The sequence below is a fragment of the Oryx dammah genome, unplaced genomic scaffold, assembly GCF_014754425.2.
Source record: "Oryx dammah isolate SB20612 unplaced genomic scaffold, SCBI_Odam_1.1 HiC_scaffold_7, whole genome shotgun sequence".
Lineage (NCBI taxonomy): Eukaryota > Metazoa > Chordata > Mammalia > Artiodactyla > Bovidae > Oryx > Oryx dammah.
Genome location: NW_024070191.1, coordinates 27605238 through 27677326, shown reverse-complemented (window position 1 = coordinate 27677326; position 72089 = coordinate 27605238).

Sequence of the window (72089 nt, the reverse complement as noted above, 5' to 3'; positions counted from 1 at the left end):
GGCTCCTGAAGGTATGTCCGCGGACAGGATCGGCCCTGCGTGAAACCGGGGGAGTCCAGGGTAACTCCCATGGGAAGGCGATGAGAGGGCAGGTCCCGGGCTCCCGTTCAGGAATCCACGGACAGCGGCAGCACCCCCTGCATGTCCACCTGGATCTGGCCAGTGCCACCTCTGTCAAGAGTTCCGAAGGCTCGGAAAACTGACCAGCTGGGCCACAGAGCTGATGAAGCTGTCAACACCCACGTTTCCGTCCTCATCTGAGTGGCTTCGGACAATACTGTCGTGGAGAGCCTGATTCAAGTAGAGTTCTGATGTCTCAAAGGTCTCTGGGGAGTTCCCCGTTGCCCATGGTCCCTAAACCAGCAACGGTCAAACTGTCTGTATATTTCCTGCCACCTCTGAATGTCGTTCCATGAGCACTAGAATTCCTCAAAAGTCCAGCTTGCTGGTCGTGACACCATCAATCACGGCCACCAGGCTGCGACAGGTGTCAATGCCCAAATGATCAGCCTTCAGATCAGGATGTTCGGTTATGACTTGGTTGAGAGGATCTGAGAGTTCTGTGGCAGTGAATGTCCTGTGTCTACTGTCAGCTAGGCAAAGAGCCTTGGGACCTGCCGGACTTCCTCACCATCTGGCTTAGAGGATGGAGTGAGGCGTGCAAGGGGCGGGGTCTGGGCAGTGCTGCGCAGGCGCCTCCTGGTCCCTGGCCAAAGACCCCGCCCAGGATGCACGTGGCGGTCCCGCCAGCACCGCAGCCACCGAGGCTGGCGCCCCTGCAGCGTTCCCTCGACCCACGTCTCCTCCCAGTTCCACCCAGGTTCCACCTTCTCTTCCCTTGCCTCTGCCTCCCCGCCTCCCCGCCCACCTCCGACCCGCTTCTCACCAGCACCGTGGCTGTGAGTCAAGATTCCCCCACGCTCACCGTCCGCTGCTCCAATCACCTCTGCGTCAGCCCCAGGTGTTGGACTTTGGAGGAAGGCTGCTTGAGAAACTCTAAAGGAAATTAAGGAACAAACTCCAGTTATCTCCAACGAAAAGAAGAAAGAATTGAAAGGTAAAAAATATTTGCCGCCTCAAGTTTTTTTTTTTTTTTTAATGAGGCATGTGGGTTTTCATCTTTCTGTTTCCCAGTAACTTAGACATAGTAAGTGTTTAATTTGCTGCTTTAGGGTGGAAATTTCCTAGATTCAACAGTGATTTGTTCAGCAATAACTTCAGCAACTTTGTGGTGAATGCTAGACATGGATATAGGGGACAGACTAGAACTATAAACAGGGATAATAGAAGCTGTCACTGCATAAAAGAACGAGGTACCAAAATTAAAAAAAAAAAGATGGGAATAAATTCTAAGGGATTTATTCTTTAGTGTGACATGAATGTCAGGCCATCCTTATACTATCCCACCCATGTATTATATAACTGAACAGAGAGGCCCAAGGTCCTTGAAAATTCTCCATTTTTTGCACATTTAACAATGTGCAAAGAACCTGTGAGAAACATGTTTTTGAATAGAGTTAATAATAACAGAATATTACAAAGTGTGATGTTGGTCCTTTAAAATGGTTTGAGTCAAAGATCATCTGCTAGCAAAGATGGATTTCAGTTTTGCTACCCTAAAGAGAAGGCTTCAGATTACAGTATTTAAAAATTTTACTCTCTGAACTCTAATTTAACATTAACTTTCACTTAGAGAAATGTCTTTTGAAATCTAACCTGAGCCAAAGGAGAACTTCCGCTGACAATACCTTTCGCCTGGGAGCGATTCTTTGCCATTCCCAGTGGTCCTGTCTTGATCCTTCTGATGTCTATTACTATTTTGTTTTTGAGCTCGGTGGGAGGGGGATGTCTCCACGTGTGATCCATTCTTCCTAGAAAACCTCAGCATCACCTTGAATTGCAGACAAGGCAGGCGTACAGCAGACTTGCCTCAGTGTCAGTCTAACTCAGACCAGAGAGGTCCTTCTGTGATTGGGGACAGAGATCATTAAAAGTGTGTAAAAGCTAGGCTTGCACCCTGATTCGTGAAGGAATCACCTTTGCTTACACACCTAAAAAGAAGAGAGTCCCTGATGGCTTATGAAACCAGGAAGAAACCTGACCTTGAAAATGCTAAACATATGGATTACAACTGAACATGATATTGTCCCAATATTCAGGAAACTGATGAAAGATTTTCAGTTTTAATGCTAGTGTCCGTCTCCTGAAGACACATAGAGTCTCAAATAGTACAGGCCACATCCCTGATTTTAAAATGAAGTTTTAGCCAAACAGCTGGTAAACAGGTTTCCTTGAATGCATTCAATATCTTACTGTCTTTTCAAAGATTCCCTTTGATCATTCATTTCTCTGCTAGTCTAACTTCTTATCACTGATTTCTTCTACGGGTGTAAGGCTCATACTCCTTGTTCCCACAATATTATGCAAATCTGTAATACTCCTAAAATGAAAACCATAGTACTCCACATGCTATTACAATAAAGACTTTTGAATTATAGTCATAAAAAGACTAATTTGGTCCCTCTCTAATTTAAAACAAGACCCTAATACGTTTAAGGATTTGAGAAAAGAGGCATTGCTGTTTTATTAGTCTTGAGTCTGTTTTCTCTATGTTTTCTTAACCAAAGTATATCCTACTAAATCTGAGAAGCAACCATCCTAGGTTAAGATTTTGATTCATGTTTCTCTCTTTTCCTTTCCAGTGTTTCTCTCTGATCGTCCTGATTTCCCGTAGCATTTAGTACTCATATAATGCAAAGAGCTAACCGTGTTCCCTAATGGATTTGTACGTGTACATATGGTCCATATCTTGAAAACAGTTTTTAATTTCATATAGCTGTGCACTCAGCTGCTGGTTTCTACTGCTTCCAGAAACCTTGCCAGACCATCTGCAGACCTCTAATTATACTTCTGACCAGAGGGCAACTGGCAGGAATTAAGTGTTATCATCATATTCAACAAAGTTTCATGATTCCAAAGCCCTCACTCAGAAGCAGTACCAACTGGCCTTCAGAAAGAGACAGAGGTTAGCAAGGCCCCTATTTCAGCTGCTGTCTGAGTCAGCAAGTATTGTTGATGCTTAAGAGGAGCCAAACTCATTTGAAGAGCGATTTCAGCAGCTAGGGAGACAGCTTCAAGTTCAAGTCCCGATGAGCATGGCAACCATTTCCAGCTTTTTTTTTACTGGGTTTCCAAAGGACCATGCAGTAGAAATAAGGACAAAATTAGAATACATTTTAGCTATTGTAAATTCTCTATAGCAAGATGTGCAAACTATGCCTATTCTTGTAAATAAAGTTTTATTGGACCACAGCCAAAAAAAAAAAAAAGAGTAGCAGAACTCAGACCCTGCACAAATATCAATCATCAGATGGTCAGATGAACAATAACAAAGATTTTTGAGATGCTGGCGTACCTTCTTGGAATCAGGAGGAATAATTGTGACTGTCTTTGAGATCACAGCAAATCATAGGATGAGACTAACTAAATGCAGCTTTAAGGAATCCCCACCAGAAGAAAAGACCTGCTAGACTGAAGGAAGCAAACTAGTTCAGCAGACCTGCTGTGTAGGAGGTGACCTGAAGTGAGGGAGTGCAGGATCCCTGTGAAAGCCTTGCAGACCAGGGTTGATTCCGCTGATCTGAAAATGGTTGTCTCCTTTCTCAGTAAATCACCCCAAAGTGGCATGATTTATGTATAATCAATTAACTCCTACAGTTTTTTTTTTTTTTGGTTGCATGGTATGTGGGATCTTAGATCTCCAACCAGGAATTGAACTCATGCCCCTTGTATTGGAAGCAGGAAAATTTAACCACTGGACCGCCAGAGAAGTCCCAACTCCTACAGTTCTTTATTCGTGCCCTTCTAGCCATGTAGTTATCACATCCAGTTCCATCTCTTGCTTCCTTGTCTAACTCCCTGCATAAAGGGATGCTTTTGGGGAAAGGACACACACACACACATGCTGTTGCGTTTGTTGTTTCAGGGGAGCCTAAAGCTGTTGTGTTAGTCAGAAGGGAACTTCCTGCTTTTATTTTGTGAGTGGTCTGGTAGATAAGAGTGAGATATAGGGTATGCATGACAGGAAGAAAAGGAAAATTGACAACCAATGGATCCCTCATTATATTACGCTGGTAAGTGATCTGATGCTATTTGGCAAGTTCAAGTTCAAATTCCAGAGACAGGTGGTTTTTTGGTAGAGATATAGGTGTATGAGCCCCATCACTTTATCTCTGTACTATTTCTTAGCTTGAATAGTTTCCTAACTTGTCTTCATACCTCCTGCTGCTGCTACTGCTGCTAAGTCGCTTCAGTCGTGTCCGACTCTGTGCGACCCCATAGACGGCAGCCCACCAGGCTCCCCCATCCCTGGGATTCTCCAGGCAAGAATACTGGAACGGGTTGCCATTTCCTTCTCCATTGCATGAAAGTGAAAAGTGAAAGGGAAGTCGCTCAGTCATATCCGACTCTCAGCGACCCCATGGACTGCAGCCTTCCAGGCTCCACCATCCATGGGATTTTCCAAGCAAGAGTACTGGAGTGGGGTGCCATCGCCTTCTCCGCTTCATACCTCCAGTTGCTTCCAAATGCAGTCCATCTGGGACCCCATGGCCAGAGTGACTTTCTGTAAACACTGCTTTCATCAGCTCTCCCAGCTCAGACATGTTCAGTGTACTCTTTTCTGGACCAATGATTCATGCAGCATCTCCCCAGCACGTCTTTGGCATTTCCACCTAGGGAAGCTTTGCTGGGATGAGACTTCCTCCTAACATCTTCCTTTATCTCCCTAAACGGTCTTCATCCTGTTGGGCTCAGCTCTGCTCCCAGCCTCTATGAGTCTTCCGGGACCACCTGCAGCCATCTCTCTGAGCTCTGAAAGCCTCTGGCACGTCATACCAGCTTTGTTCACTTTCTTGTGTTCTTCTCCGTGTGAATCTTATCTGCCTATCTGAGTAGTCAGCTTCCTGATGCTGAGTCAGTGGGCCTCTTCTCCAGCTGGTGATACACAGGCAGTGGACAGAGAATCAGGTTCTGATCAGCTCACTATCACAGTTACTATTATTTTTTAATGTTTATTTATTTATTTGACTCTGCCAGGTTGCAGTTATGGCATGTGGAATCTAGCTCCCTGACCAGGGATCGAACCTAGGCGCCTTGCAGTGGGAGAGTGGAGTCTTAGGCACTGGGCCACCAGGAAAGTACCTGCTTTTATTTCTTGCTGCCCCTTGAGTTTGTGGTTGAAGATGGATTATGCCAGTTTGGTGAAGATTTGTCTGCGGTTGCTGGTAATATCTGTGCTGTGGTAGGTCCCAGTAGTGACTTGTGTTGGGTGCAGAGATCACACTCTTTCTGATTCATGTTCCCACACCCAGACATTTTTCCTCAAGCGCGTTACTGGCTCAGAGTGACAGGATCTGGAATATCCTTGACATTAGCCGTGGATGGTGCAGAAATCAGCTCTCCTATCAGAACCTCCAAGAAGCCCTTGTTTTTAGTCTTTGTCACCAGCCCAGGTACCTCCTATGCTCTTGGTTAGCCCAGCTTTGGGAGGCTTTCAGTGCTTTTTAGAATTAGTATGTTTCCTCTCTGGAAACTACATTTCTGGGACTTCCCTGGTGGTCCAGTGCTTAAGACTCCATGCTCCCATTGCAGAAGGCATGGGTTTGATATCTGGTTGGGCAATTAAGATCCCTCATGCCACATGGTGAAGCCTCAAGAAACCACATTTCCATACCCTGAATCAGCTCCTATAGATAACTGCAATAGGGAGCTTCCATATTGTCCTCCCCTCTTCCCAGCAGGGAACACCCATTCACCCTGCATTTACGTTACTTAAATGCATTACAGCTCATAGAGTAAGCATGTGTGGGGGGACAATGAACCCCACAAGTGACCTTATGCAGAGCGAAAGTGCTTCAGTCCAAGATGACCTGTGGTCGCAGCCTTATACAAAGGAGAGGCCTGTTCCATTTTTTGGTGCCTGTGCCAAAAATTACTTCTGTTTGCCTCTCCTTCATCCACCAATTCATTCTCCAGTCTTCTTTCCTGCTCCGAGGCTAAGGAGGGCTGCCTGGAGTTTGGACTAAAGGAAAGTACCTCCAGAGACTGCAGCTGGGAAGAGAAAGGAGCCACCTGTTCATTTCCTGGTTCCTTCCTGCTTCATCGCAATTGTAGCAGCGGCTCCGTCATTTACGGCAAAAGGATTCGCGAAGCCTTCCACGGCTCTAATGCTCTGGGCTTCGAGATTGCCACCCGCTCTGTGTGTCCTTTCAGACTCCAGGTGGTGACAGATTTCTGGTGTGGCTCCTCCTGGCGTGTCAACAAGCCTTGATGGCTCCCTTCACCCCGTTTCTTCACTCAACTTCCTTAAACTCTTAATGCACCATCTGTCTGCCTCATGGCCCTTAATTGATACAATGCCCTCTCCAAGAGCACCAAGGTTCATCTTTCTTTGCCTTTATCCAGATGCCTCTGGGTATACTGATCTCTCCTAGGGTGCTAACCATGGTGACTGACCCTAGAAAAATCACTTGTTATCTCAGACGAAGAAAGATTATTCATAAGCCAGACCTTAGTTCTTGATGTGAATCCAGGGTTCCTGTTGACAAACCGAGCTGCTGGATGTTACCCCTGTTAGCACTGGCCCTGTGAGCTTGACCCTACACCCTATGGGGTTCCCAACTAATAATAAACGATCAGGACCACATAATCTTATTTATTGACAGGGGTACCCATTGAATAGACTCAACAGCCTGGCAAAAGCTCAGTGGAATATGTCTGCCATCTTCCAGCTCTGAGTTTCAGGACGTTGTGACGATACCATTCTTATGATGCTAGCTAGCTTGCCACAGTCCTAGAGGGTGGCTCTGGCTGGAGTTATTCCAAGGAGGCTGATGCTTTTACACCACCACCTTCAGTGTCTTTCGGATATGATTTGTTCGCAGTCCTCTTTCTGCTCAACCAGGGTGACATTCATGCTCGGATGTGTAAGAGCCACTAATGGCCTGTTTCATCAAAGAGAAGCCCTCACCCGCAAACCCTTAGCGGAGTTTGCTTGCTTTGACGCTTCCTAGCGGCCTCAGCGATTCTTGTTTTGATTTTCCTTTCTGCACACATCATGCTTTTGAAATTCCCAACATATTTCCAAGTTATTTTAGCTGGGTATTTTCCTGCCAATCTTAAAATCGGCATTCCTACTCTTGGCTTCTTAATGACGCTTGCTGATGGGAGAAAAAAGAAAAAAAGGAGAGAAAGGATCTATCTCAAGATCTTTTCCCTCAGGAGGTAGTATAACCATCTCTTGCAGAGGGTTTTTCTTTCATTCAAGTGCAGGATGCAGAAGGGCCAACACATGCAAATTTGAAACAACCGTTTCCAGAGCATCAGTCTTGTCACGCATGCGTAAAACAAATTATCCAATGGGAGCAGTGCGTAAATCACTCAACAGAGCTTGCCAAAAAATTCCATTGCACTCCTTCCAGGACCTAAAACCCAAACATGTTAGCGTTCCAAGCCCTTACCTAAAATATTCTGAAGGGAAAATGAACTGTGAATAACTGGAGAAAGGAGAAGCAATTCATCCACCTGATGTGACCACCTGCTAATCAACGTTCCCACAGTGTTTCGTATCCAGCTATGAATCAGAACTCTTGAGCTAAGTTTATGGCTTAAAAAGCCAAAGATTCCTGTCATCATCATCACTGTTCTTTACCAGTGACTGGAGCCAGAATCTGCGTGAGTCGTGATGCGTCTTAAAGGATATTTGTCTACGTAGGTTTTGTCTGATTGGGGGTGGAGTGTGGCTTGGTTCCAGAAGCTGGGGCTAATGGGAAGTACCGGAATTCACAGTTAAAGAAAGGAAAGGCCTTAGAGAGTATGGACGCGAGTTTTAGTGTCTTAACCCACTCCGCACCCATGGAAGAAAGAACTTGACATGTGTTAGGAATGTATAAGAAAAGGTACTTCCACACACTTTTTTAGTAAAGTGCTCTTGTACAAGACAGAGCACTTTGTGCAACACGGTTCAAAAAGCATTTATTGAGGTAGACAGGAAACAATTCTTCAGCAAAATGACTGCCTTCCACATGCAGAAAGTAAGTAAGGTCAAACAGGAGGAACCCCTAAAAACTGGAAAAAGAGAAATGGGTTCAGCTATAAAACCAATGCCCTGAAATAGACTAGGGGGCACACAGTCTGGCACTGAGCTGCAAGATTCAACATAGTTCTTTATCAGTTTGCTAAGGCTGCTGTAACAAAGCACCTGGACTGGGTGACTTAAAACAACAAACATGTATAGTCTCAGAGTATTGGAAGCCAGAAGTCTGAAATCAAGATGACAGTAGGGCCACGCTGCCTTTGAAATGTGTAGGGACATCCTTCCTTGACTCTTCCTAACTCCTGGTGATTGCCCACCGTCACTGGCATGCCCCAGTCTGCATCACCCCAATTCTTCCTCTGTGATTGGATGGTGTTCTCTGAGGGTCTTTCCTCTTACTAGGACACCAATCATATTGGGTGAGGGGGCCACCATACTTCAGTATGACTTGATCTTAAATCTGCAACAACACTGTTTGGAAGTGAGGTCATGTTCTGAGATACTGGCACTTAGGATGTCAACATCTTTTTGTGTGTGTGGCGGGGGGACGCAATTCAGCACACAACAATTTATATATGGAGATATGGCAGGAATAAAATTTCCAAATTAGGAATTTTCATCTTTGTTTCTTTTCTCCTTTTTTTCTTCCCTTCCTCCCTTTCATTGTCTTTTGTCTTCCTCCTGTTTGCTTTCTCCTTCCTTCCTTCCCTCCCTCTTTCCTTTCTCTCTCATCTTCTCCTCATTGCTCCCTTTTTTTCTTTTCTTGTTTCCTTAGCCATAGTATCTTGATGAGGAGGGACGAACAGAACTAGAAGACACTGAGTTGATGTATGTAAGAAAAGGCTTGTCCATAGCCAGAGAAATATGACTCACAATGAGAAGGACAGTCTGCCCGTGTTCTTAGGAAATCTCACACACAGCATAATGGAATTTTGAAGATGGAGAAAGAAGATTTAGAAGTGTAACGTGGGTGAGAGAGCTAAAGATGATTTTCAGAAATTGGCTGTGCTTCTAGGAACAGCCATCCTTTACCACCAGTGAGAGCATCCTGAGTGCATAGCTGTGTTACACTTCATGACTTGGGAGTCCCGTCTGTATTCCATCCAGATGTGTCAGTGATGAGGCAGGCTCTGTGCAGGGAGGAAGCAGGACTGATTTGGCTCACGCTACGTGAAGCCTGGGGATTAGCATGCTACATAAATCTGATGGGGGTTCTCCAGCAATGGAGGCATGATAACAAAAGTCAGGGAAAACTAAATAGTGGTCAGGTTTGTTCAGGCACAGCCCAGAGGACAGAGAAGCTTTTCTGGTGGATTTTAGTATCATGGCTCCCTGAGACTTCGCTGCTGGTCCAGTGATTGAGAGTTCGCCTTCTAATGCAGGGCCTACGGGTTTGATCTGTGGTCAGGGAGCTGAGACCTCTTGGCCAAAAAACCCAAAACTTAACACAGTAGCAGTATTATCAGTTCAGTTCAGTTGCTCAGTCGTGTCCGACTCTTTGCCACCCCATGGACCGCAGCACGCCAGGCCTCCCTGTCCATGACCAACTCCTGGAGTTTACTAACTCATGTCCATTGAGTCGGTGATGCCATCCAACCATCTCATCCTCTGTCATCCCCTCTCCTCCTGCCTTCAATCTTTCCCAGCATCAGGGTCTTTTCCAATGAGTCAGCTCTCATCAGGTGGCCAAAGTATTGAAGTTTCAGCTTCAACATCAGTCCTTCCAATGAACCTTATATTCCAATGAACATTATATTATAACAAATTCAATAAAGACTTTAAAAATGATTCACATAAAAACATCTGAAGGAAGCCATCCTAACATGGCTCCTCTGTAACAGACAACCACGTCTTATGCTTCCTCGGCTGAGAACGAGTCCTTCACATCACCCAAGCGAGCCCACCTTTTCTGCTCCTATGCTCATGAAGCAAACTTCTCACTTTTAATTTTCTCCTCCAAGCAGATAATCTATTGTTGCATTGACAAAAATATTCTCTTCCCTTCAGAGTTTAGCACACTTTAAGGGCAAGATTGCAGGTATTTTAGGCTTTGTAGGCCGTAGCAGCTCTGTGACTGCAATGCAGTTCTGCTGCTCTAAGGGGAAGGAAGCCCTGCTGCTGCTGCTGCTGCTGCTGCTGCTAAGTCACTTCAGTCGTGTCCGACTCCGTGCGACCTCAAAGACAGCAGCCCACCAGGCTCCTCTGTCCCTGGGATTCTCCAGGCAAGAACGCTGGAGTGGGTTGCCATTTCCTCCTCCAATGCATGAAAGTGAAAAGTGAAAGTGAAGTCGCTCAGTCGTGTCCGACTCTTTGCAACGCCATGAACTGCAGCCCACCAGGCTCCTCCGTCCATGGGATTTTCCAGGCAAGAGTACTGGAGTGGGGTGCCATTGCCTAGACACGTGTAACCCTTGGGCCTGGGCGAGCTCCAGTGTGACATGATTTACACAAACAGACGTCAGGCAGAACTAACAAGCCTTAGTTCACTGACTGTACTAGACCATAGGATGATAATTTTTTTTTAATTTTTAGTGAAAATTTGAATTTCTGTTTTATATGTAAATGTCACTTAGTTTGGTTAATGCACATTGCCTTTTTGTCCCCCCAGGAAATTCCAAGGGTTTAATTTTCTAATTTTGTTTTTTAAATTTGAAATCTTTTTTTTTTTTAACTTTTTTTTGTGTGTGTGTTAGATTATAGCGGATGAACAATGTTGTGACAGTTTCAGATGGACAGCAAAGGGACTCAGCCACACATATACATGTATCTATTTGAATCTCTGTTTTATATGTAAATCTCACCTAGTTTGGTTAATGCATACCACCTTTGAGTAACAGTTCTACCTTCAGTGGGCTTCCCTGGTTGTTTGTGGGGCCCTAAATGGGAAACCTTAAAAAAGATGGGCTAGCTTTTCGGTTTAGAGCTAAGATGGCGCCTGGCGGAAGAGATGAGGGTGCGGCCTAAGTTGTTTGTCAAAACTTTTGATTGGCTCTCTTGATTTCTGTGCATGTGGACAGTGCGTGATCACCATAGACTCCTGTTATAATGATGGCACATGACAATTTGACCTTTAATGTGATTGGTGCAACTATGGAAAGTCCCTTGCACCCCCCACCCCCCCCCACCCCCGACACTTGCCTTTATAAGTCGGGAACTTACGACAATAAAGCCAAACTGCTTAGACGGAACCCCTGATTGTCTCTCGCCCGCCGGGGGGCTGGGTTGGCGGACAGCAGGCTCACCTCTCCTCGGGACCCCTCGGCTTTGCTGAGGGAAGTTCCACTGCCTCTCTCTTTCTGCGGAGTGCCCCCCGCAGTTGTTCAGTCAGTAAAGAATTTGCCTGCAATGCAGGAGACTTAGGTTTGATCCTGGGTCAGAAAGATTCCCAGGAGGGGGAAATGGCACCCCACTCCAGTGTTCTTGCCTGGGAAATCCCATGGACAGAGGAGCCTGGTGGGCTACAGTCCGTGGGGTCAGAAGAGTTGGACACAACTTAGTGACTAAACCACCACCGCCATCCACCAGGATCAGATTATCAGGTGTGCTTAATTCACACACTCGTTAAGCTTGTAAAGCATCATGGCAACAGCGTGCTGGTTTCTCCCCAGCCTGAGCATACAATTTTATATCTGTGATTTTCTCTTTTTGTTTTTTTTTTTTTTACTCTGTGGGGCCTCACGAGATGAACTAGTTTTGTAAAGGACAGTGTGAGCCTTAGAAATATGAGCTGACAGAAATGAAAACTGGAAGCGAGAATGAGTATCCAGGATCCCCAGCCTTAGGTGTGGTTTCCCAGCCTTTGAACTTGGCTTCTACAACTGGAGAAAAGCTGGAGACCTGGGAGTTTAGTCAGTAGGCAGCAGTTATGTGGTATTGATGATGATGATGGTGAGTAAGCCAATGGCTTGGTGCAAAGGGCTGTCAGGACTCCCCATAGTTTGTATATTGTCCTTTAAAATTTTTAGGTACTTACCCGGTGGTTCAGTGGTTAACAATCCATTCTCTCAATGCAGGGGGTCTGGGTTTGATCCCTGGTCAAGGAACTGATCCCACATGCCACAACTAAAAAGTTCTGCATGTACAACTTAAGACCTGGCACAGCTATATAAATAAATAAAACAAAAATATTAAAAAAAATTTAAATGCTGTTAAACATTATTATCCAGGTATTTATCTAAGCCTGCTGCAAACCTATGTTTTGGCTTTACCACTAGTTCAGGTAACAAATTCCATGTATTTATCTCCTAGAATCAAGAGCATTCCAAGGGTGTCCTTTGCAAAAAGGTTATTTGGTTACTTCACATACCCCAACACTTCTAAGTAATACAGACATACAGTGGTTTTCCACCATTTTAGCCACCCAAACTTGCTAAAACATTGCATGGGATCTTAGATAAAATTGGTAACAAATGCCCTGGTCTACTTGTAGACCATTTAATTTTCCCCCATAGAATTCAACCTCATATCACACACAGTCATTTTTTTCTTTTAATTTGGCTTCCCGCCACTAGTATGTCAGCTCCACGAAGGCAAAGCCATTGTCTATTTATCGCTATAGTCAAATGCATAGAAGGCCTCCAATGAATATTGTTAAATAAATGAGGCAACATGTGAGGTGAGGTCCTGATGCTCACCTGAGTCTGAGGCTTCCTCTGTGATTCCGTTTCTCTCATCTGGCACCCAACTTGGGCATGCTCCGTAAAGCCCTTCCTGGGATGTAAGGTGGAGTTTGATTGGCATAAAGCCTTGAAGTAAAGCTCACATGCATTTTATCTTATTGGGGCCTCTTGACCACTCTAATATGGTACCTATTACTACCACTTTCAATTTGCAGATGAGAAAACAGACTTGGTCACAGTCACATTGAGGAGAAATGTTAAAAGCTGTAGCACCGAGACAGCTCCAAATATACTCCACCAGAATTGCAAGTGCCTTTGACTGCAACTTATGGGAAGGGATTTTAAATTATACCCCAGAAAATATACACTCACACGCTTATACAGTTAAAGCAAAATTTCTACAAAAGAATGCCCTTACTAATGCAATACACTCTGATATTTTTCTTCTGTTTAATTTCAAAAAAATTCTAATTGCAACCACAGACTGAAAAACAGCGTTGTCTGACATCCAGATTCTCTTGCATAATTTCCTCTCTCGTATCGTCTTTGCTCTTCGTTTTGAAAATGAAAGGGTAGTTGCTTTCTTCTCCTGCCAGTCTTCCCAGTCTCTCTGTGTGTCAAGTCAGCCAGTCCGGGGAGCAGGGCAGTTTCCTTGAGTCGAAGTCAGGGAGCACAGAATGGTCAGGACATTCATCATCTGAAAGGGAATGGACAGCTTTCACAGGGGCGAAAGCAATTCCGATCTGAAAGCCTGGACGTGTCGGGCAGGAAACAGTTAAGAGACCAGTCAATGCCTTGAGCTGCCAAGACCACCACACTGTTCCTCCAAAGATTAGACAGAGAACAGATGTGGGGTAACTCGAGTCCTTCAGAGGAAGATAGCAACGACGTAAATTAACCTTGTCTCGGGCCTGACAGAGGGACCTCGCGCTTTTTGAAGTCTTCAGAGTGAAGCTGTGTTTTATGGGCCCTTCAAGGTTGTATACCTTTATCCAACAGACCGAGCTTAATTAGAGCTGCTTGTTTACTGGTGGGAGGGAAGCGAGGCCAGAGGGGGCTATCAGGGTGAATGCTCGGAAAACAGTCGAAGGAGCCTGCAAGATGGCTGAGGATTCCTTGAGTTCTCTTCAGCTTGATAAGACTCTTTTCACCCCTGGAGATGACTTTGGTCTATTTTTTCCAAAACTGGAGAAGCAAAGAGGTGAAAACGTTCCATATGCCCGATCCTCTGGTTTGGAAGGATTGTGGTCACCGTCTCCCGCGAGGCTGGCTTTTCTGGCAGATGGAGAGGTGCACCCACATCCTGCTGCTGGAGGACGGACCTCCGGGACCCTCACCCCCCTATTGACACGAGCCACCACCTGGGATGCGGCCGAGTTTTATCAGCGGGTGTTTACCCGGAGGCTTTGAGGAGGGCCCGGCGCTTCAGCTCCCTGAAGATAAATCCAGCTGGGGTGGGATTTGAGCCAGGGATGGCTGTGCTAAGGGCTGGGTCCCAGAAGAAGATACGGGATTTGGCACGTCACTGATAAAGGCCTGGGGATTGGAGGCCTGCTAGGAAGTCCTGGTTGGATTCCTGGAAAAATCTGCGAAAGGGCAGGAGCTGGGCCTGGTGGGCGGCAGATGGGGGTGCTGGAGTCTGCACCAGGGTTCTCTGAACATCCACGGGAGTGCCTGGGCTCCTGGGCAAGGAACAAGAGGATTGAGCAAGCCTGGGGGTGGAGGGCAAAGTGGGCACAGGAAGCTGCTGTGTCTGAGGGTCCCCAGGCTTCTCTGAGTCCCTGGTTGATATGCTGGGTTCCATTGGTCAGGAACTGATCAGGGAGGACAGACCTGGGTCCCAGAGCCATGCTTACCTTTTCGTGGGCAGCTCTCTTCCACCATCACCTTCAAACCAGCTCTTTGGTCCTACGAGGAGGGGATACAGATTCACTCAGGCCAGCCAGGGCCCGCCATGAACTGGTGGATCCCAAACACAAAACAGCAGAGGCTGCCTCTTCTCTCTGGTGGGAGAGCTGTGTCTTCTTTTCATTCCCAGGGCCAAGTTTATTTGTGAGTAGGGAGCCTGTATTCTGGTTGTGGAATCTAAGGACTCCTGAAACAAGTCCCTGCCTTAAACATCCCTTCCAGACTACCTGAAATGACACCTACAGTTTGAAAATTAAAAAAATAATTGGTTCACAGGGAGATGGGAGAGCATTGTTATCTGTTCACATCCTACTACTCTCTTTGCTCATCTTCTTACCATCGAGCTGAGGTCTTCACAGTTGAAGGTTTGGAGGACTTTCCAGGGAAGGGAAGCAATTTGGAGTAAGAGGCATTGCTGGGAAAGGCAGTCCAGGGGGATGTCAGCTTGAGGTCTTTGGTGAATCTGGGTATTTGTGGCAGAGAGGGTGGTCAAGGAACAGATTTTAGAAGGGAAATTGTCTAGGAGAAGCCAGTGGAACAGATGAGGAAGGACCAACAGAACTGTATTGTGATGACTCGGAAACTGTCCCTAAGGTTTAGCTGGCCCTTCTGTTCCGCTAGCTCTTAAATCCTGGCAGGGCTCTAGTGTCCTGTGAGAGATACTCTTGCCCAGGGAAACCTTTCTGCTTCCTCACTTTCAACCTGGAGTCTAGGCGACACCCTTGGGAGCAGTTCTGAGCAGACTTTGCAGTGAGCTCTTCTGAGCAGGGACCACTCGTGATTCTTGTGTGCATCACCCCCACTCAGCTTAGGAAATGCAGAAGGTACATAATAACGTTTGTGCAACGGCTGATCCACCCAGAGGATGGGTTGTGCCGGGTGCACGTCTCACGCTGGTATGCAGCCCCAGACCTTGGTCCTTGCTCTTCCTCCTGCTTTGTACTTCTCAAACCATCAGATCAGTTCAGTTCAGTTGCTTAGTCATGCACGATTCTTTGTGACCCCATGAACCGCAGCACGCCAGGCCTCCCTGTCCAGAGCTTACGCAAACCCATGTCCATTTAGTCGGTGATGCCATCCAGCCATCTCATCCTCTGTTGTCTCCTTCTCCTCCTGCCCCCAATCCCTCCCAGCATCAGAGTCTTTTCCAATGAGTCAACTCTTCGCATGAGGTGGCCAAAGTATTGGAGTTTTAGCCTCAGCATCAGTCCTTCCAATGAACACCCAGGACTGATCTCCTTTAGGATGGACTGGTTGGATCTCCTTGCAGTCCAAGGGACTCTCAAGAGTCTTCTCCAAAACCACAGTTCAAAAGTGTCAATTCTTCGGCGCCCAGCTTTCTTTATAGTCCAACGCTCACAGCCATACATGACTCCTGGAAAAACCATAGCCTTGACTAGACAGACCTTTGTTGACAAAGTAATGTCTCTGCTTTTGAATATGTATCTAGGTTGGCCATAACTTTCCTTCCAAGGAGTAAGCGTCTTTTAATTTCATGGCTGCAATCACCATCTGCAGTGATTTTGGAGCCCAGAAAAATAAAGTCAGCCACTGTTTCCACTGTTCCCCGTCTATTTGCCGGGAAGTGATGGGACCGGATCAGTAGGTGCTACCTAGTCCTCCCTCCAGACTCAACTCAAATGCCATGTCCTCTCTGTAGCCTTTTCTTTCTGTCTTCATGTGAGTACGTTCATGTAAACACCTCGTCACAGTGGATTATCACTGCTGACTTCTTCTGTAATCTCACGCACTTGACTTTGACCTTCTTGGGGTCGTTTGTATCTTATTTCCAGCACATAGCACAGTACTTGGCACCTAGCAGACTGTAGTAACCTTTCAGTGAATTGATTAGACCTTATATAAAATTGGCTTCGCTAGTGGCTCAGACGGTAAAGAACCTGCCTGCAATGCAGGAGACCCCGGTTCAATCCCTGGGTTGGAAAGATCCCCTGGAGAAAGGAATGGCAGCCCACTCCAGTATTCTTGCCTGGAGGATCCCATGGACAGAGGAGGCTGGTGGGCAACAGTCCATTGATTTGCAAAGAGTTGGACATAACTGAGCGGCTAACACTACTGCTACTCCTATATAAAATTACTTTCAAGGGATCTCACCCACGTTCCCAGTGGGTTTTCAGCCATTGTAGGGCTCAGCAGCAGAGATAAAAACAACACCTGGGTTGGAATATGAGGAGGTCTGTCTGCTCGTTTCAGTTTGCCACAAAGAGCTAACTCCTTCCCCTCACCAAGTCAAGTTCCCTTGATTTTCCTTCTGAACACTTTCTGGACTTGGCATCTGAAATGGCAGGTGATTAATTTGGCTTCTGAAGAGCTGACATGCATTTCTAGGACTGCCGAGTAGTGAAGGATTTTCAAGAAATAAGAGAGTCTATACAAGGATTGCAACTCGAAGCCATAAACTAAGAGGCCGTCTGATTGTGATGAAGCCGTGCAGCTGGGAGGCAGATGTGCTGGGCTGGCCTCTCATGTGGCAAAGAGAAGCTGGACCAAGGACTGAACACACAGGGGGCATGTTGATTTCACGTTGGTTTCTGCCTCTGGACAGAGCCAGCCCCTCCCTTGTGGACCTTTCAAAAGGGATCCCTGCTTCCCAAGAGCTGAGGCAGTTGGTGGGACAGGTTTCTGCCAAAGTAAAAGACCCGTGTTAAAGGTAGGGTCAGAGTGTGGGTCCTGGGTTACACAGATATGCACAGAGTGTGGAGTGTGGAGTCTCCTGCTGTGGTCATGCTTCATCCTTGGTTCGCGGGGAAACTGCCAGTGTTTCCCTTCTACAAGACTTGAAGCTGGGCTTCCCTCCCTTCCTTCCTCTTCACTTTTTTCCTCTCTTTATTCTTTCATTTTCTCTTTTCTTTCTTTCTCGCTTCCTTCCCTACCTTGCTGCATTCTTCCCTCCCCCCTCCATTCCTTCCTTTCTTTCTTCTCTCCATCATCCTCCTTTCCTTCGTTCATTTTTATTACGACATATAAAAATATACACAGATTAGTCAACATACTGTAACAAACCCCCCATGTTCCTGTCACCCAGATTCAATAGCTGTCAGCATTTGGTTCACCCCCTCGTATGTCCTGCAGATCACAGACTGGATGATGTCTGAGATCCCTTCTGCTCTAAGAAGACAGGAATCTTTTTTCATCTCACTTGTGCCTGCACTATCTGTTGTTTCTCCACCATAAAGAGTATACAAGGGGGTACACGTGTATTCAAAACGCAATGGCAGGTCTAAAGGAAGAGTTGTCAGTATGTGAAGGGTGTTTTTTATCTCTCCCTACCCCCGTTTTTATCAGTGCCCTAAGGCCATCCACACATCCTGTAAAAGGATTGTGTTTTCTGTGCAAATGCAGCTTCCAGAGAAGCTCCTAGCTGCTGCTTCCAGCAGGATGGCTGCTCCTAAGTCACTTCTATATAGGAAGTCTGGTGTTGCCACCAGTAGTGGGTGATCTCAGTGTCCAGCTTCTAGAAGCCAGATATCATGGTCAGTTACTTTAGCTCCAAGAGCCCATCTCTTGGCTTCATTTTTCGTTCTCAGATGATGTCTCTTTAATTGCCTTGGTTTGTGAAGAGGGCTACTTAATTTTTTTTACTTTTTCCTTTCACTTTCTTTTCCTCCCTTTCCCCTCCTTCTCACTTCTTACGATCACAGCAGCTATTGTTGAGCATTTACAACTTTTAAAATTAGGCTGATTTCAAGTTCGCTAATGTCTTCATGGAATTAAAAAAAATGACTTTATATATGCGGCCTTTGATCTTTCCAGCCATATGTGCAGTTAAAATGCCTCTGCTTAAGCAACTTGACATTCTTTTATACCGTCTTGATCGTTCATACTTTTTGTAAATAATGTCAGTGTTTCTAAGAAAACTGAGCTACGAGAAAAGTGGGTGGGAGGTACATGCCACTTGGGCATTTTTCCATTTGTAGCTTTCCACTAGTCCTTTGAAGAGTTGTACATTAAGATAGCACTGTGTGTGATTCTTACTTCTGTTAGGAGCTTTACCACCACTCATTAATTCTCAGATTGAAAACCAAGTCACAGAAGAAAAAAATGACTTGGCTAGCATTGCAACTTAGTAACTATCAAGTTTCAAATCAAGGTCAGAATGTACTATGCATGTGATGTATGTATATATGAGTGTACATCCAAATTCTGTGTTCCAGAATAAGTTAATACATAAGGTAGAGGAAGTCCCTCCATTAATTGAATTGCATGTTTCTATTTCAGAATTACTGGCTTGAGTCTGGAGTTTCACTTTAAATATGCTAATGAGTAAATTAACATGCATTTGCTTTTCTATGGCATGTGTTCCACTTTGTCTCAGCTCTGGGCTTCTAGAACTTTGTGGGAGTCATGTGAGCTCTCAGGAATCTTGTTCTAATGTGTTAGAAAAAAACAAAGAGGACAAAAATATTTATACCATTTCTTTTGCCTGACATGATGTACTTTTTTTCTTCTGTTTTAAACTTTATTTTACGTTGCAGTATAGCCGATTAACAATGTTGTGATAGGTCCAGGTAGACAGCAAAGGGACTCAGCCATACATATACATGTATCCATTCTTCTTCAAACTCCCCTCCTATCCCGGCTGCCAGGTGATACTGAGCAGAGTTCCCTGCTATACAGTGGGATCTTGCTGGTTATCCACTTCAAATATGCCATGCTGCACTTTAAAATCAACACATGAGGCTGAGTCCATTTTACCAGGTGCTGATAACTCCTAACAAGGACATATGCATTAAAATAAAATAATTAAGTTGCCTGAAAGCTACAAGTGTAAATACAACTGTAAGTAAGAGATGTGCGTGTTTATCTTTTCTGCTGCGGCTGTTTAGCTTCCAGCTATGGTGCCTCACGCACATGCATTTTGAATGTGTACACAGAGTGAGAATTTGGCCCACTGTATGAAAATAAAGCAAAAGTATTTGGTATTCAGCTCTAAAAAATGTTGGAAGATTTTTTTTCTTTCTTCTCAAACGAGTGTTGCTTGGGGGAGATATATGACATGCCAATTAAAATGTAGGCTTTTTCAACAGTTTTGGCTTTTTTTCCCTTCAGAGCTTCGAGGCATCATGTCAGGTTCTCTGCTGCCAGTCACTTTCCATAATTTTGCTATTTATTTCCTTCGAGAGCTCTAACTGTGTTCTCATGCAGCTGCAGGTGGCAGCCTCCTGCTTCAGCCCTGTCCACAGGTGCTCCAGGAAACCACATTGTTCTCAGGATACAATCAGACCCACATTGACATAGAAACCTCTGCTCCTTTTCAAACTGCTCACTGCCAGACATCACAGAATTTCACCAAAAAATAGATAGTAGGGAGGATTGGGGGATATGACTGAGCCCCACATAAGAAGGCAGGTCATCATTCATTAATTTATTTCACGAATATTAACTGAGCCCTTTCTTTGTCCCAGGAACTGCTCTAAGGGAAGGGCAGATAAAAGTGAAAACAGATGCAAATTCTAAAAAAAGAAAATAAGCAAGTAAAGAAATGGAACTAGATGGAACTAGACAAAAAAAAAAAAAATTGAATTTAGGAGGTGTGGCAAGAGGCTGAATGGTCACTCTGGAGAGCAGGTTGGGAATGACCAGTCTGAGGAAGTTGTATGAAAGTTGAGAATTGAAGGTCAGGAAGGACGCAGATCAGGAAGGAGAGAATTCAAGTGCAGGGTACGGGGAGTGCAGAGGTGCTGAGAGAGAAAACGCCTGATATGTTTGAGGAACCGAGGGGAGGTGGCAAGTTAGGAAGGTGTGAGTGAGACGGAGTATGTACGTCAGAAGGCAGAGCCTGGAGGGCTTCCTAGAACCAGAGTGAGAAGTTTGGATTTTGTTCTCAGGATAATCAAAGTGATTGGAAGATGGGATTTGAATCATTGTGCTACCAAAAATATATACATACATACATGAACATGTAATACACATGTATAAACATACGTACATGCTAAGTCACTTCAGTCATGTCTGACTCTGTGTGGCCTTACGGACGGTAGCCCGCCAGCTGTCCGTGGGATTCTCCAGGCAAGAATACTGGAGTAGGTTGCCATTTCCTTCTCTAGGGGATCTTCCCAACTCAGGAATCGAACCTGTGTCGCTTATGTCTCCTGCGTTGGCAGGCAGATTCTTTACCACTAGTGCCACTTGGGATACATACAGACATAAATGGACTTGGAAGAACCAAGGTATCTAGAATGATGTATTAGGATTGAAAGTTCCAAGTTCATGTAGTTTTGGAGCAGATTATTAAGAATAATCTGGAGAGTGGCATGGCAGCCCACTCCAGGATTCTTGCCTGGACAATCCCATGGACAGAGAAGCCAGGCAGACTACAGTCCATAGGGTTGCAAAGAGTCTGACACGACTCGAGCAACTTAGCATGCATGCATTAAGAACAGGTGTTCACACTGAGGGAACTAGAACTGAGACACACGTACCCCAGTGTTCATTGCAGCACTGTTTACAATAGCTAGGACATGGAAGCAACCTAGATATCCAGAGGCAGATGAATGGATAAGGAAGTTGTGGTACATATATACAATGGAATATTACTCAGCTTATTAAAAAGAAAACATTTGAGTTACTTCTAATAAGGTGGATGAAACTGGAGCCTATTTTACAGAGTGAAGTAAGTCAGAAAGAAAAACATCAATACAGTATATTAACGCATATATATGGAGTGTAGAAGGACAGTAATGATGACCCTATATGCAAGAGAGCAAAACAGACACAGATGTAAAGAACAGACTTTTGGACTCTATGGGAGAAGACGAGGATGGGACGATATGAGAGATTACCAATGAAACATGTATATTACCATACCTCCTAAAATAGATGACTAGTGAAAGTTCAATGCATGAAGCAGAACACCCAAAGCTGGTGCTCTGGGACAACCCAGAGGGGTGGGGTGGGGAGGGAGCAGGGTGGGGCTTCAGGATGGGGGACACATGTGCAACCCTGGCTGATTCATGCTGATGTGTGGCAAAAGCCACCTCAATATTGTAAAATAGTTAGCCTCCAATTAAATTAATTTAAAAAAAGAACAAATATTCATAACAATGTCTGGAGGAAACTGAGACTTGGCAATGAGACTGGAAATGGCTAATTTTGCAGCAGGGACCTCACCCCCATCCTCCACTCTGGCAGCAGAAAGAGAAGCATATATGCGAAGGTCCATTAGATGAAGAAGGACACTGTGCGGTCCACTGGATGCCAGCCTGGAAGAAGGAGGTCTCTGCCCTGGAGAACTTGCAGCGTCAGGCAGCTTAGGGGAGGAGTGGACCCACACACCTAAAATATGGTCAGTAGTAATAAAAGTTGGCCATAAGAAGCGCCCAATCTACTCTGTAGCAAACACATGGTTCTCATCCTTCCCTTCCCTGCCTCTTTACGATTTAATACTTGGCAAGAGAAGGGTCACTTGGCAATATTTATTAGCTCATTAACTGTAAGGGTCTTTGCTTTCAGGGGAGATATTTTTTATAACAATTCTATTCTTTTCTACAGGTTTTGCTGCAGGTGTAAATGGAATAGTGAACACTAGCTCTCTCCTGGCACCCAAGAGCTATAACTAAATATTACTTTTTCTCCAGCTGGTAAAAAGGAACATGATCAGACCGAGTCTGGCTTGGCTGACTTATATGAGGCCAACTAAGCAAAAAATCACCATTCCCTGTGCATGGGCAGTGCTTGCAAGATGGTGAGCTCACCATCCCATTTCCACTGTTCAGACCCTTGCTCCCAAGAAAAGGGAATGGAACAGAATTAACACACACCAAGGGCTTCCCTGGTGACTTAGATGGTAAAGAACCCGTCTGCGATGTGAGAGACGTTCATTTGATCCCTGGGTTGCAAAGGTCTCCTGGAGGAGAGCATGGCAACTCACTCCAGTGTTCTTGGCTGGAGAATCCCCATGGACAGAGGAGCCTGGCGGGCTACAGTCCACAGGGTCGCAAGAGTCGAATACGGCTGAGCGACCAAGCACACACACAGGTGCCAGACACTAGGACCTTTATATACACTGAAAAGTCAAGTGAAAGTGTTAGTTGCTACATCATGTCCAACTCTTTGTGGACTGACCAAATGGTACCCACTGACCAAAAAACACCAAAAAAAAAAAAAAAAAAAACCCCATTCACCCATTCATTTCCAGTGTTTGCACAGATTTTTTTTGGCCCCGGCGGCCCACCCTTGACTTGACTAACTCCTAATTCTCCTCTTAAACTTATCTTGGGAGTTCCCTGGCTGCCTAGTGGTTAGGGTCCCGTGCTTTTACTGCCATGGCCCACGTATGATCCCTGGTCAGGGAACAGTGAGACCTTGCAAGCCACGGGCAAGGCAGAAAAAAGAAAAAGAAACAACTCAAGTACCAACTTTTCTGGGAAAGTTACCTTCCCTCTCATAGCACCAAGTACAACTGTCATTGTTGTATATGTTTCACCCTGAGTTTGTCCAACGGCTAGTGTATTTATTCCTTGAAAGCAGAGATTTCCTGTCGCTTATCTGTGTTTTCTGTGCCACTTTCACTTGACTTTTCAGTGTCTATAAAGGTCCTAGTATCTGGCACTTGTGTGCGTGCTTAGTTGCTCAGTCGTGTTCGACTCTTATGACCCTGTGGTCTACAGCCCGCCAAGCTCCCCTGTCCATGGGGACTCTCCAGCCAAGAATACTGGAGTGGGTTGCCACGCTCTCCTCCAGGAGATCTTCTCAACCCAGGGATTGAACCAACGCCTCCCGAATTGCAGGCTGCCATTTTACTGGGTTCCTGAGTTAGCTGTCGAATGAATGAGTGAATCATGAATTAATATGATGAGATTATTATTTGGTAGGTGCCTACAATGTGTAACAATATTTCATACCAGCTCTAAGGCTGGTTGCCACTGATTTGGTGATATTTGAATTCAAAACCCTTGGTACAATGACCACAGTAAAATCCTCAGGGAAGACCTCAAAAACCAAATCAATTTCTTTCTCCTTCTCTCCCATCCTCTTTCCCTCCTTCTCTACCCCCCTACCCTATCTCTCTCTCTCACACACACACCTTTTCTCAGATCAGGGGATCACGAAAAGCATCCCATTGTTTTGCTATGGGATGAACTTCTGAGGGTAATTGATGTAGGTCTCATTTGGAGTACACATTATCTCTCCATCCGTTCAGTTCAGTTCAGTTCAGTGGCCCAGTTGTGTCCGACTCTTTGTGACCCCATGAACGGCAGCATGCCAGGCCTCCCTGTCCATCACCAACTCCCAGAGTTGACCCAAACTCATGTCCATTGAGTCGGTGATGCCATCCAACCATCTCATCCTCTGTCGTCCCCTTCTCCTCCTACCCTCAATCTTTCCCAGCATCAGGGTCTTTTCAAATGAGTCAGCCCTTCACATCAGGTGGCCAGTTATTAGAGTTTCAGCTTCAACATCAGTCCTTCCAATGAACACTCAGGACAGATCTCGCTACCTCTCCATGACATCCATCTTTAACCAAGGCCCTGTGAACTTTTAAAGAAAATGCGAGCTTTTGGAGGAGAGGTTGGCCAGCCTTTGAGAACTGACCCATAGGACCTGGAACTGAGAGCTCATATTCCTGTGAGTCGAGCAGATGGGTAGCAGAGTATGATTAACCATGACAGGCCAACTGGTTAAACTTTTCATCATTTTTGAGCTTCAAAGTTAATGCTTATTGAAAATGAATCCAGCCATTCCAGAAGGTGAGAATACAATATATTTAAATAGAATCATCACAGAATGTCAAAGCAGGAAGTCTTTCCAGGGTTTTGAAATAACTTGATTTTCTATGATAATTAATTGAATTCTCCACTTACCCTATTCCCTTTGAGTGGAAGTCTGTGGATTCAAATTTTTTTAAAACAATGAAAGCATTAAGGATTATTTAACTTTTCTCTACTAAGGGGGGTGGGGCTCAGAAAAGGATGAGTCTGTTATGCTTTATCCTGTCTTTATGATCAAAGTGGCGCTTATGAGTCCAGCTGAACAGAAGAGAAAATGACTTGTAATTCAGAACCAGCCCTGCGATTGGTGGGGATGGTGTAAAGAAGAGAGTAAACGGGGTACTGATGATATTAGAGAGACTGGCTTTTCAGGGGAAAGCATTTGTTTTACAGGTTTTGGGAGAATTTACAAGATGGTTAATATTGGCAACCATAGCACGTTTTGTACAAGGAGGGCTTTGAACAGCAACTGACCAGATGCCAACAGACGTGAAAGGGGATAGTGCTTTGAATGTGAAGTGCTGTCCGTATTTGCACGGAGGCCAATCAGAAGAGTCCCTCTTGTTCAGTGGACGCTGAGGACCAGCGGCTACAATTTTACAAATTACCAGCCAGTAGTTTTTCCTTTGGAGCGTGCCTTAGATTACCTTTCAGGATTTTTTTCTTCCTTTCTGAAGCAACGTGCCCTGTAGCCAGAACAACCTTCTGTCCCAGAATTTTGAGAACCCTTCTGATTTAAAATAATCTATCCTGTCATGAGCCCCCCGCATGTTAGATTGTGTGACCAATTTGGGGTTCTGAAAGTGTGGTCACCATAGATTCAGCCATTCCAGCTGAACAATTGCATTCCATCAACTCCCAGACGATTCCATCATCCAGTGGTTGCCTTGGCACCCCCTCCGGCTTGGACCCCACTCGCTATTGTTCTTCAGCATCTGAAATGAGGAGAAAAAGAGGGCAATACTCTCTTACCATATTACAGGAATACTACTCCAATTTTTTAAGTGTGGACAAAGTATTTTTTTTTTTTTGTACACAGTGCAAATTGTAGAAAAGTTAAAGGAAAATACAACCAAGCAAACAAAAGGAAAACATCTCAAACCTACCAACCAGACATCATTCCCATTTTAATGTAGGTATATATAAACACATTTTAGATATCTTTTTTCTTAAGAAAACATGTGGTCCTAATGACCACGTGTAGGTTCTTCACCCTATTTCTCATTTAGCAACATCTTACAAACATCTTGGTATATCATGAAATGTATATTTATGTCATCCTTATAATCACTGCCTAGTCCTCTGCAGTAAAAATATGTAATAAATTACCTTAAGCCCCTTGGATGTTGGTATTTTGATGTTTTGTTGTTATGCACAGTGCTGAGAAAAGGCATGATTTTCTTCACGGAAAGTATTTGGGTCGTGATATGGGACTTGGTCCAGTGAGTCTGCAGATATCCCTGGAAGCTGCCAGGAATGATAGCTTTGCTGTAATGTCTGATAGTCTGGTCATTTTATGCCCAAACACATCAATGACACACTAACGAATTCCACTTTAATCTTTATTATCATTTACCATTGGCTTCCCGTGTGTTTCTCAAGGATTCTCTGGTGTCCAGACCAAGTTTGTTGATCATCCCGTTGCCATTATGCTTTTGGCTGATGGGGCAAGCGCTGCTCTGAGGTCAGCCTATGGTTGCGTCTGTCTGGATCACATTTTCGGGTGATGCATCATACACCGTGTCTGCTCCCTGGCTCCAACCAACAAGACTTTAAAGAGACTAAAAAAAGAAGGCTCAGAAAGTTTCTTGGATATCAAACAGCTCTTATAAAAATAACATTTTTATGACTTAAAATGTAAATGAATCAGAAACATATGGATTAAATTTCCTTTGAAATACCCAAGGGCTTAGACACTGAAGGGAAGAGCACTTGCAAAATGAGTTAAATCGAGTTGTGCCAAAAATAAAACACTTGAAAAATTGTTGGGGAGGTTTTGCTGACCCTTAAGGTGCTCAGCGGCCTTCCAGTCTTGGTTTGAAAAGTCCTTCAATTTAAACTTTTGGGTTACTCAAGAGAAAGCACTGAGGGCGAGTTCAATGGATATCTGGCTCTCGAGGTAAAGAGTTGATATTAGAAAGTCAGATTTGGATCAAATGTACCTGAAACACGCCTGCCTTCTTCAGTATCTCGCAGTGACCCCCTCCAGCTGTCATCCTGCCTGTCCAGTGTGAAGGATGTTCCAATGGGACTCAGAGTCTGTTGGGAAAAGATTGATAGGACCTCTCGATCAAGTCCAAATTCACACTCTGTTCTTCCCTTCCTTTCTCTGCTTGTCACTCCAGTCTTTCCTTCCTCCTGTCCCTGAGGTCAGGAAGCATAGATGCAGAGCCTAAGAAGGGGATTCTTGTGTAAGTGATTTACTGAGCAAATACTCCCTGGAGAAATCTGTAAGGAAGTGAGGGAAATGATAGGGTGGGGGCAGAAGGTAAGGTAAAGATGTGGGTACGGCTGGCACCTAGTCTCAGCCAGGTTCCTTAGGGAGCTCTGAAGCCTGAACGGCTCCTCTGAGTTGTCCAGAGTTTCCATATTTGGAACCTTGAGGTTCCAACCTCAAGTGGTCTTGAGGTGCCCTATCAGGCAGTCATTAGCATCAGCTGCCCCTGGAGTGAGGATGTGACATCTCTGGAGTTGAGAGTGGGGCAGCTCCCATGCCTCTGCTGTGGGCAGTCCGGGAAGGCATTTCTCCAGGCAAGAGTAAAACCGTAGGTCTTAGTGGGCCACACCCAATGCATCGATGTAGTTTCACATAAAAGGGATCTGGTGGGGATTAGTGGTGTCCACCATATCCCTCTTCTTAGAGCTTCAAAGACATCTTTAAATTTACTCTCTCCAGCTTCCCAAATATTCAGAGTCTTTCATTTTTTTATTTGCAGTTTTTTCTTGCCTTTATCTTCTTTACATATTTCCCACTGCAGTCATGCTCATCTAGACTTCATCATCCTCAAAGCTGGATTACCTTCCTCATTTCTCAGCTGAATCCCCAGCTTTAGAATATCCCCTAGTCCAGGTCTTCTCACAGATGGCTGGATTACTGTTATCCTCCAAAGACCCGTTTCAAATGTTGAAGGATCAATTGTGGTTCTTAAATATCTATGGAAACGTGTCTCGGTTGTTTTTTTTTTAAGATGAAGGATATGTTAAGATCATGGTGTACTCTTTGGAACCCCATTCAATGCTAATGCAGTAACTTTAATGAAAAATTGGCGATATCTTGTTTTATAATAAAGTAGGTTATATGGAAGAGTAAAGTTTAAGAAAAATTATTGGAAGATAGAATCTATCAATTAAGCTTTAATTTTACCTATGTGTATTAATATGTAAGACCCTTAGACCTGCTAAGTTACTTCAGTCATGTCTGACTCTTTGCGATCTTATGAACTGTAGCCCACCAGCCTCCTCTGTCCATGGGATTCTCCAGGCAAGAATATGGGAGTGAGTTACCATGCCCTCCTCCAGGGGTTCTTCTCGACCCAGGGATTAAAACCTCGTCCCCTGTGCCTTCTGCACTGGCAGGTGAATCCTTTACCACTAGTGTCCCCTGGGAAGCCTGTTTAAGATTGAATTTAAACCCAAATCAAGTTATTATATTAGTGTCTTGCATATATTTCTTCCCAGCATGTTGACAATAAAACCCAGTCTTTTTCAAATTCTTTTCCAAATTAGGTTGCAACATAACAATGAGCAGAGTTCCCGGTACTGTACAGTGGTCCTTGGTGGTTGTGCATTTTGAATATAGCAGTGTGTACATGAATAGATGCATATGTATCATTTCAGTTCAGTCACTCAGTTATGTCTGACTCTTTGTGACCCCATGGACTGCAGCATGCCAGGCTTCCCTGTCCATCATCAGCTCCTAGAGTTTACTCAAACTCATGTCCATTGAGTCGGTGATGCCGTCCAACCATCTCCTCCTCTGTCATCCCCTTCTCCTCCCGCCTCCAGTCTTTCCCAGCATCAGGGTCTTTTCAAATGAATCAGCTCTTCTCATCAGGTGGCCAAAGTATTGTGTTTCAGCTTCAGCATCGGTCCTTCCAATGAATGAATATTCAGGACTGACTTCCTTTAGGATGGACTGGTTTGATCTCCTTACAGTCCAAGGGACTCTCCAGAGTCTTCTCCACAACACAGTTCAAAAGCATCATTCTTCGGCGCTCACCTTTCTTAGTCCCAACTCTCACATCCATACATGACTACTGGAAAAACCATAGCTTTGACTAGATGGACCTTTGTTGGCAAAGTAATGTCTCTGCTTTTTAATATGCTGTCTAGATTGGTCATAGCTTTTCTTCCAAGGAGCAAGTGTCTTTTAATTTCATGGCTGCAGTCACCATCTGCAGTGATTTTGGAGCCCCCCAAAATAAAGTATCTCACTGTTTTCAGTGTTTCCCCATCTATTTGCCATGAAGTGATGGGACCAGATGCCATGATCTTAGTTTTCTGAACTTTTTCACTCTCCTCTTTTATCAAGAGGCTCTTTAGTTCTTCACTTTCTGCCATAAGGGTGGTGTCATCTGCATATCTGAGGTTATTGATATTTCTCCTGGCAATCTTGATTCCAGCTTGTGTTCATCCAGCCCAGCATTTCACATGATGTACTCTGCACATAAGTTAAATTAGCAGGGTGATAATATGCAGCCTTGATGTACTGCTTTCCTGATTTGGAAAAGTCTGTTTTTCCATGTCTGGTTCTAACTGTTGCTTTTTGACCTGTATGCAGATTTCTCAGGAGACAGGTAAGGTGGTCTGGTATTCCTATCTCTTGAAGAATTTCCCAGTTTGTTGTGATCCACACAGTCAAAAAGGCTTTGGCATAGTCAATAAAGCAGAAGCAGACATTTTTCTGGAACTCTCTTGCTTTTTCGATGATCCAGCAGATGTTGGCAATTTGATCTCTGGTTCTGCATATGTATAACTGAAACTAACACAATATTGTTAATCAACTATACTCCAATTTAAAATAAAAAGTTAAAAAAACAGTCTTTACATTGGTCTGGAAACACACCACAGACTTGCCATGCCAGTGTTTCCAAACTTGGCTCCATCTGCTGCCCAACACATGCTTCCAACACGTGGGCTTCCTTAATTCCCTTAGTCTAACCGCGTTCATGCCTCAGGGTCTTTGCATCTGCTGTTTCCTCTGTCTGCAAAGGTCTCCTCCTCCTGCTCCCCCTGCCCCACCACCCTGCATCACTAGGTCCATTTTTAGGCCTCAGTTTAAATGTTTCTTTCTCTGAAAGTCGCTTCCTCACTGCCTCATTCATTCATTCATTCATTCAACAAGCATTTATTGAACACCTACTCTTCTGGGACCTTCTAGTCGCAGAGGAAAAAAACAAAGACAGCCATCACTATAGAAAGGCAATAGTCCTTGACCTCATAGAACTTACATAAAGCAGAGAAAGAGAAACCAAAATAAGTAAGTGAATTATATGTGTGTATGTGTGAGAAAATGAAGATGAGAAGGAAATAAGTGCTGGAGAGGAATGATTGCTAGTTTTACTCAAGAGGTCAGAAACAGCCTCTTAAAAAGAGGATCTTTCTTGGAGCCAAGACCTGAAATAGCTCCAACAATCCCACTCTTTATTCTGCATTTCAGTCTTTTGTGTTATGTCCCTCCTCAGAGCTACTTATTAAAATAATTTCCCCCCTTTTTTCCTTGGTCTGTTTCCCCCACTAGGCTGTAAATTTAATTAGGACAGAAGCATTCTGTCTTGTTCACTGTTATATAGTCCCAGCCTGTAACACTGTACCTGGTACCTAAAAAGTATTCAGTATCTATTTATACAAGGCATATGTGAAGTTATTACTGAATCAAATATTAGAAATCGGTTACTTTTGAAAGCAACCTATCATATTGGAATGAAATGAATTGCTATGTGTGAAAGACTGCATAATGACAAGAGCTAAGAAAGGCAAAATGAAGTGTAATAAATTGAACCATAATGTGGTCTCATACTTTTAGAATAGAGATGGAGCATAAATAAAAGAGAAACACTTTCATTACCATCTCAGCAGTGTTGTGCATTCCATCATCTTGCGACAGAAGCCAAGAACAGAGTCATGTTCCACTTCTGAACCTCTGACCTCTTTTATCTCCCCACTATCCCACCCTTCCTCCAAACATAAAAGAAAGAAAAGGCGTCCGCACCAGATCTTCCAGGTCTATCTCACTTTCCCCAATGAATGCTGAAGATACTGAGAAGATAAAGACTGAATGTGTACAGTGATTCATTTAGACCATTTTGGGTATGGATGGGGATGAAACCAATCAGACTGCTTGTACATTGTTAAACAGTCAATAGTCTGAATTACAAAATCACCCATAGATCTGGCAAGAAGAGTCCTTGCAGTGGGCCCTGCACTTCAGAGAGCCTCACTCTGCTCTCTTAGTTGAACTCCTTCTGATGCGCAGGGTCTCCGGGCTAAGAAGACCTGTTCATACAGTGACCATCTTTGGCCACTAGGATCTCAGAATTTTTGCCCAAGCACTTCCTGGGCCCGTGCTCCCAAAGAGCAGGTGGCAAAGCTGACATGCCTATCCCTACACCCAAGGAACCATGACCAAAGATTGGATACTCGTGGGGAGAGTACAGAGCTGAGTGGCTTGAGTGTCCACATGGACACTCATAAGGTCCCTTGCAGCACAGAATGGAGCCAATGCGGGAAAAGGAAGAAGGGATGCAGGCTGCGGTCCAGGTCCTGGGCAGGAGGAGACTGGCTCTCTCATTGCGGCCACTGGCGGACTTAGAATTCTGAGGAATCTGGGAATTCTCTACATCTGAATCTGACCTTCTAATCTTGACAGTGTGACATCAGTAGAGGTGGAAGATCAGGGATTCCGTGTGGGTCAGGGTGGCTTGACTTGGATTGAGAGCCCTGAAGCTCATGGCAGGTAAGTGTCTCCATTTGTGCCAGCCTCAGGCAAAAATGCCTAATACCTTTAAAATTTTTTCTCCACACTTGTCACGGACTAAGAGGGAAAGTTCGTGCAGTCTGGTAGCAACTCAATGTAAGGGTGCGACAGACCGAATATTTGTTGAATTCTCATTTCCCAGTGGGATGGTATTTGGAGGTGGGATCTTTGGGAGGTAATTAGGTCATGAGGGTGGAGCCTCTTGAATGGGATTGCTGCCCTTATACGTGGTAATGTGAGGATAACAGCAAGAAGGTACAAACCAGGAAGTGGACCCTCACCAGACACCGAGTTGGCTTACACCTCCATCTTCTACTTCCTAACTTCCAGACCTGTGAGAAATAAACATTTGTTGTTTAAGTACCCACTTTACAGTGTTCCCGGGTGCTTTCCAGGTGGTGCTAGTGGTTAAGAACCCACCCACCAATGCAGGAGAGGTAAGAGATGCAAGTTTGATCCCTGGGTTGGGAAGATCACTTGGAGGAGGGCATGGCAACCATCATGGCAACCAGAGGAGCCTGGAGGGCTACAGTCCATGGGGTCACAAAGAGACACGACTGAAGTGACTTAGCACACACCATGATGTTCTGGTTGGGATCGAACCCAGGTCTTCCACATTGCAGGCAGATTCTTTACCAGCTAAGCCACCAGAGATGCCCAACAATACTGGAGTAGGTAGCCTGTCCCTTCTCCAGTGGATCTTCCCAACCAGGAATCAAACCAGGGTCTTCTGCATTGCAGGCAGATTCTTTACCAAGTGAGCTATCACGGAAGCCCCACAATGTTCTGTTTTAGCAGCCTAAACTGACCAAGACAAGTGGAGATACACCTTAGGAACAAAAATAGAACCACAGAGAACATTCAAAATTTGGAGACGTGGGACTTCCCTGGTGGTCCAGTGGCTAAGACTCTATGCAACCAATGCAGTGGGCCCAGGTTCAATCCCTGGTTAGGGAACTGTATCCCACGTGTCACAATGAAGACCCAGGTGCAGCCAAATAAATACATAAATATTTTAAAGAAACCCACAAAATTTGGGGATCTGAGAGGGACCCTGTCTTTGTAGAAACAGGCCTACAGCTGGTGAGTACCAGCCATAAGCTCCTGAGTGTCACACCCAGTGCTGGGAGAGCTATGGAATGTGCCCATGGAGGTATCATTTCTTACAAACACCTGCAACCTTGCTGAGGTTTGGGTTTCAACTCTTTTCCTAGACTCCATTCATTGTTCACTCCAGGTGGAGAATCTTGAGAATTAGAAACTATCCAACTAATATCCTACTGTTATTCTAAGGAAGACCAAGAAGACAAATTAGGAAGTTCTAAGCCAAGAAGTCAAGGGAAGTACAGTGCCTTGTAAATTATTCTAATGGATGTATTCAGAAAGAGTAGTTATGAATTCATTTAGATTACTGAGGAAAAATGATCTAGCAAATTGGATTCCAGGTGGAGCAGGAAGGTTCACAGTTTGGTCAGGGCTTTGCAAGACACTTAAGATATGTGAAATATTGTCTTATTTCGTGTTTCTTTGATAACTAGGGATATTTCATATCTCATAATGCTTATTTATAGACCAGGTGCATTTCTCTGTTATACACTGTCCATATTTTTACCTGTTGACATACTGGGGCATTTAGAGTGTTTCTTATTTGTTTGAATGTTTTAAATATTTTGTTTCTCTCTTAATGTTACGCATTTTTAATAGAGAGAGGTTTTATATTTTATCAGTTTATAATGTAAATTTTAAGGGATTGTGACTTATCTTGTACAAAGTCTGCACATCAATTTGGACAAAAATATTCCTTAGGCAAAATTTGGTGGTTTGTCTAGGCGTGTGCCATGTAGTTACATATCTTTCTTTTTTTATTAAATAAACTTTTTAATTTAAAGATAATTATAGATGAACATTCAGTTGTAAAAAATAATACAGAAAGAACCTGTGTACCAATTTTTGCTTAGGTATCTCTAGTAAAACTGTAGTCAATATCACAGACAGGATATCAACATTGATACAGGCAGGATGCAGACCATTAGCATCAGCACAGCGCTCCCTCAGGTTGCTGTTTTGTACCCAAACCCCACTCTCCCAGTCTTCCCCCTCCCTCATCCGCAACATCCATGAAACTGTAGTTCATTTCTACCATGTTTTTCATTTCAAGAATGTTGTTGTTCATTTGCCGAGTTGTGTCCGACTCTTTGGGGCCCCATGGGCTGCATGGGCTTCCCGGTCTTTCACTGTCTCCTGGAGTTTGCTCAGACTCATGTCCATTGAGTCGGTGATGCCATCCAACCATTTCATGCCCTGTGTCCCCCTTCTCCTCCTACCCTCAGTCTTTCCCAGCATCAGGGTCTTTTCCCATGAGTAGGTTCTTCGCATCAGGTGGCCACAGTATTGGCAGCTTCCGCATCAGTCCTTCCAATGAAAGTTATACCAATGGGATTGCATAGTATGGAATGTAAGACTGGCTTTCTTTCATGTGGCATAACTTTCTAAAGATTTATTCAGATTATTCTGTATATTAATAGCTTTTTCTTATTCAGTTTTGGGGTAGACAGTCACACAGTTTCCTTTCTTACTTGTCTATCAGTATTCCCCTTTCTTGCTTTACTACACTGGGTAGAACTTCCAGCACTATGCTGAATAAGAGTGGTGAGAGGGGATAGCTGCCTTTTCCTGAGCTTGGTAGGAGGAAAGATTTCATTCTTTCATCATTAAGGATGATGTTAGCTGTAAGTTTTTCATAGATGTTCTTTATCAAGTTGAGGAAGCTTGCCTCTATTCCTGGTTTGCTGAGTATTTTTCTCATGAGCAAGTGTTGGATTTGTTCAAATCATTTTTCTGCATTGATTAAAGTGACTCATGTGATATTTCTCCTTTAGTGTTAATATGCATATTACCTTGATTCATTTTTGAATACTGAACCAGTGTTACATCCTTGAATAAATCTCAGTTGGATATACTTGTTTAATTCTTCCATGTATTGCTGCATTCTGTATGCTAATATATCTTATGGAGAAGGAAATGGCAACTCACTCCAGTATTCTTGTGTGGGAAATCCTATGGACAGAGGAGCCTGGCGGGCTACAGTCCATTGGGTCACAAGAGTTGGACATAACTTAGTGACTAAATCAGCACCAATCTGTCTTTAACAATATTTTTGTGTCTATATCCATGAGAGATATTGGTCTATAACTTTCTTTTCTTATGCTTGTTATTTATGTCAATTATTTTCATAATTTTATTTATCTTTTTTCTTTATTTTTTAATGTATAGAGGTTTACATTTTAGCAATTTATGAATTTTGGTATTAGAGTAATACTAGTTTCATGTAATGAATTGAGACATGTTTTTCTCCCCCTCTATTTTTTTCAAGGAGATTGTATAGAATTGCTTCTAAATCTTCTTTGTATATTTGGTAGAATTCTCAGGAAAACTATTTGGGCTTGGAGATCCCCTTCTTAGGACTTTTTAAGTCATGAATACAATTTTAAAAATTACTTACAAGGTTATTTATTCAAATTATGTATTTCATATTGAGTGAATTATAATAATTTGTGGAGTTTTTGTCTAAGTTATCAGACCCATGTGTAGAGTTAGTCTCTTATTATGTTTTTGATGTCTGCAGTATTGATTTCTGGTATTGGAAAGTTGTGTCTTTCTTTTTATTTCTTTGAGCAGCTTATTTAAGGTTTGTCAAGTTACTGATTTTTTTCCTCCAAAGAACCAGTTCTTTGTCTCTTTCTCTATTGTTTTTTCTGTCTTCAGGTTCACTGATTTCTGCTCTTATCTTTATTTTCTTGCTTCGGTTTTATTTATTCAGATTTATTTATAATTTAGATTATTGTTATGAGACCTTCCTCTTTTCTAGTGTATGCACTTGGTGCTGCTGATTTCCCTTCTACTTCTTGCTTCTGCTTTAAATGTCTCCTTCAAATTTTCATATGTCTTGTTTTTGCTTTCACTCAGTTGAATATACCTCTTATGTTTCCTTTGAGGCATCCTCTTTGACTCACGTGTTATAAAAATACCTGTAGTTCAATTTCCAAGTGTTTGGAGATACTTCTTTTAGCATTCTGTTATTGATTTCTAGTTTGATTCTTTAGTGGTTGGAGAACGTGTTCTGTAGCATTTCAGTGCTTTTCAATTTGTTGAGGTTTGTTTAATAGCCCAATAGGGTCTATCTTGGTGTCTGTTCTGTGAGTACTTGAAAAGAATATGTATTCTGCTGACACCGGGTGGAATGTTCTGTAAATATCAATGAGACCCTACTATCTCATGCTGTTGTTGAGTTCTTCCATATTTGCACTGTTTTTTCCTGTCCAGTTGTTTTTTTAGTTGCTGAGTAAGGGATGATGAAGTCTCTACCTGGAGTGAGTAGATTTTGGATTGTTACGGCTCCTTCCAGATGTATCAGTTTTGCTCTACATATTTCCCAACTCTTTTGTTTGCAACACACTATTTTATAATTGCTATGTCTTCTGGGTGGATGCTTCCCTGGTGGCTCAGATGGTAAAGTGTCTGCCTGCAATGCAGGAGACCTGGGTTTGACCCCTGGGTTGGGAAGATCTCCCGGAGAAGGAAACGGCAACCCACTCCAGTACTCTTGTCTGGAGAATCCCACGGATGGAGGAGCCTGGTGGGTCACAATCCATGGGGTCACAAAGAATCGGACACGACTGAGCGACTTCACTTTCACTTTTCACTTTCACTTTTCACTTTCACTGGGTGGATGGACAGTTTTGTCATTCTGTAATGTCCCTCTCTGTGGTATTGGAGAAGACTCTTGAGAGTCCCTTGGACTGCAAGGAGATCCAACCAGTCCATCCTAAAGGAGATCAGTCCTGGGTGTTCATTGGAAGGACTGATGTTGAGGCTGAAACTCCAATACTTTGGCCACCTCATGCGAAGAGCTGACTCATTTGAAAAGACCCTGTTGCTGGGAAGGATTGGGGGCAGGAAGAGAAGGGAACAACAGAGAATGAGATGGCTGGATGGCATCACCGACTCAATGGATATGAGTTTGAATGAACTCTGGGAGTTGGTGATGGACAGGGAGGCCTGCCATGCTGCAGTTCATGGGGTCACAGAGAGTCGGACACGACTGAGCGATGGAACTGAACTGAATGTCCCTCTCTGTTGCTGGCAGTTATTCTTGTTGTAACGTTCACGTCAATATTAATATAGACATTCTTGCTTTATTTTGATTAATATTATCATGATATACATTGTTCCTTTCTTTTATTTTCAATCTGAGTATATCATTATTTTTAATGTTTCTTGTCAGCACCACATAGCGTCTTATGTTTTTTAATTCACTCTGCCAATCTTTGTCCTTTAAGTGGTTATTTTAGTTATTACATGGTGTGTATGCAATTTATCTTAGTCTACTGGTGTGTCATTTTACCTCTTACCTCATGTTCCTTTACCCTTTCTCATTTGCAATATAATTGTCTTAAATCTTCTGTCTGCCTACACTTAGAACCATACCAGACAGTGTTATAATTTTTGCTTTAAACATCAGTCATAATTTAGAAAATTTAAGAGACATTAAACCTGTTGTATTTACCCAAATATTGCTTCCCATGTTCTTTCTTCTTTACTGAAATTCCAAGATCCCTTCTATTGTCATTTATTCTGTGTTCAGAGAACTTAATTTAGCCATTCTCTTTGGGTACCTATGCTGGTGACAAATTTTAAATTTTTTTCATCTTTGAATGTCTTGATTTTCATCTCATCCTTGAAGGATATTTTGACTGAGTACAGGATTCTCGATTGACAGTTGATTTCTTTCAGCACGTGAAAAATATCGTGCCACTTTCTCCTGGTCTTCATGGTTTCTAACAAAAAAAATCTGTCCTCAGTCAACTTGTTTCCCCCTATAGGTAGTGTGCATTATTTTCTGGCTACTTTCCATATTTTTTACTGTTTCTTCAGTGCTTAGAAGTTTAACTGTGATGCCCTTTGATGAGAATTACTTTGGTATATCTTATTTGGAGTTCACCTAGTAGGCTACAGTCCATGGGGTCACAGAGAGTCGGACACGACTGAGTAACTTCAGTTCAGTTCAGTAGCATCTGTAAGCGCTCCTCTGCTGGCTCAGATGGTAAAGAATCTGCCTGCAATGCAGGAGACCCGGGTTCAGTCCCTGGGTCAAGAAGGGAATGGCAACCCACTCTGGTATTCTTGCCTGGGATATCCCATGGACAGAGGAGCTTGTTGGGCTTGACTGAACAATACTTCACTAACACTTCACTTTAGCTGATTGAATCTGTAGATTGAACTCTCTTGCAAACTGTGAGATGTTTTCAACCATTATCTCCATGAAATACTTTTCAACTCTTCCCCTTTCTCTTCTCTTTCCAGCAACATGGTGATGTGAATATTAGATCTTTTGTTGTCGCTCCCAGTACGAGGCTCTGCTCATTTTTTTCCAGTCTATTTTCTGTCTTGTTCAGACAGGGTAATTTCTGTTGCTCCGTTACCCTGTGCTCTTGCCTCTGTCAGTTCTGCTCTGCTGTTGGGTCCATCCACTGAGCTGTGCATTTCAGTTATTGCATTTGTTCCAAACATGTTTGTAATTGCTTGATGATGGATTTTTACCATGGCTACTTTAAAATCTTTGTCTAATAATTGTAATGTCTTTGTCATCTCTATGTTGGAGTCTGTTGACTGTCTATTTTCATTCAGTTTGAGATCTTCCTCATTCATAGCATGACAAGTCATTCTTGATTGAATCCTGGACATTGTGTATCATGAGACTCTGGCTTTTATTTAAACCTTGTGTTTTAGCTGGCTTTGTCTAACACTGCTCTGGCAGTAGAAGGTGTTACTTCCAGGTAGAGGTAAAATCAAGGTACCTGTTCAGCGCTGTTTGCACCTAAGTGGGTGGGCTTGGGGCGTGTTGACTAGGGTTGGGGTTGGGGGGTGGAGAGTGGTCCTTGTTACTGCTGGACAGGCTTCATATTCTACTCTTAGCAGCACATTGACTGACACTATGGTGGGGGTGATTTCATAGCTGAAGGATGATATTACATGTCCCGACTCTCCAATTAAGCTATTAATACAACAAACAAGGCAAGAATATACAATGAGGAAAAAATAGTCTTTTTAAAAAGTGATGCTGGGCAAAAGGAAGAGCTACTTGTAAAATAATGAAATTAGAACATCTCATACCATGTACAAAAGAACAACCAAAAAAACTCAAGATGGATTAAAAACCTAAATATAAGACCTGAAACCATAAAACTCCTGAAAGAACACATAGGCAGTACACTCTGACATAGCTCTTAGCAACATCTTTTGGGATTCTGTCTCCTCAGGCAAGGGAAACAAAAGCAAAAATAAACAAAATGGGATCTAATCAAACTTAAAAGCTTTTGCATAGCAAAGGAAACCATCAACAAAGCAAAAAGGTTACCTACTGAATGGGAGAAGATAGAAGGTATTTGCAAATTATAAGGGGTTCATATCAAAAATATATAAGGAATTCTTACAACTCAATTTCAAAAGTCAACCAATCACCCAACCAAACAAAGACCTAATTAAAAAATTGGTAGAGGACCTGAACATGCCTTTTTTTCCTAGAAGATGTACAGGTGGTCAAAGGGCACATGAAAAGATGCTAAGCATCAATAATCAGCTGCTGCTGCTACTGCTAAGTCGCTTCAGTCGTGTCCGAGTCTGTGAGACCCCACAGACGGCAGCCCACCAGGCCCCCCCGTCCCTGGGATTCTCCAGGCAAGAGTACTGGAGTGGGGTGCCATTGGCAGGGAAATGCAAATAAAACCACAGTGAAATATTACCTCATACTTATCAAGATAGCTATTATCAAGAAGATGACAAATATGTGTTGGTGATGCTGGGAAAGATTGAAAGAGGAGGAAAAGGGGATGACAGAGGACGAGCTGGTTGGATGGCATCACCGACTTGATGGACATGAGTTTGAGCAGGCTCTGGGAGTTGCTGATGGATAGGGAAACCTGGCATGCTGCAGTCCATGGGGTTGCAAAGAGTCGGACACGACTGAGTGACTGAACTAAACTGAACTGATGTGTTGGTGAAAATGTGGATAAAAGGGAACCGTCCTGCACTGTTGGTGGAGATGTAAGTTGGTGTAACCATCATGGAGAACACTATGGAGTTTCCTCAAAAAAATGAAAAATGGAATTACCATATGATCCAGTAATCCCACTCCTGGGTATGTATCCACAGAAGACAAGCAGTAATTTGAAAACATAGGCACCCCAATGTTTATAGCAGGATTATTTATAATAGCCAACATATGGAAGCAACCTATGTGACCATCAATAGATGGATGGATAATGAAGACGTGGTATATGTATACACACTGGACTATTACTCAGCCATTAAAAATAATACAATTGAATAATTAAAAAAAAAAAAACCATTTGCAGCAACATGGATGGACCTGGAGGGTATTATGCTTAGTGAAATAAGTCAGACAGAGAAACACATATATGTATGTTTTCACTTAAATGTGGAATCTGAAAAATAAAACAGATAACCAAATACAGATTCACAAATACAGAGAACAAATTAGTGGTTACCAGTGGGGAGGAAGCTATGGGGAGGGGCAAGATAGGGGAAGGGGATGAATGAGTGCAAAATAAATAAGTTGTAAGGATGTAATATGCAGCCCGGGGAATATAGTTCATATTTTATGATAACTTTATATGGTGTATAATTTATAAAAGTATCAAAAGTATCACTATGTTGTACATCTGAAACTAATATAATATTGCAAGTCAACTGTACTTCAATTGAAATAAAAGTCCTGCCTCTCCATTAGGCTTCTTCTGACACCGCCAATTAAGGAGAAGAAGAGATGGGACTTCCCTGGTGGTTCAGTGGTTAAGAATCCGTCTTGCAATGCAGGGGGCACAGATTGATCCCTGCTCGGGAACTCAGATCCCACATGTAGCAGAGAAACTCAGCCCTCGTGCCACAGCCAGTCTGTGTGCTGCAACTAACACCCAAGGCAACCACATAAATAAAAAAAAAAAATTTTTTTTTAACAAAAAAAAGATAACTCATTAATGCTGGGCAGGAGTTGAAATCATGGGACTTCATGCGATCTCTTCTACCCTGCTGGTAGGGCTCTTTACCTCTCATTGGAAAACAAAAGCCATGGCTCGCTTCTTAGACACTGCTTCTGCAGGTGCCTACAAGGTGGGACACCTTGGTGCCAACTCTGGGGATGGAAGTTTTCATTGTTGTTTTGTGTTTCGCTGGAGCAGATGATCTCAACAGTTTCTCTTTCTAGACTACCTCTATCTTCTTCCTTTGGATATAGATAACAGGCTTTTGTTGGGAATAGATTTTTTTTTGTCTGTACTTGGCAGTCCCAGACTGCTAGCTTCTTTAGCTCCAGTAGTGGGATGTAAGAAGCAATAAACAGACAGACAAACAGACTCAAAAAGCCCATTAATGTAACTCACCACCTTATCATTCTGCAGGTTCGGAGATCCCTAGCCTGTCTGCCTTTTTTGTACTTTTCAGAGTCTTCTTCTGTTTGCTTTGTACATAATGTCCAGGATTTTTAGTTGTAATTGGAGGGATGAACAGGAAGAAGTACATTGACTTCATGTTCTCTTAAGGGCAGTTCCTTAAATCTTGTTTTATTTCTTTCAGTTGGTTTGTCGGTATTTTATTTTTATTTTATAAGTGCCCCATAGTTCTTGTTAAGTATATAAATAGTATGTGATACCGTTACTATTTCTAAGCTGAGTCTCTGTGGGATCTAGAACACTAGAATTCTCCACCAGTTCTTAGTTTCTCGGAAACTACAAGGAGAGAGTCCCAAGAAACACATGTGTATATGAAAAACATTCCGGATAGAATCACATTTTATTATCCGCTGGGGCTTTGACTCCACAACCACGTATAAATTGGTGTTCTGGTGATTGGGGCTTGAATACATGTGAATCTTTGAAACAGTGGAGGCTTAGTTGTGGCTTCATTGAGCCCAGGGTAAGTTTACAAGGTGCCAGCATACAGCCTGGCGTCTTTACTTACTAGCTGGGTGACCAGGAGAAGGTTCCTGAGTGTTTCAGGGCCTCTGTTGATTTACCTGTAAGGTGGAGATAACCGCCAGAAGAGAAACCTGCTGTTATTCTAAAATGTTCCTCCCTATAGATAAGGTGTCCATTTTCTCTGGTTGTTGTCCAGATTTTTTTTTTTTCTGTCTTTAGTTTTCAGAGGTTTATTTATGATGTGTCTCAGTATGGAATTTTTTGGTTGATCCTATTTGGAGTTCTCCCAACATTTTTAAAACTTTGAGCTGTAGCTGATTTACAATGTACACCTGTCAGTTTCAGGTTTAGAGCAAAGTGATGTAGTTATATATATTTATTCTTTTAAAATACTTTTCCTTTATAGGTTATTATAAGATTTCAAATATAATTCTGTGTGCTATGCAGTAAGTTCTTAAATCCTCATTGTTTGTCCATTTTATATATAGTAGTGTATATCTGTTAACCCCCAAATCCTAATTTATCTCCCTCACCTTTCCCTCTTGGTAACCATAAATTGTTTTCTACGTCTGTGAGCCTGTTTCTGGTTTGTAAATAAATTCATTTGTATTATTATTTTTTAATTCCACATATAAATGATGTCATATGATATTTGTCTTCCTCTGATTTACTTTGCTAGTGTGGTCCATCCATGTTGCTGCAAATAATATTTCATTCTTTTTTTGACTGAGATCTCCCAGCTTCTTGACTTTGTAGATTTAAGTCTACAGTAGGATTAAGTGTGTTACTATGCATACAGCATTTATAACTATCTCATAAGAACAATATAAATGATATCCATTAACATAATTAGTACTCCTTTTCTAAAGGTAGCGCAGAAAGCAGAAGGCAGTGCAGTGTGGTCAAAGTCTACCATATGACCCAGAAATGCCACTCCTGGGCATATACCCGGAGAAGAACATAATTATGAAAGATCCATGCACCCTAATGTCCACTGCAACACTATTTACAGTAGCCAGGACATGGAAGCAACTTGAATGTCCATCAACAAAGAAATGGATAAAGAAGATGTGGCGTATGTGTGCAATGGAATATTTAGTTCAGTTCAGTCGCTCAGTCGTGTCCGACTCTTTGCGACCCCATGAATTGCAGCACGCCAGGCCTCCCTGTCCATCACCAACTCCCGGAGTTCACTCAGACTCACGTCCATCGAGTCAGTGATGCCATCCAGCCATCTCATCCTCTGTCGTCCCCTTCTCCTCCTGCCCCCAATCCCTCCCAGCATCAGAGTCTTTGCCAATGAGTCAACTCTTCGCATGAGGTGGCCAAAGTACTGGAGTTTCAGCTTTAGCATCATTCCTTCCAAAGAACAACCAGGGCTGATCTCCTTCAGAATGGACTGGTTGGATCTCCTTGCAGTCCAAGGGACTCTCAAGAGTCTTCTCCAACACCACCATTCAAATGCATCAATTCTTCGGCATTCAGCCTTCTTCACAGTCCAACTCTCACATCCATACATGACCTCAGCCATAGAAAAGAACGAAATATCGTGCCATTTGCAGAGATGTGGATGGACCTAGAGACTGACATACACAAGAGTGAAGTCAGAAAAAGAAAAACAAATATATATTAACCTATATGTGTGGAATTTAAAAAATGGTATAGATGAACGTATTTGCAAAGTGGAAATACTCAGATGTGGAAAGCAAATGTATGGACACCAAGGGGGAAAAGGGGGGGTGGGTGGGATGAATTAGGAGATTGGGATTAACATATATGCACTACTATGTATAAAATACATGGCTAATGAGAACTTCCCGTACAGCACCGGATCTCTACTCAATGCTCTATGGTGACAAAAGGGGATATTTGTATACATATAGCTGATTCATTTTTCTGTACAACAGAAACTAATGCCAAATTTTAAAGCAGCTAAACTCCAATAAAAAAAAATCTATCCTTCCCATTGATAGCAGTATCTTCTAACCTTTTGATTGTGAAGACTGTTTATTTTCCTTTGTGCTTTTCCTTTGAATATGTGAGCAGTTCCCTAATGTCACTGACACTGAAATCTTCATTATGTGATAAACAAATAAAGATTCTAATTTCTTTGTGGTTGTTCTATATCTTGTCACCTTACTCTCTCTCTTATTAACTCTAGGAGTTTTTTGGTGATTATTTTGCATTTCTGGATGGCCAATTATTTTTTATGTAAACAATAATAATTTTACTTCAGCTATGAGACTTACTATGCTGCCCAGACTTTGAAAAACAGATAATTTTCGGTGTTCTCTTTGCTTTGATCCCCAATATAGGTAAAACATCTATTCTCTTTCCATATCAACAACTTCTTCCTTGTAATTATCACCTCTTTTGCTTTTCATCCAGGAAAGCATCTCCTTGCTCATGTTTTTTAATTTTTTATTGATCCCAACATTTTTATTGATGGTTTTATTGCTGGAAAGATATCTTAAAAGTAATTTCCGGTAATGATGATATGTGGAGGAGACTTATTTTTAGACATTGAATGCTCCTTTATTACAGAATTAGAATCATCAGAGAAGATGAGCCAAAATATTTTCCTATCATCTTCTGGTCCATCTGCATTTGTTCTGTGCATAAGTAAAGAAAACTCTATACAATTTTTCTCTGTCCAATTCCTTGGGGCTACAATTACTGAAATTTCAATTAATAATCTTTCTTCTCTTATACTTACTGTCCAGCAGAGTTGCAATTTCTTGCCTTTTCAGGTATCTTTATGATCTTTCAAGAAAAATTTAAAGATAGTGTATGAATCATCAATTTTAACACATATACCCTTGTACCAAATACTAACTTATAACTGTTACTCATCTGTGTGAACTTGAGTATGTATCTTTCCAGACTCAGTTTTATATCTAAATTGGGAGAGGATGAGTGAAATAAAATTATTTATGATGTTTTCCATTGCTAATGTCATCTTTTATCATAGGCTTATGGTAACAGAAAGAAAGTGAAAGTCGCTCAGTTGTGTCCAACTCTTTGCAACCCAATGGACTATACAGTTCATGGAATTCTCTAGGCCAGAATACCAGAATGGGCAGTCTTTTCCTTCTCCAGGGGATCTTCCCAACCCAGGGATCGAACCCAGATCTCCTGCATTGCAGGCAGATTCTTTACCAGCTAAGCTACCAGGGAAGCCTAAGAATACTGGAGTGGGTAGCCTATCCTTTCTCCAGTGCATCTTTCTAACCCAGAAATCGACCTGGGGTCTCCTGCATTGCAAGCAGATTCTTTACCAACTGAGCTATCAGGGAAGCTCAATTATAATCAGAAGCAAACAAAGGTGGGCTTGTCCGGGATTTGAACCCAGGACCTCTTTTGCCCTAAGGGAGAATCATACCCCTAGACCAACAAACCACATGTTAATAGGAAATGTTTAAAATGTGAGGTAAATATAATGCAATTTAAGTAATGAAGAGTATATAAAAAATATTCAGTTCAAACTCATGCAACCCCCCAAAACTCAACTCAAAGATAAATACCTGGGTATGGTGTAACAATTCTGACAATATTGTGCAGGTATACTGGAATTGACCAACTAAGTACATAGATAATGGATGGAACGACCCAGTTTTCTCACTGTTGGGGTGGAAGTTTGCAGATAAACAAGAAACTAAGGCTAGAATGATTCATGTAGTAATAGATTAGCATTAAAATCACAGACATAAACTTGTGTCTAGCTTAATGTCAATGAAAATGGTTACAAATAGAAATAGACAATGATATATGTACATACACCAAATTGTACAACACATATATTGGGTTGTCCAAAAAGCTCATGTGGATTTTTCCATAAGATGTTAGTTATTGAAAAATTTGAATGAACTTTTTGGAAAACCCAATATTTCCTTGCTCTGTCAACTGGAAGGGCCTAGGGACAGCACCCTAGGAGCAGTGATCATATCTATCATCCAGATTTGGTTTTTAATACCATTCTCCAATAGACAGAATCTATGCTCCTTAGAGAAATGGCTAATTCCAGGATTGGGGAGAAAATATTTATGATGAGAAACCTGGAACATCTTTTAGTATCAAAATGTAAGGAAGTGTAAAAAAAAGAAAGCTATAAGGATGAGGGTGCATTAAAACGATGTGAGAGTTGGATCATAAGAAGGCTGAGTGCCAAAGAATCAGTGCTTTTGAATTGTGGTGCTGAAGAAGACTCCTGAGAGTCCCTTGGACTGCAAAAAGATCAAAACAGTCAATCCTAAAGAAAATCAACCCTGACTATTCATTGGAAGGACTGATGCTGAAGATCCAATACTTTGGCCACCTGATAGAAGAGTGGAGTCATTGGAAAAGACTGCGATGCTGGGAAAGACTGAAAGTAAAAGGAGAAGAGGGCAGTAGAGGACGAGATCATTAGACAGCATCACCGACTCAATGGACATGAATTTGAGCAAACTCCAGGAGACAGTGAAGGACAGGGACACCTGGTATGCTGCAGTCCATGGGGTCGCAAAGAGTTGGATATGACTTAGCAACCAAACAAGATCAAAAGGACACCAGAGCCAATGGAAAGATCTCGCAGTGGAATAGTTACAGAAACTGGAATAGTTTCTGTAACAAAATAAGGTAATACAGGATTATAACTCAAAGTATAAAATAAATATCTAAAATAAAATAAAATAAATATCTAAGAGTCCATATTGATAGAAATAAAATATTGAGTAGGGAGTCTAAACAAATCTCCCCCAGCTGAAGAATTCAAAATAATTTATGTAGACGCTCAGCCCTCTAGTAAGTGGAGCTTAGGTCTCCTTAAGGGTGATCTATGGATAGTGACTTCTTTCCAAAGAGAACAGCATGGAATGAGAGGGGGGAAAGTAACTCTATAGAGGAAAACCTCGACAAGGCAGCCTCAGCCAGATGATCAAGGTCAGAGTCAACAGTGATGAGTCGTGGGGTTAATAGGTGCCCTTGATATGATGTGATGAGAAGAGCCCTTCACCTCTGTGATCTTCCTCCCAAAACACACAACTCTAGTCTGATTATAAGAAAAACATCAGACAAATCTCAAGTGAGGAAAATTCTACAAAATACTAGATTAGTTAGTATACCTCGAAACTCTCAAGGTCATCAAAAACAGGAAAAGTTTGAGAAACTGTCACAGCCAAAAGGCCTCTAAGGAGACAATACAATTAAATGTAATGTAGTATTTTGGATGAGCTCCTGCAACAGGAAAGGATGTCAGGTGAAAACTGAGGAACTACCTATATATAGACTCTGGTTAATAATGCATGCATGCTAAGTTTCTTCAGTCATGTCTGACTCTTTGTGACCCTCCTCTGTCCATGGGATTCTCCAGGCAATAATACTGGAGTGGGTTACCATGTGCTTCTCCAGGGGACCTTCCTGATCCAGGGATTGAACCTGTGTCTCTTACATCTATCTGTATTGGCAAGTGGGTTCTTGACCACTAGTGCCCCTGGGAAGCCCCCTGGTTAACAGTAATGTATCAGTATTAGTTCATTAACTGTAACTAATGCACCATACTAAAGAATAGAGAAATAATATTAAATAATAGAGAAAGGCTGTGGTACATGTAAAGATTACATTATCTTTGCAGGTTTTTTTTTTCTGTAAATCTAAAGCTATTCTGAAACAAACCAAAAAAAATTTTTTAAATGAGTGAATGGAAGGAACTATAAAGAACAGGAAACAAGGATAGAAATTTTTTTAATATTGTATAATGAAGGAAACTTTATGGAAAATAATAAATTTGATTAGTTTAAAAGTATAGACTAGAATCAATTATTCTTTTATTTCCATTTGCAAAAATAGATGCAAATAGAAGGCAAAAAGTTTGGACACTGTGTAACTAAGTCAGCATGTGGCCAATAGCCTTGATTTCAGTTCGTAGCTTATAATCACAATAATCAGACCAGAGCTGATGAGCCAAGCTATTGGAACTATTTTTCCAATAGAGTAATTACTTTAATTCAGACCAGGGAACTATTTGGGGGAGGGAGGGTGTGTGGTTAGGATAGTACATAGACCCACTGAAGTTATTAATTAGTTTACACAGCTATGGCCAAAAAGCATAGGAATAATGGGCTTTTATGAGGGAAATAAACCAATAAAAAGAGGATATGAGTAGTTTTTCACAATTGTGCTGATCTGATTACTGAAAAGTGTATTTTGAATTCGTTTTGGTATTGAATCATTGCAAAGCAATGCTTTTGTCGTCTAATTGTTAATTGCTTTTCATGATGCAGATAAATGATGGTAGAATTTCCCAGCAATGTGATGATGAAGTGATATCTTGCATTGTTTCTTTTTGTTAATTTTGAAGGTATTTTTACATGCTTAATGATTTATTTTTTGTCATTTGGAATAAAAGTTTTCCTTTTTCATAGTTACATCTATTAATTATCAAATTTTAAAATATATTGAAAAAAAGTTAACCATAATCCCATCATGTTAACTTTTTAAATATATTTCCCATTAGGCTTATTTATATTTGAACTACAATTGTGACTACATGTATATTCAATTCATGTCTGACTTAACAGTTGAGTATAAGGATTTTTTCATGCTGTTTAAAATTTTTAATAGCCACTATTTTGAGTATTATAAAATATTAAATCACTTGTTACATGATTTATTAACTTATTAACCTACTGGATGTTTATAGGTTTTCCCCAGTGATATTTTATTCACCCATATATGTTCCAACACCAGAAGAAGAGGCCAGATCCACTGATTTTTCTGTCTCTGTGTGTGCTGTGACACACACAGAGTAGTAGTCTTACATTTGAAATTCGGGAAAGATAACTGGGGTCTGAACAGTCAAGCATGCAAGTAAAATACAAAGGTATTTTTTAAACTACCATCTTCATTTCAAATCCCATTCATTTAGCCTCCCAAAGATGAAGCATATATCTGGTTAGCTATGTAATAAAATAGCACACATACTGCCTTCTGGACATCACAAGACAGTTGCCCATAAAACTAGACCTCAGGCAGACACCAATACAACATTGTAAAGCAACTTTCCCCCAATTCAAAATAAATCTTCAAAAATGCCCCATTTAAGAAAAATATATATTGAGAAAATAAAATATAAACCTAAATCTTAGAACGTCATACCTTAAAATATAGAATAGAATGTATCAAATTGGGGCTAAAATGAAGACATTTTAATGTTTCAAAGAAATTTTAATTTTGATTGACATGATAGAGAAGAATGAAACTTAGACACATTAAAAAAAAAAAAAACACCTAGACCTCAGACTTCAGCTTCCTTTACCTCAGAGTCTCATCCTCTCTGAGACAGTTGTCTGAGCAGCCTCTGTGCTCACACTGAATTTCTGAAACTGAATCTATGACTGTGACTGGTGGGGTGAGAGCATGTATGCCAACAGATTCCAAGTCGGGACTGTCAGTTTCCTACGAAGTCAAAGGATAGTAGTTACTGCTGGCAGAAATCTCTATGACTGAAAATTCTCCTTTGATTGGAGGACAATGGCTTTTTCCTTAATTTCCACCCTTCATATCCACTCTGCTTTCATCCTGTAAGATGGGAGTGTTCTCATGAATTCCTACCAGATCTCTATGCCACTTAGGTGCATCCTTGTTAACCCTTGATGTCACAGAAAGTGTTATAATGGCACACTGGAATTGGGAAGAATAGTCATTTCTCAGGCCACCAATGTGTATCTAATGCATTGAATTTAGAAAGTCTCTTGCTGATATGAAATGCAGGGTAATAGACCTCAAATCAAACTCATTAGTCAAATAATACTTTGAAAATATAGTTTTATCAGTCTTGTCATCACCAATCAATTCATATTTAAACAGAACTTGGGATTCTTTGGGCTTCCCTGGTGGCTCAGATGGTAAAGAATCTGCCTGAAATGCGGGAGACCTGGGTTCAGTCCCTAGGTTGGGAAGATCCCTTCGAAGAGGGAATGGCAACCCACTCCAGTATTTTTCCTGGAGAATCTCCATGGACAGAGGAGCCTGGCAGTCCATGGGGTCGCAAAGAGTCAGACATGACTGAGCGACTAAGCAGATTCTTTGGGGGCAGCCATCATATGGTTCTCCTGGAAGTGTCTCTTGTTCCTCACCTGGCTAAGTGCAAATCCATTTTTTGCTTGATTGTTGATTGGTTTTTACATGATCTCTGTTAGTGATGAAATTGAGAACGTTTAAGGTGTCAAATATTGCAGCATGAAGATGCCTTTGATCTAAAATTGGTGAACTTTCTTTTGAATTGAAAGCAATTCAGTTCATAAATGGATGCCTCATTCATAGATATCTAATTCATTCATTCACGACATATTTATTGAAAACAACAACAACAGTGTGCTAGTTACTGTTCCAAATGCTATGAACAAAGCAGGTAGGAATCCCTGCAGTCATGGAGTGTATCTTTTCACAGCCCAGAATCAATGAACCCCACTGCCTTCTGAGGTGAAGTTGGTAATACTGAGAAGATCACTATTGCTGAAGAAGGAATCTTGACTAGACACTAGAAATTCTTTACATCCCCACCCTGGGTTCACCTCTACTTCCGTAGAATGAACAGTTACTGAGACGACAGAGGCATCAAGAGCTTCTGAAATGAGACAGGGAGCCCAGGGAACAAATTCTGCTGAGGCAGGGCCAATGAACAAATTCTACATTTTGTGTGAGTTGGGAGCAGGGGAGTTTGTGGGCCAGAGGGAGCAAGGAAGTTATTTTTCAAAAACAAAGCAAAAATACCTGCAAGACTGAATAAGATATACTCTACAAAAAACAGTAATGTGTAAGAAGGAGAAAAACAAGGCTTAAATTTCACAGAGATTTGGATGCAAAGCAGAGATTTAAATCAGAACAAGAGCCAAATAATGCTAGACTGGAAACAAGTCAGAATGATAGGTTTTATTCTTTAGAACTATGAAGTTGCTCAGGATTTGGGGATCTTGTTTTTAGTTTGGAGGGTGGATGAGTACAGAGTCACCAGTACTTCAGAAATTTAAAAAGTGTCACTGGGAGTGAGGAAAACTTATGGAAAGTTAAGGACCCAGTACTGTCAGAATGGATCTTTTAATCCAACAAAAGCAATTACTAAATTTACCAGGTTCATCCTCTGCTTCATATTGCACTTCAAGGATGAGAAAGAGACTAGAGCCACAGCTTTGAAAGTATTCTGTATCTTGTCTGGATGAGAATAGGAAAGCTGTTAGAGAGCCTGCCAAATGTATGGGAATTCAAAGGGGAGCTTAGAAGAAAAGAAAATAGATTGAATGTGTCCAAAGAAGACAGACAAATAAAAGGAAAAAAAAAAGAACTAGGGTTGAAGACAGACGTAGAACATATTAACTTGTACTCCTTGAGAAGTTAGTTTCTCATCCCATCCTTGAAGATATTACATGCCCAATTTAGCACGGTTGTGTTGAAAGAAGACAAAAGGACAGGTTATAAAAATGGCTTGGGGGAAATTAGGAAAATGTGGAGCTTCATCTATCTTCCTGTCATTAAAATACTAGAGTTTATTTGGAATGACTAGGAAGCCCTGGTGGCTCAGTGGTAAATAAGCCACCTGCCAATGCAGGAGACCCTGGTTCAATCCCTGTTCTGGGAAGATCCCCTGGAGAAGGAAATGGCCATCCACTCCAGTACTATTGCCTGGAAAACCCATAGACAGAGGAGCCTATCAGGCTACAGTCCACGGAGTCACAAAGAGTTGGTCATGGCTTAGAGACTGAACAACAATAATTGGAATGAAACTAGATGCGTTGTGAACTTGGTTAAATGAAAGGAAATGGATTAAAGTCTGGTTTACTATTTGGTTTTAAGGTTGCCTGTGGAATTTTTGCCAAACTACATGCATGAATTCCCAACATAATGCTCTTTTAGCAAATTTCTGGAAGACGGAATGGACTATGCTCACTGAATATGTCTTGGTGTTCTCTGTCTGCCCTTTATATCTTAACACAGCAATAACTGTTTTTGTTATATACTAAGAGATTTTTACTCTTTTAGATGAGGATAACTCGAATCATTTTCCCTTGAAATTTGAAGTAAAAACATTATAAGGCGTGAATAAATAATTCCTTCTGAGTTATATCAACCGATAATCTAAATATGCATCCTGAATGTGTGAAAGAGTGTTTTGGAAAGATCCGTGCCTGCAAAACATTGATATGTGAACAAAAATCTCTCTGTTTTCCCCCATAAGGGGAGATCTTTTTAATGGTGCTCTCAAGCTGAGAAAGATAGGAATGGTTTCCTGGTTCATCAGCATCACATGCATCCAAATATTAGCTGGATATGAATAGTGAGGTCACTAGATCTGAAATCCTTAAGATCTGGATCCTTAAGGTCCCACTGTGACCTAAATTACACACAGAAGTACACACATACCATTTCCAATGACATCAGTTGAAACTTCCTGTGAGCAACTGGGAAAGGGACTTGGCCTGGAATTCCAAGAAACCCAAACTGAGGTTTTAAACCATAGGCATTCCCAGTACTTTGCAACTGATTCAATTTCCAATGAAATTATCGTCGTCCCTGGTTCCAACAGCAAACTAAAGGGAGAATTGAATTAGAAAGGAGAAACATTTTGTGGGAAAAAAAAAACAACCCACATTACTTTGTAAGAACATTTCAGGAGGACCCCAAGGAGACAGAACCCCAAGGTGTTATTCCCAAGATCTGTTGGATTACCTGGAAACATATGTTTCGTGTAACTAAGGTGGTGACCGCAAGTGAGCAGGAATGGAGAAATGGAGTGAAGGAACCAACACCTCCTCTTTCCTTCAGTCTTATTTCCACCCCTCTTCCCCCGAAACCCAAGCTTGATTTGCTATTTGGCTCGAGGAGCAGAAGAGGACAGAGGAAGTCACAGTGCATTTCCATTTCTTGTCCAGTTTCCAGTCCCATGTCAGCAGAGCTAAACCTTGGATGGCCTAGTAGCATCCCCACGGAGGGCTGTTTGGCAGGGAAAGGGAAGGAGCTGGTGTTGGAGGACAGCCGTCTGCAGCGCTCAGCCCGCAAGCTGTCTCTCCCCTCTGACCCCTGTCAGTACTACAACGGGGAGAGCAAGATAAAGAACACTCCCTTTCTCATCAAAAAGACAAGTTTTGTGTACAGCAGGCAGCAGACACTGCCTCCTTGGCCAGTGTCCAAGCTGGCTACAGAAATTCATCTGCAACAAAACAAATCAGAGCTGCCCTGTGACTTGAACTGTAGGAAGCCCAAGTCCACCTACACAGCAGCTTTTCCAGGACTGACAAATGTCACAATTAGTAGATTATGGGGCCAACTATATGGAAATGTGTATATATATAATATAACATGGTTTAGAGTCACCATCACTGACACTTCAGAATGCTTGTTTCTACCAGACTTTGGATTGCATGATAATGTGAAGTCATTCAATGGCCCACATTTATCTACTTTTGGAAAATAGGGTTCTGAATCCCAGGCTGTTGAAGAGAATCGCCTGTGGTAAAGCCAGCTATTTCCAGAAGTAGCCAAGCCAGGAATTCAGATCTCTTGCTGGCTATTCCAGGCTTAATGATTTACCTTCTATAGACACGGTGCTTGTCCTAGATTCCACACAAGTTGACATGCCATCCAGAATAGTTTGGAGCAGATTATCCTCAGGACATTTATGTCCTCAGGTGGGAATTTACTGAGTACCATCTACTGACAGGAGATGAATATGAGGGGCGTAGGTTCCTCAAGATTTCTAGAGAAATCTATGGATCTACCAAGGCTTGCCACTGTGTCCAAACAGCCTTGTCTGAAGGCTCTATTTCTTACTGAGGTAGCCTGGACATTTTTTTCTGGAGGAAACATCGAAGAAAGTCTACCATTCTAGAGAATTCTGAAGAATTTCTAGGCTTGCAAAGAACATCCGCAGTGTTATGGGAACTCTGATTTCCAACTGAACTCCCACAGAACTTCTTGGAGTTCTGAGACTTGTTTTCAAATAGCACATGGCAGAGAGCAAAGTGTAGGCACAGTCTCTCTCTCTCTCCCTTTTTTTTAAAGAGCTAAGTAATATAAGAAATTTTAAAAAGAAGCTATAAAGAATTTTGAAAATGAAATCTGAAATCTCGGTGCAATGGAAATGTTTAGAGTAAAAGATAGCTAGAATGTAGTTCAAATGGGACCTGGGTAAGAAATGAATAAGGCTAAATAATAAAGTAGGATGAATGAGATAGCATCACTCAGTGATTAAGACTGCAGATTCTGAAGTCAGACTGACCTGACTTGGATCCATATTTGGTCACTCATTAGATATGTAGCCTTAAGAATATTACTTAAAATGCTTTCACTTAAGATTTTCATTTGTTAAAGTCAGAGATTAACATAGCTGTTCATCAGGCTTTTCAAGGACATGAAGTGTGTACAAGCTAAATATGAAGCCTAGTACAAATTAAGTACACAATAAATGTCAGTTAAAGTTATCTTAAAATAAATCAAAAGTCTGAAAGGAAGTGAAGAGAAGATGCAATTTATTTGGTGGGCAGCAGCAGGAAGCAATTTAGATATAAGCAATATTATGGAAAAATGCCCAAAGATATAGAGCCCATATTATCTGAAAAAATAAATTAGCACACAGGGCTAGAGAGTAGGAGACATGACTGCCTATTGGGATTGCCATAGGACATCAAGGAAAGGCCACTTCTGCATGAAAGTGTGAGTTATATTTGCAGAGGAGACAATTCTTAGGCTGAGGGCTATGGGAAATTAACATCTTCCCTTAGGCTATGATTTTTAGCTAGAGTCAACTGTTCAGTTCAGTTCAGTTCAGTCGCTCAGTCATGTCCGACTCTTTGCGACCCCATGAATTGCAGCACGCCAGGCCTCCCTGTCCATCACCAACTCCCGGAGTTCACTCAGACTCACGTCCATTGAGTCAGTGATGCCATCCAGCCATCTATCTCATCCTCGGTCGTCCCCTTCTCCTCCTGCCCCCAATCCCTCCTAGCATCAGAGTCTTTTCCAATAAGTCAACTCTTCGCATGAGGTGGCCAAAGTACTGGAGTTTCAGCTTTAGCATCATTCCTTCCAAAGAAATCCCAGGGCTGATCTCCTTCAGAATGGACTGGTTGGATTTCTGTAAATTACTTCATTTAATATATTAATGTGGCTCTTTTTCCTTCTTTGCACTTCAAGATACACAGATTTCAATCATTTGACTACTTGGTAACATTCCACCAAAAATACTTAATGGAGAAGAGATGAAAAAGCAACTAACCTTGATTCCCCAGGTGGGTACAATGGCTGCCGAGGAGAAAATGGCCACAGCAACCTCCCCATCAGTTTGAGCCTAGATTCTTGGGATTTCCTTAGAGACTATGCCTGTCACTTGGTTCTGTCCCAAGAGCATGTGCCCAATTTCATGAAGACTTTGGGGGCTTATACAATTGTCTCCCCCTTTCCATGGTTTCCCTTTCCTTGGTTTCACTTACCCGTGCTCAGCCACGGTCCAAAAATGTTAAATGAAAAATCCCAGAAAAGAACAGTTCACATCTTCTCTTTTTATTATTTATTTGGCAGTGTTGGGTCTTAGTTGCAGCACACAGGATCTTTGTTACGTCATTTAGGATCTTTCCCTGCGGTGCACGGACTTTCTAGCTGTGGTGCGCACCAGCTCAGTAGTTGCAGCACGCAGGCTTGGTTGCTCTGCGGCACATGGAGTCTCAGTTCCCTGACCAAGGATTGAACCCTGGTCGTCCCCTGCATTGTAAGACGAATTCTTAACCACCGGACCATCAGGGAAATTCCAAATCATACCTTTTAAATTGCTTGCCATTCTGAGCAGTGTCATGAAATCTGCTGATGTCCAGATCCATCCACCCAGGATGTGAATCAGCCCATTATCCAATTCACCCCACCTCTTAGCCTTCTGGGTTATCAGATTGACTGTGGACTGTTGCTATTACAGCTGGTGTTCGAGTAACCCCTGTTTGATTTCATAATGGCCCCAAAGCCTAAGAGGAAGTGATGCTGGCAGTTCGGATGTGCCAAAGAGAAGCCAAAAAGTGCTTCTTTTAAGTGAGAAGATGAGGCTTTTGATTTAATAAGAAAAATTTGTATGCTGAGGTTGCTGAGATCTACAATAAGAAAGAATCTTTAATCTGTGAAATTATGAAGAAGGAAATAAAAATTTGTGTTAGTTTTCTGTTTCAAACTGCAAAAGTTATGGTTACAGTACGGGGTAAGTGCTTGACTAAGATGGAAATGGCGTAAAGTTTGTACAGCAAGATATTTCAAGAGAGAGATCACATTCACATTACTTTTATTGCAATGTATTGTTATAATTGTTCTATTTTCTTATTGGTTATTGTTAAACTCTTACTGGGCCTAATTTATACTTTAATTTAATCCTCGGAATGTATATATAGGAAAAACACATAACATATACAGTAAGTCCACTACACACAAACAAATTCTGTTCTGAGAGTGCTGTCGTAAGCCCAATTTGTCAGTCAAACAAAGTTAACCTAGGTGCCCAACAAACAAAATCAGCTATAGAGTACTGCACTGTGATAGGTTTATAATACTTTTTATTCAAATAATATGTAAAAAGCAAAAAAAATAAAGGAAACATCTTAAATCTAACAGTACAATACCTTGAAAAGTACAGTAGTACAGCACAACAGCTGGCCTGTGGGGGCTGGCATTGAGTAAACAGGCAAGAAGGGTATTGATTGGAGGAGAGACAGAAAGTGGGAGAGGGAAGAGCTGAAGGATCGTCAGCTATAGGAGGCGGAGGGCAAGCTGCAATTGCACTCACACCTGCTGTTGATGACACAGGTACTGGTGTCTTGCTGGAACCGGATGTACATTTGCCTATTTGAAAGTTACCACTTGAAGATTCATATGTAGGGGACTTACTATATAGGGTTTGATACTATCAGTGGTTTCAGGCACCCTTGGAATGTATAACCCATGTATAAGGGGAGATAGCTATATAAGCCTTGTGCCAGGAGCTAACCCCAGACTCCCAATTCCTCCCTCCCTCTGAGCAACCACAAGTCTGTTGTCTATAAGTCTATTTTTATTTTGTAGATATGTTCATTTGTGTTATGTTTTAGATTCCACATATAAGTATTTGCAGTGATTTTAAATCTTTGCCAGGCAGCTCATAGAGCTGTGTTTCTTCTGAGTCCATTTTTGAACTTTTTTTTTTTTTCCTTAACGACCCAGTGGCTCCCTGTTTGTATGCCTTGTAAGTTTTTGTCATGATTTGGGCATTTGCAAAAACAACCACTTGTCCAAGTCTTTGCTCACTGGTTTCACCCAGGGAATGATCTTTACCATCAGCCTGGCTGGAGGTTCTTGGACTTTTCAAACTCAGTCTGTTCTCTTACTCACCCTGGCATCTCCTGCGGCTTCAGTCTTGCTCATCTCTGTTTTTCAGCACCTCCTAATCTCTTAACAGTGGTCCCTTCAGCTCTATGAGTCAGGCAAAACAGAACCTAGTTGCTTGGGAAGTCTCCAGAGAAGCCAGAATATTAGACTGATGAACTACTGTCTGTTCTCAGCCAGGAGGAGGAGGCCTGGTGTGGAAGGCTTCCTCTCACTTACTTGAGGCAATTCTGTATCAGGGACAGGGGAATGGATGGCCATGTCAGACGCCACGGTGTCTCCTATCCCTTGTGTTGGAATTTGTTCTGGATTTGCTATCTTCTGGATGCTGTAGCTTCTTAACTGGTCTCTATTGTTCTCAGAGAGGTATTATGCTTCATCTATTGTTGTTGACTTTGGGTCTTTGTTGGGGAAGGAGGGCTTGTAGCTTACTAGTTCTCCATATGGCTAATGTCACTCGATTAATGAATTTTTGACCAAGATATGAAGGCAATGTAATGGAGAAAGCATAGTCTTTTCAACATATAGTGTAGCAACAATTAGGGCTTCCTGGTAGCTCAGTTGGTAAAGAATCTACCTGCAATGCAGGAGACCAAGGTTTGAACCCTGGATCAGGAAGTTCCCCTGAAGAAGGAAATGGCAACCCACTCCAGTATTCTTGCCTGGAGAATCCTATGGACAGAGGAGCCTGGGAGGTTATAGTTCATGGGGTCACAAAGAGTTGGGCATAATTGAGTGACTAAACCACCACTACCAAGGAAAAAAGAAAAATAAATTTTGATCTATATATAAAGGTAATTCAAAAGCAATCATAGGACTTCCCTGGCTAATTAAGAATCAGCCTCAGTTTTTCTAGTGGTCATGTATGGATGTGAGAGTTGGGCTATACAGAAAGCTGAGCACTGAAGAATTGATGCTTTTGAACTGTAGTGTTGGAGAAGACTCTTGAGAGTCCCTTGGACTGCAAGGAGATCCAACCAGTCCATCCTAAAGGAGATCAGTCCTGAATATTCATTGGAAGGACTGATGCTGAAGCTGGAACTCCAAAACTTTGGCCACCTCATGCGAAGAACTGATTCATTGGAAAAGACCCTGATGCTGGGAAAGATAGAAGGCAGGAGGAGAAGGGGATGACAGAGGAGGAGATGGTTGGATGGCATCACCGACACAATGGACTTGAGTTTGAGTAAACTCTGGGAGTTGGTGAAGGATAGGGAGGCCTGGTGTGCTGCAATCCATGGGGTCGCAGAGAGTCAGACACAACTGAGTGACTGAACTGAACTGTCAATGCAGGGGACACAGGTTTGATCCCTGGTCCAGGAAGATTCCACATGTCGTGAGACAACTAAGCCTCTGTGCCACAACTACTGAGCCCTCAGCCCAGAGCCCTCAAGCCACAACTACTGAGCCTGTGCTGTGGAGCCTGTGAGCCCCAACTACTGAGTTTGCATGCCCAAGAGCCTGGGCTCCACAACAAGAGAAACCACTGCAATGAGAAGCCTGCACACCACAACTAGAGAGTAGCCCCCACTCACTGTAACGAGAGAAAGCCCTTGAGCAGCATGGAGATCCAGGGCAGCCAAATAAATCAATAGCAATCATATACCTAAAGGTAAAATTTAGAAAACTATAGATGCACTTAGTTGGTGTATACAACTTCTTGATAATACCATTTATATGGAAATTTAAAGGTCTTGGAATAGTGAAAGCATCTTGAAAAACAGAAACAATGTTTGAATATTCTTGTTACCTTATTTTGTAATTTAATATAAAGGTGTTAATACTATAATCAAGATAGTTCAGTTCAGTTCAGTTGCTCAGTCATGTCCGACTCTTTGCGACCCCATGAATTGCAGCACGCCAGGCCTCCCTGTCCATCACCAATTCCCAGAGTTCACTCAGACTCACATCCATCGAGTCGGTGATGCCATCCAGCCATCTCATCCTCTGTCGTCCCCTTCTCCTCCTGCCCCCAATCCCTCCCAGCATCAGAGTCTTTTCCAGTGAGTCAACTCTTCGCATGAGATGGCCAAAGTACTGGAGTTTCAGCTTTAGCATCATTCCTTCCAAAGAACACCCAGGACTGATCTCCTTTAGAATGGACTGGCTGGATCTCCTTGCAGTCCAAGGGACTCGCAAGAGTCTTCTCCAACACCACAGTTCAAAAGCATCAATTCTTCAGGGCTCAGCTGTCTTCACAGTCCAACTGTCACATCCATACATGACCACAGGAAAAACCATAGCCTTGATTAGACGGACCTTTGTTGGCAAAGTAATGTCTCTGCTTTTCAATATGCTATCTAGGTTGGTCATAACTTTCCTTCCAAGGAGTAAGCATCTTTTAATTTTATGGCTGCAGTCACCATCTGCAGTGATTTTGGAGCCCCCCAAATAAAGTCTGACACTGTGTCCACTGTTTCCCCATCTATTTCCCATGAAGTGATGGGACCAGATGCCATGATCTTCGTTTTCTGAATTATCATCAAGAGACTTTTTAGTTCCTGTTCACTTTCTGCCATAAGGGTGGTGTCATCTGCATATCTGAGGTTATTGATATTTCTCCCAGCAATCTTTATTCCAGCTTGTGCTTCTTCCAGCCCAGTGTTTCTCATGATGTACTCTGCATATAAGGTAAATAAGCAGGGTGACAGTATACAGCCTTGATATATAGATCCACACATAGAATCATTTTTTTTTTTTTACAAAGGTGATTGTTATCTACTGTGGAAAGAAAAATCTTATCAATCTTATTGTTCCAACTGGGTATCTTTGTAGCAAAAAAAAAGTACACTTTGACCTATATTTCACCCTATGCATAAATCTGAACTGAAGATGGATTATAAACCTAAATACAAAAGCTTAGCATAAAAAGCTCTTGGCTACCTGGAGATTATCTTTGCTACACTGAAGCAGATTACTTAGAATATAAACATCACTAACAATAAATGAAACAATTGAGAGACTTTGTCAAAATTAATAAACAATTTGTTCATCAAAAGAGATTGTTAAGAAAATGAAAAGGCAAGGCACAGATGGGGAGAAAATATTCAAAATAGACATATGACACAAGGAACTCACATCGAGATTGTACAAATCAAAACTTCTACATATCAATAGCAAAAAGTAAACAACTCATTAAAAATAAGAAAAATATTAAAATAGACCCTTCAAAAAAGAGGATGTACAAATGGCCAGTGAACACATAAAACATATCAACATCTTTAGTCAATATGGAAATGCAAATTAAAAGCACAGTGATTACCTGCACATACCCATTAGAATTTCTGAATTTAAATTGACTATAAACTTCAAAAGGATGCAAATCAAGTGGTACTCTCCTAGTGTATGGTGAGAATATAAAACAGTCCAACAAGTTGAGACAGTTATTAGCATTTGCTTTTATAGAATTAAACATACATTTATCTTAAAAACCAGCAATTTCACTTCTACTAATTCACCTCAAAGTAATGAAAGCGCATGTCCATCCAAAGACTGGCACAAAATATGTATTGCATTTTTATTCATAATAGAAAAAACTGGGAACAATCCAAATGTCCATCAACAGGAGAATGAATAAATTGTGGTACATTCACACAGTGGACTGGTATTCAGCGGTAAAAAGGAACAGATTATGGATACATGTGGCATTATAGAGAAATCTCAAAACAGCATACTGAGCAAGAGAAAGCAGGCACAGGGGAATACATACTATGTTATTCCATTTTTCAGCAGCATCTACAGTTATTGAAATCCAAATGGTAGTTCATTTGGGCTTTGGAGATGGGGAAGGTAGACTAGAAAGAAATTTGAAGACCTTTTGTAGTATGATGTCAATGCTGTAGATCTTAACTGGGGTATTACATGGTTACACGTATTTATTAAAACTTATCACACTATTCACTAAAGATTTACGTAGTTTAAAAATCTATAGGTGAGTTTCTGGAGAAGGGATTGGCAACCCACTTCAGTATTCTATCCTGGAGAATCCCATGGACAGAGGAGTCTGGTGACCTACAGTCCATAGGGCTGCAGAGTCAGACACGACTGAAGAGACCTAACGTGTGTACTCGTGAACATATGTAAGTTTACCTTCATAAAAATTTTTTTAGAGAAAAATAAAAAATATTTTTAGTTAAGCAAAAACAAGGTAATTCATTACTATCAGATGAGCTCTCATGGAACTACCAAAGGTTATTTTTCAGGCAGAACAGGTATTGATGAAGATGTAGTTGAAATTCAGGAGCTGCAGATAGCAATGTAAATTGGTACAACTTTAAGAAACTATTCTGCCTTATCTATAAAGCCAACAGCCTGGCAATTCCAACTCTCTTTACTGAGAACCATACATTTGTGATTTTGCAATTGGCTATATTTCATGTGTATCTGTAATTTTCTGAGAAGGTGGGAAATTTCAGTAGCAAAATCAAAGAAGCAGTTATGATCTCTATTTAGACGGTGAGACTGGTAGACATATACCTGTGATGGAACCTGGGCTCCTGAACAGAGCTGGCAGTCAAGGAGGGTGAGCCAAATGCAGGGTGAAGGGGGGACTACAGACTCATCCGAGCGCCGTGTGACCTGGCAGGCTGGCTCTAATATCCCCAGAAGCACAGCATCCATCCCACCCCAGCATCCACACAGCCACAGCTCTGCACTCTGCCAGAAACGGATTAACACCTGCAAATCCAAGGCTATGGTGATGCCTCCAACTAGTCTTACTGCTGCTGCTAAGTTGCTTCAGTCGTGTCTGACTCTGTGCGACCCCATAGACGGCAGCCCACCAGGTTCCCTCGTCCCTGGATTCTCCAGGCAAGAACACTGGAGAACATTTCCTTCTCCAATGCATGAAAGTGAAAAACGAAAGTGAAGCCGCTCAGTCGTGTCCGACTCTTAGCGACTCCATGGACTGCAGCCTACCAGGCTCCTCCGTCCATGGGATTTCCCAGGCAAGAGTACTGGAGTGGGGTATCATTGCCTTCACTAGTTTTAGTATTTCACTTTGAATAAAATTATTTATTTATTTGGCTGTGCCGGGTCTTAGTTGCAACACGCAGGATCTTTAGTTGCGGCATATGAGATCTAGTTCCCTGACCCAAAGCATGGAACCCTGGTCCGCCTGCTTTGGGAGGGCAGAGTCTTAGCCACTGGACACTAGGGAAGCCCCACTATTTTACTGTAATTAAAACTGTCTCTTCTTTAATGGAACAACAACAAAAAAAAGTTACTGATTACAAGTGGCACCTTTCTGCATGAAATTTTTCTACCTAATTCCCTGTCTTTTATTTCCAAGCAGTCAATTAGAGTTTCCTATATTCCTTACATTTTCCTGGCACAGCAGGCTCAATGGAGGGTTGCGATGGAAGGACGCTTAACGCAGAGAGAGCAGCAAAGTCAAAGGCCCTGAGATTAAGGAGAAAACAGCATAGTGATTGGGAATTAAAAGTCATTCCATCTCACTGGGCTGTCTGCAGTCTAGGGAGCTGGCGTGAGAGATGAAGCGGGAAAGGGAGGCCAGCCTCAACCTGGAGGAATTTTGCAGATATGTTTGGATTTTCAACTTTTCTCAAGTGGTCAGGAGTTGTTTTGTTTTTTACCACTTCACTCACAGTTGCAAAGATGAAAAACTCCAATCACTTCCTTTTTTTTTTTTTAATCTACCTAAGATTTTTTGAAAGGTAAATGCTCTCTGGATTATCTCTCTATAAATCTATTCACAGGAGGACTATAAAGCTATATTTTGGAAAACAGCATGGTGTTCTTTTTGTGCTATAATCTTTGCTTGACATAGAATAGTAAGAAAGGATCCAGTTTCCTCCTGCTGATCCTAGTTCTTGTACCAGAAGCACTGGCCCAATTACTCTCAATGCCATTCTCCACAGACTTCATTATCTACTTCCTCTGCAGGTTTGTGTTGGAACATTTTAAACTCTATCCAGGGATGCTTTAGTGAAATGAGGATTTCACTAAAAAGTGAAAATAATTAATTTAATTCATTTAAGAGTCCTCTCCTGACTAGCTCATTCATTCTTTCACTAGTTTTTTTTTTTTTTTCCTTTTTAGAGTTACATTTTTAAAAAACTTTTTATTTTTTAGCCACGCTGCCCAGCTTGTGGAATCTCAGTTCCTCCACCGGGGATCAAATCTATGACCCCTGCATTGGAAACGCAGAGCCTTAACCACCGAGTCGCCAGGGGTGTCCCACATTATTCTTTAACTTCAGAATCTCTGTACACTGACCTTTCTTTCTTCCAATCCATCTATGACCTTCTGTTTCCATTTCTTCTATAATTTAGATAAGACTTATGAATCGTGACTTCAAACTCTCTATGTATCCTTTAGTTTTTCACCCTCCTTGCTTTTTTTGTATGGTAAAACCCCAATGAACCACTTCATTCATCCACTGTGTGGATGCCTGGAGGTGGGAAGCCCGCCATGATGGTCTTCTTGTAATCTAGGCAAGAAGTGAGAGGAGCCTGCCCTATGGTAGAGGGACTTTATAAAACACTAGGACCAGGTTCCAGCAATATCAAAGAAGTGGAATTATAAGACTTCATTTCTGGCTTTTGCAGCTAGATAGTGGCCAGCTGTTCACTAAGATTGGTAACAGTGAAAGGGGAGACTTTGGTAAAGAGAGAATCCACTTCAGCTAACAATTGGAAGAGCTTTGGAGGTCTCCAGATGGAGCTTTTCCAGAGTTGAGGAGACAGTTGTGGGGTGCATAGATGACTTGGGAGTCATGGCAGGTAAACAGTAATTGGGGCCATGGGGTTTAATTAACATAGGAAAGGAAAATGTGTTGAGAGAGGAGAAAAGAAACTCAAGGCCAGAACAGAAGAGTCCATTAAATAAATGAGCAAAAGCCAAGGGAAAAGAAAGCATCAAGAACTTAAGTAATGAGATGAACCAAGCTCTAAGAGATCAAGAAAAGGAAAAAGAGAAAATGTCTGTTGGATTTAACAATAAAAAGTTAATTATTGACTCAGAATATGAAACTATCGACTCAGATTTTCAACTGGAAATCATTTGCAATAGCTTGAGAAGTGAATAGAGCATGATAAAATGGAGAAAACTTAGAAATTGTCATTCAAAAAGCTCAGCTGAAATGGAAAACAGCCCAGTTAAAGGGCAATGCATGGATGAGGCAGTACTTTAAAGGTGGTGATCATTTGAATATGTTTAGATGTTGATGGGAAAAACTCGAAGATAAGGAGAGTTGGAAGGTTTAGAGTAAGATGGAAGAAATAAGTAGAGTAAGGATGCTGAGAGGTGGGTAGGAATGGGAGTAAGAGCAGAGGCAGGGAGACTGAGACCAAAAAAGATCTCCCTGTTGAGCCCTTCTACTGTTGGTTTAAATGTAAGTTGGTGCCTCCACCGTGGAAAACAGTATGGAGGTTCCTCAGAAAACTAAAAATAGAATTACCACATGATCCAGCAATCCAACTCCTGGGAATATCCCCAGAAAAATCTATAATTCAAAAATATACATGTACCTGTATGTTCATAGCACAACTATTCATGATAGCCAAGACTTGGAGATAACCTAACATATATCCATTCATCTGTCAATGAAGGGATAGAGAAGATGTGATACATATATACTTGGAATGCTGCTGCTGCTAAGTCATTTCAGTCGTGTCCAACTCTGTGCGACCCCATAGACGGCAGCCCACCAGGCTCCCCCGTCCCTGGGATTCTCCAGGCAAGAACACTGGAGTGGGTTGCCATTTCCTTCTCCAATGCATGAAAGTGAAAAGTGAAAGTGAAGTCACTCAGTCGTGTCCGACCCTCAGCGACCCCACGGACTGCAGCCTTCCAGGCTCCTCCGTCCACGGGATTTTCCAGGCAAGAGTACTGGAGTGGGGTGCCATTGCCTTCTCCGACTATGGAATACTACTCAGCCACAAAAAAAGAGCAAAATAATGTCATTTGCAGCCACATAGATGCAACTGGAGATTATCATATTCAATGAAGTAAGTCAGAAAGAGAAAGATAAATAAGATATCACTTGTATGGTATCACTTGTAAATAAGATATCACTTATCGCTTCCCTGGTGGCTCAGATGGTAAAGAATCTGCTTGCAATGCTGGGCACCCAGGTTTGATCCCTGAGTCAGGAAGATTCCCCTAGAGAAGAAGATGGCTACCCATTCCAGTATTCTTGCCTGGTGGATTGCATGGAGAGGGGAGTTTGGTGGGCTACAGTTCATGGTGTTGCAAAGAGTTGGACACAACTGAGCAACTAACACTTTCACTTTTTCTATATATGGAAATTAATACATGGCACAGATGAATTTATCTACAAGACAGAAACAGACTCATAGACATAGAGAACAGATTTGTCTTTGCCACAGGGAAGCAAGGGATGGACTGGGAGTTTGGTGTTGGTATATACAAACTATTATACTTAGAGTGGATAAACAGCAAGGTCCTAATGTTGAAGAATCTAAGCTACTCCATTTTGTTAACAGAAAAACTCCATTTTGTAAGGTTCCGGGAAAAGAGCCTTTGGAAATCCCCTGACCTCACCCCACCACCCACGAGCCAATCGGACCCCAGACCAGAATCTCCTGACTTAACGTTCAGGAACTTGTGGTCTACCTAGGTAATAGGGACCAATCAAAAACCAGCACACAACCCTTCAAAAGAAAGTGACCAATCAGACGTCCCCCTGCCTAGAAATTCTTTTTTTCATGAACACTCCCTATATAAGCAAAACGTAATCCAAAACCCGGGGCTCCTCCCTATAGCCGCTGCGTCGGTAACGGTGGGAGCCCCAGCTCGAGCTTGGTAATAAAAACTCTCTTGCTTTTGCATCGGATATCGGCTCCCTGGTGGTCATTGGGAGATTTCGCGACTTGGGCATAACAATGTATAGCAGAGGGAGCTATATTCTGTATCCTGTGATGAACCATAATGGAAAAGAATGTATATAAGCATATAACTGAATCACTTTGCTGTACAGCAGAGATTGGCACAACACTGTAAATTAACTGTGTGTATGTGCTAAGTCGCTTCAGTCATGTCTATTTGTGATGCTATGGACTGTAGCCCGCCAGGCTCCTCTGTCCTTGCGATTCTCCAGGCAAGAATACTGGAGTGGGTTGCCATGCCCTCCTTCAGGGGATCTTTCCTACCCAGGGATCAAACCCATGTCTCCTGGGTCTCTTGCATTGCACGTGGATACTTTACCACCGAGCCACCAGGGAAGCCCTGTAAATTAACTATACTTCAATTAAAAATGAAAACTCCCTGTTGTTTTGATTTGAAAGGTAAAGATTAGAGATGAAAACAGATGTAGGCAAGTAGGCTGGGGGGGTCTGGATTGGAACAGGGAGTAGCTGGAATTTCTTTCCAAAGACATCTATTTCTAATATCAATTATTTTAAGGAAGTGAGGGGAGAAATTCAAGCTCATAAGGAAAAAGGGACTGGGACTGAGGGGAAGGAAAACTGAAGGTGAAGATCCAGCTAGACCGGTCAGATTCTCAACTCTGCCTTCTAACAGCATCACCCGGGGAACTTTAAAAAATACTTATTCCCGGCTTCCAACTTAAGAGATGCTGATTTAATTGTTTTGGGCAAAGTAGTTTTAAAAAGCTCCGTAAGTCATTCTAATGTACAGCCAGCGTTCAGAAAGTTCTGATCAGACCCCTTTGTTTCTGGAATTTTGCACCAACTGGGTAGAAGTGGTGAAGGCAGATGGTTGAAGTGACCAGAGTTAGAGTCTTGCTGGGCAGGTTCGGAGGAAGGAGAATGGAAAAGCGTTGAAGGCTGGTCTACAAAGTCTAGGCTGAAGTGAGAAAATGAAGATATGAGCTGATTAAAAAGACTGATAAAAAATAGAGTAGCCAAGGAGGGGTGAACACACGTAGAAAGAGGAAGGGGGTGATTGATCCGGAAGCAATGAAGAAAGTAGTATTCCCTTTTAACTTTCTGATGCTCTGAATCCACTCCTTCAGCCACATGCCCTTAGAAATAGTTTTTTAAAATATTTCTGATCAAAACTATAGAAGAAATAGAAAATAGAGTTTGTAGAGAATTGGTGATTATGACAGCACTTGAAGTGTGGGGGAGCAGAAAGCATAGATGGTGGGGGAAAATTCTCAATTAAAACCTTTTTTAATGGTTTCTCTTACTTCTCATGTATCAGTCAGTCTGAGGTTTTTTGCTTTTAAATGAGCGCTTAGCACATAAGAAAGTAACTGGACTTTTAAATTTTAGTGGGTATTAGGTAGTAGTAGTAGGGTTTGGAGATTATCCCTCCTCTGGAATTAAAGATATGAATAATGTTTTTCTTTAAAGAAAGGACATGATTAATAGAATTTAGGGATGCTGGCTATATTAGGAATAAGTTATTGAAATGATCTTAAGTCATCTGCATATAATATAAGGTTTTAAGTAATAGGAGTCCCAGAGAGGAATGATAAGGCATCAGTAGACCTCAGGACAAAACTCATTTACTCTAGATTTCTGTAAGAGTCTAGGGAAAACCTCTGAACTATTCTTAACAAAGATGAAGTGACAGTAAGATGGGGGAAAACAGCAGAGCCTTCACATCCCACAGCCACACAAAATAAAGTCTTGATCATGCCTCAAGAGAAGAGAAAGAAAAATGCATTCTGAGAACGCGCACATTATTTCACAAGGAGTCTTAGAAAAAAGACGGCTGGAGCATTATTCATTGGAATTCTTTTTTTCCATTGTTCTCTCATTAAAACTGGCCCTGTTTTATCTTCCTCTGAGACTGTTTGAACTGCAGATTCTGATGTCCTTTGAACTTTGTTCTTTGATAAAAGTTGGGCAAAAAACACACACACCACAGGCAACTGGGGACCTGAGAGTTGAGACTTGTGAGAGTTCTGGGGAGGCCTTCCTGTCCTCTGCCAAAAAAGAAAGACAAGTGTTCAAACTGACCAGGGGGCAAAATATTTCCATAGTTAGTCATTCATATCTACTGAGAAGCCTCAATGAACTACAGGTTTTTTTAGATTTAAGGGCTTTTGTTTTTTTTAATCCTGTTTACTATCCCCATCAAGCTGACAGGGCAGAAGGAAACATCCTCTAGGATTGGTGTCCATCAACACATTTCCACCAAAATGGTGTCTGGGGAAAAAGCCACACTTCTGTATGTTCCTCCTTAAAAGACGGTGCCTTTTGAATAGCTCAAAAGGAAGCAAAGTGGTGGAGTTTTGTTTTCAACGGGTTTTTCCACTCTGTGACTTTTTTTCTTCCTTCTTGCAAAAGAGTCTTTAAATGGAGGCATTTGTGATTTTAGTATTCTCTTTGATTTGAATACTTTCATAATGGTGGTAGCTTAAATTGATGGAGGTCTCTATTCTTTTTTTTTTTTTTTCCTCTGTGTTTTAGTAATTTTATGGGGCTGCTCCATGCCAGCTGGCTGGGTTGTGTTGCATTCATGTTACCCCAGATCACTCTTCTTCATAACTGAAATACATAGAAAGCTAAAATATGGCTCAAAGGATTTCAGTTGGGTCCCCTATATTTGAAGGGATTTTTTTGAGCATAGAATGCAATGCTGATCATATTCTCATCCTGTGATAGGAAAACAGATTCCAGAACAGTAATGCTGCTTACTTCCAATGCTAGACAACCAGAGGAGCTGACCCACTGAGCTCCAGTCTGGGGGAAGACAGAGGTTAGGATCCAAGGCTGATAAACTTCACTGTACCCGCAACCCAGAAAGTGAAGTAATAATGAGGTAATACATGCTGATAGGAAGTCAGGGGTTGAAATCTGCGTAAGGTCTCCATAGAGAAGTGGGCTGAACTCCCCCTTCTGTACTTAATGGTGTAACATACTAGGGAGGAAAAAAGGTAGGTTGGACTCATGAAACATTAATACACTCAAGAAGCAAACACAGAAGTAAGAGAGTAGTGTGTTTCATTTCTAGATAACTGCCAGGAACATTTTTAAGGATAATCACCTCCTAACTCAGCACAATTAATTGAGTAATTGTCATTTTTTTTTTTTACTTTGCCTGAGAAAAATGGCTTTAACACATTATTGACTGGGGGATTATTGCAGAAACTAATGCATGTGGCCAATGATTTGTTATATAAATGAATATTGGAGCACTCCAGTCAATAATGTTTGGGTAGCAAGAAACATATTACTGTCTCAGGTCAGTAAGCTGTTAAAAATGAACTCACCTGATCTAGTCAAAATTTGCTGTGTTTCGCAAGGCCACCTCATCCTTGAACTTTTATCATTATAGGCTTTAGCAAAGTTATTGAATCACAGGGCAAAGTGATTCACACAACTAAGTATGTGTCGTTCATCAAGGTACCCATGCTTTTTACTTGGGTTTTGATGGTAAGAACCTAATGATACCTTATGTTGTTTAAAAGTGGAGACAACCACACATCTATGAGAGCAGCTAAAATGAAAAATACTGACAGTACATGATGTTGGCAAGGATAGAAGGAAAGAGATCCTGTCCTTTCCTGGTGGGAGCGTAAAACTATACGGCCACTTGGGAAAGTAGTTTGCCAGTTGCTTGGAAAACTAAAAGACATGAACCTTATGATTCAACAATTACACTCTTGGGTATTTATCTCAGAGAAATGAAGACATACCCACACAAAGACCTGTGTGCAAGTGTTCACAGCAGTTTTATTGGTAACAGGAAAAAACTGGAAACAGTCCAGACATCCTTCAGTGAGTGAATGGTTTAAATAAACTGTGGCACATCCATACCATGGAATACTACTTAGTAATAAAAAGGAACAAATGATTAACACTTCAACTGGGATGGGTCTCAAGGGAATCGTGCTAACTGAAAAAATGACAGTGTTGAAAGGTCACATAATGTATGATTCCGTTTAAATAATGTTCTCAAACCTTTGGTAGCTACATGAATCCACACATACGATAAAATTGCATAGAACAACACACACATAGACATACACACAGGTAAAACTGGTAAAATCTGAATAAGCTATGTGAATTGTAACATATCAATTCCCTAGTTTCCCTATTGTGCTGTAGTTCATGTAAGATGTTACCATAGAGAGAAATTGGGGAAATGTTACATGGGATTTTTCTAATATTTCTGCAACTTTCTGTGAATCTGTAGTCCTTTGAAATGAAAATTTGGAACAAATGCAGTATAGCAGGAAATCAGGGCCACTCTTTGAAACACTGTCTGAAAAAATATGACCAGCTTTATTTTGTGATGATAAGAAAGCCAGAGTGACAACTTGTGGATAGGTGATGGCTATAAAAATAGAAATCCCCAAATATAAACTGATTCAGTCTATTTTCATGTTTCTGGTTGCTAAAACATCTGATTCAGTGTGTTTATTGATACATTTTTCTAATTGTGACACGTCAGTTTTTCCTAATGAAAACACTGCAGAAGACCAAGCAACAACATATATTCCTATACAGCTTCAAGATGCTGTTCTGTTGTTGACTTTGAACTCCGGCTGTATCCCCTTTCTGAAGACGTGCAGCAGTTGATAATAGCCACTGGGGGTCAGACTTCCCCATGGCACCTACTCACACATGTTTGATACCCAGTGCTACCGCAATTCCAGACTTACAGATTAGTAGGACTCAACTTTTCCTTTCTACTTGTAAGAGAGCACCAAAACAGAAATATTTATATTCATGGTAATCATCCAGCCTGGAACACAAACAGATCCACGGATAGTGGAAGAGATAGCAGAGTAGTTTTCTATAAATCCCAGTTAAATAGATCATAGTTAATGAGGAATCCAGCAAAGGGCTAGTAGTGTTTGCTTTAACCGCTGGATGAGATACATTCTGCCTTCTAGTAATCTGGGAAAAGAGGAGCCCTACCTTTGGCCCCTCCCATTAGAAGTCCCACTCTGGCTCCCATCCAGCCATGCTCCTCACAATGGGACAAGAATCCTAATTACTTTTCAAATAGCTGAAAAAAGAAAAAATGCTAGATTTCTTGCCAGTAGTTAGATATCACTATAGTTATATTAGTTGGAGTGAAACTTTGATGGTGAGCAGAAGATAGTTCTGAAAAAGACTGTAGCCTAGAAGATGTCAGCCTCCTAGGGCTATGGATGGAGGAGCAAATTTTAAAAGGAGAACTGCCTCCCATGGGGTCACAAAGACATGAATGAGCAACTAACACTTTCAGTTTTCATGATGAATCACAGGAGAAAATAAATCAGGCTTGATGTGGCCAGATTCTGGGAGTTTTGAATTTTTTGATTTTGAGCAGTGTATCACTGAATCTGATTGCCAAGGCATGGCACCGAAATGCCAATGCAAGAGACATTTGTTCCATCCCTAGGTTGGGAAGAGCCCCTGGAAAAAGGAAACGGCAACCCATTCCAGTATTCTTGCCCAGAGAATCACATGGACAGAGGAGCCTGGTGGGCTACAGTCCATGAGATCACAAAGAATCAGACATCACTGAGGGTGTGTGCACACACATCATTGTTGGTTAACGTGTGGGTTGGTTGCCTCCAATTGGTTCTCTGAAGACAAGGTGGATGAGTCATAAGGGTACCTCCTGTGTCTCTGCTATAGAAAACCAATGACTTGAACCCTCTCCCAGAGGGAGAAGAGGTATTTTGTCTTCCTAAGGACTAGGGGAAGAATTTCTAAGTAGTCAAGTTCACAGGTCAGCCATTACTTTGTCTAGACACTTCAATGATCAGATCTCTTCCCTCTCTATATATTTCTAAGTGGAGTTCGGAATCTGGGACATATATGTCACCGAGATGGTTCTGGAGACCTGTTCTCAGACTTTGAGAATCTAATTTGGTTTGAACTAAGGGATTTTCACGCTTCACTAGGGTCTCCTTTGCACACCTTCCAGCTCTTGCTTTGCAAGGTGGGTCGCGATGTCATCACTTAAGATTCGAGAGCACAAAGTGAACTGTCTAACCACAGATTCAAAGAAATTTCCTAAGATGACTCCCTTGGAGACCTAGGTGGCAAGACACACAGCTTGCATTAAATGGCAGTAAATACAGTCATGTGCTAAGCAAAGCAATAACAATTAAACCCATCAACTTTAACTGAGGTTGAGAAAACAAAAGACCTTCTAGTTTACGGTGGCCCCAAGCCAGGAGACTGCTGAGACTGGAGAAAAATCAGACTGCAGACTGAAGAATGCTATCTTCTAACAAGAATGTGCTCGTGAAAAAAATTTCAGGAGCAGCAGTTTTGTCAAGCTTCTTCCAGAATGTTGATCAGCCAGGACTTCAAAGTATTACCCGTCAGGTAAATATTCTCTGGCAGGTGCAAGGAAGAGAAACACACACATGCTCCCTTGAGCAAACTTAAAAGAAATAAGATCTGATGTTATATGCTGGCTCTTAATTTTTTTCAATAACGATAAATTAGCTTGGGATTGATGAAAGATTGAAATATCACCTAGACCTTTGAGGATATATGTAGA